At 40.7% G+C, this 71,270-nt stretch overlaps 6 protein-coding genes across 6 annotated transcripts; 4 read left to right on the top strand and 2 right to left on the bottom strand.

Annotated features, from left to right (window-relative positions):
• Nucleotides 1-2,138: 2,138 nt before the first annotated feature.
• On the top strand, nucleotides 2,139-7,909 carry LOC310934727 (poly(A) polymerase type 3-like; the record flags this gene model as incomplete). The annotated part of the gene is made up of 19 exons (XM_083898522.1): nucleotides 2,139-2,146; nucleotides 2,526-2,702; nucleotides 2,898-2,964; nucleotides 3,079-3,160; nucleotides 3,441-3,547; nucleotides 3,638-3,691; nucleotides 3,846-3,957; nucleotides 4,055-4,144; nucleotides 4,930-5,068; nucleotides 5,232-5,304; nucleotides 5,402-5,522; nucleotides 5,672-5,756; nucleotides 6,513-6,563; nucleotides 6,759-6,878; nucleotides 6,983-7,077; nucleotides 7,161-7,300; nucleotides 7,421-7,621; nucleotides 7,723-7,814; nucleotides 7,903-7,909. The coding sequence occupies 19 exons, from the start codon at nucleotides 2,139-2,141 to the stop codon at nucleotides 7,907-7,909; spliced, it is 1,821 nt and encodes a 606-aa protein (XP_083754648.1).
• Nucleotides 7,910-11,181: 3,272 nt separating this feature from the next.
• On the top strand, nucleotides 11,182-13,394 carry fkbp3 (FKBP prolyl isomerase 3). Its single transcript, XM_083898318.1, has 7 exons — nucleotides 11,182-11,303; nucleotides 11,678-11,779; nucleotides 11,870-11,971; nucleotides 12,069-12,204; nucleotides 12,672-12,739; nucleotides 12,843-12,940; nucleotides 13,112-13,394. The coding sequence occupies exons 1-7, from the start codon at nucleotides 11,199-11,201 to the stop codon at nucleotides 13,164-13,166; spliced, it is 666 nt and encodes a 221-aa protein (XP_083754444.1). The 5' UTR covers nucleotides 11,182-11,198; the 3' UTR covers nucleotides 13,167-13,394.
• Nucleotides 13,395-14,380: 986 nt separating this feature from the next.
• On the bottom strand, nucleotides 14,381-16,127 carry faua (FAU ubiquitin like and ribosomal protein S30 fusion a). The gene is made up of 5 exons (XM_083898856.1): nucleotides 16,073-16,127; nucleotides 15,414-15,495; nucleotides 15,181-15,325; nucleotides 14,797-14,852; nucleotides 14,381-14,614 (listed from the first exon to the last, which is right to left on the bottom strand). Exons 2-5 carry the CDS (start codon nucleotides 15,486-15,488, stop codon nucleotides 14,489-14,491), a joined length of 402 nt encoding a protein of 133 aa, XP_083754982.1. The 5' UTR covers nucleotides 15,489-15,495; nucleotides 16,073-16,127; the 3' UTR covers nucleotides 14,381-14,488.
• Nucleotides 16,128-16,575: 448 nt separating this feature from the next.
• Nucleotides 16,576-23,149, bottom strand: prpf39 (PRP39 pre-mRNA processing factor 39 homolog (yeast)). The gene is made up of 15 exons (XM_083898946.1): nucleotides 23,024-23,149; nucleotides 21,620-22,036; nucleotides 21,166-21,359; nucleotides 20,894-21,019; nucleotides 20,629-20,747; nucleotides 20,313-20,480; nucleotides 20,034-20,214; nucleotides 19,527-19,634; nucleotides 19,272-19,436; nucleotides 18,706-18,832; nucleotides 18,303-18,571; nucleotides 17,858-18,042; nucleotides 17,669-17,752; nucleotides 17,433-17,559; nucleotides 16,576-17,239 (listed from the first exon to the last, which is right to left on the bottom strand). The coding sequence occupies exons 1-15, from the start codon at nucleotides 23,034-23,036 to the stop codon at nucleotides 17,150-17,152; spliced, it is 2,373 nt and encodes a 790-aa protein (XP_083755072.1). The 5' UTR covers nucleotides 23,037-23,149; the 3' UTR covers nucleotides 16,576-17,149.
• Nucleotides 23,150-25,736: 2,587 nt separating this feature from the next.
• arf6a (ADP-ribosylation factor 6a) lies at nucleotides 25,737-27,402 on the top strand. The gene is made up of 2 exons (XM_083899215.1): nucleotides 25,737-25,822; nucleotides 25,963-27,402. Exon 2 carries the CDS (start codon nucleotides 26,631-26,633, stop codon nucleotides 27,156-27,158), a length of 528 nt encoding a protein of 175 aa, XP_083755341.1. The 5' UTR covers nucleotides 25,737-25,822; nucleotides 25,963-26,630; the 3' UTR covers nucleotides 27,159-27,402.
• A 10,182-nt stretch (nucleotides 27,403-37,584) lies between these two features.
• LOC310935241 (E3 ubiquitin-protein ligase pellino homolog 2) lies at nucleotides 37,585-45,624 on the top strand (the record flags this gene model as incomplete). The annotated part of the gene is made up of 7 exons (XM_083899098.1): nucleotides 37,585-37,667; nucleotides 41,706-41,835; nucleotides 42,746-42,847; nucleotides 43,097-43,294; nucleotides 43,852-44,037; nucleotides 44,132-44,337; nucleotides 45,240-45,624. The coding sequence occupies 7 exons, from the start codon at nucleotides 37,585-37,587 to the stop codon at nucleotides 45,622-45,624; spliced, it is 1,290 nt and encodes a 429-aa protein (XP_083755224.1).
• Nucleotides 45,625-71,270: the final 25,646 nt, after the last annotated feature.

Below are 71,270 nucleotides of genomic sequence, written 5' to 3'. Positions count from 1 at the left end.
TCAAAGATGGCCCCGTGTACACCGATAATATTAGGGTTTTTAATATGTCACCATAAAGAAAATCACATTAAAACAACGCAGACCCCTCGTTCTTTTTTTCCCCCACTAAGTACAAAGTCGTAAAGGGATTTCAGTTTTGCTGAATTCATGTCAATTCCATAGTTTGTGCTGTTGCAACAGTCTTTCTTTCACAGGCAATGTCAGAGATGAAATGAGACCTGGGAGATTTCCTCTAAAGAGATAATTAGCCCTCTCCTCTTCCTCATGAGCTTCTCACCCAGTGTCACTGTTGTTGCCTGGTAACAAACCAGGGTAAAAGCCTTGTTCTGAGGGCTAAGTATAGTGGTGGCAAATCATCATCATCCTCATCATTATCTCAGGGCTTTTCAATGTACTGATGAATAAAAGTCATGTGACATACAAATGCAGCCATTTTTTACTGGGGAAAAAACTGACACACACAAGGTGCCTGTAGAATAAAGCTATTGGTGAGAAAGACATGAACACACGAGCACCTGCAGAGTTTTGATTATAGTAATAATAAAGCACTTTGGTCGTTTCTGAAAACCAATTAGAGGTAATGGCTGTGTGAACTTTTATATTATATCTTGAAATGATGAACTTACCACAAATTAACATACAATGATGGCATGTTATAAGGTGGACATGGAGTTAAGGAGATGTTCACACTCTGTACAGATATGTGTGATGGCTGTTGAAAAATGGATATAGAGACTATGAAGCAGACATCACACGACACCAACCTTCTCTGGAACAGAGGAAGGAGCAGAAGAGCTCAGACCACAGGGAGGTGCTGCTGCCTTTATTACCTGAAAATAAGGAAGGAAGCATGTGAGAGCTAAAAGAGAATTATGTTGGACTGTATGGGGACGTTACATAGCTGTTAAGTTAATAATCATAAACAGGGAATTTGATTTAAAAAAAAAAAAAGGCACAAACATTTAAATGAACTAATGTCCGAAATGTTAACAATTAAATGTCCTGTGTGGAAAAAATAAGTTGTGAAAATGTTAATATACAAGCAGATATAGGAAAAGGGAAATGGGGGAGTTTTACTAACCAGTGAATGTGGTTAAAAACCGAAGAGAGCACTTGTTTGAACAAGTGGGGACAGATGGAAGTGACATGTTTTTAGATTTACTTACACTATGAGAAGCTGTGTGCATGTCATCTATTTATTTACAGAGAAAAAAACACAAGTCTTACTGTGAAGAAAAGCTAACATCTGACACGCTTGATTCCTGCCTTCCCTCAAGCTGATTTGCAAGGACATCGACATCCGGTTTTCAAAATAAAACACAGGCTGGGGTACATTTTTGAATTGGAAAAATAATGAAACGCCGGTGAGAAAAGCCTCACAGCTAATGTTTTAGACACTTGAGCAGCTGTGTAAAGAGAGTTTTTTTTAAAGTTCTGAATAAGAATGAAAAAGTTGTGTGCATTGATATCAGACCTTTTCACAGGGAAATGTCCCATATTCACACTATTTAATCGAAACAATTACCAAATTTCATAGGCAATAAAGTTATGAATCCTTATGTTCCATTTCCATTAAACAAGCACCTTTCTATTTCTAATAAACAAATAAAAACCTAAACTTAAACAGTAGAAAACTGTTTTCCTCTCAATCAGCAACACCTGAGTAAAGTAAAGTGACAGGTGACTCAAATAACCCAGCAGCACGAGCCAGGGCAACATAAGAAAGGAAATACAACCCCCTAGTGGTTGGGGGGGGAACTCACACATAAAAATGAGACATGGCTGCTACATACTCAACATTTCGAAATTTTCGAAAATTAAGTTACAGGTATATTTAACGTTTACATTTACTTTCGACCCGTCGAACGTGACGTCAGCGTCCGACGTCATTTGGGAACGTCACGTACTGATAAAAGGATACAGGTATTCGTAAAAACGTATACTTCTCGGTCTACATGTGCTCATATTAGTATTATTATTATTAGCTCATATTAGTTTGGAAAGAACACTCACGTCCTAACTAGGTCGACCTCATTTCACCTCAGAATGTCTGTGACATGAACACATGTTTCTGCTTGAAACTGAGAAACAGCTGCTTCAATAACACTGCATTGTAATAAACGAAGACTATAGCAACAATGACTCGGTGAGTATCAATTAATTAATAAGAATTCATTGCTGGTTCAATGCGAATTTTAGCTTGACGTGTGACTTTTTGTGAATGTTTTGAACTGGTTTTGAAGTCTGTTTTGGTTTAGATAATTACTATGGTCTATATAATTTGTGTGCAATAATATTACACATTATGTAAACACTTGAGATAAGACAAATAATTGCTGTGAATACTTTCCCTCATATTTGTGAATTATTTAAAACTAATGTTTCTGTCCATAAAGAAACGTAAACTCACAATTAACTGGTTTATTTAACATTTATCTACCTACAGATATGAACTCGTTTACATTATTATTTTTTATCATGATGGTGTTTTTAGACATATGTGTCCAACATATTTATCCTTTTAGTTGCAGTCTACTGAAGAGCCAAGCTCAGCCAGTGCCACACATTTCCAAGTATTATGGGATCACTCCTCCAATCAGTGTCGACCTGCCTACAGAGACTGACACCATCCAGACTGAAGAGCTGACCAAGTGTCTCAGGTCATATGACATATTTGAAGAAGATCTGGAGCACAAACACCGGTACTAATCTTTTTATTATTATTTAATGATCTCTATCCTGTTATTTACAGCGGTAGAACTGAACAAAGGTAGTTTGTGACTGTCTTTCTGGTGTCAAAAGAAGTAATCAATTAAACAACAATATCCTTGGTAAATAAAGTTCATGCAAACTGCTTCACATCAATGTCTGTGTTTGTCTTTTTGTTTTATCTGCAGAGAGGAAGTTGTGAAGAGGCTGGAGTCTCTCTTTAAGGAATGGCTCAAAGAAATGTGTGTAGAAATGGTAAGACAGTCTAGTTCCATCTTCTTCTTTTTTTTATCCTATGCCATGTTGCTGTATATGTGTTCTTGCATTGATAAAAAACAAACAAATGTATTGTTTTTGTTTTCATTTTAGAATGTACCTGAAATTGTGGCGGACAACGTTGGAGGAAAAGTCCTGCCATTTGGCTCTTTTCATCTGGGAGCTTACTCCAAAGGTAGTAGAGGTTCCTACCACAGATAAATGACTTTTATGCAGTGGCATCATGAGATTTGTAGTACGGGGGAATGTGCTTTACTCTTTTTGAACCACCAATAATCATGCCTTGAATATAGCTCACAGGCTAGGATACATATTAGTGTACGTGAAAGCACAGTAGGATGATTTGGCTGACGAGCAGCACTTCATGCATCTTAGGTTCCTTTTTAGAGATGGTGAATTTGACAAATATGTAAACATAGACTTCCCTCTCATTTGAGTCTGTGTTGCTTTGACAGGCGCTGATATCGATGTCCTTTGTGTCGGACCTGGATTCATTAAGAGAAGGGACTTTTTCACCTCCTTCTACGAGAAGCTGAAAGCTCAGGAGGTGAAAAACATACGGGTGTGTAGAAGAAGTCGTTGCTTTTTAAATCTTTACAGCTCAGTGAAAATCTTCATGCCTACAAGTAGCTAACAATATCCTAATCTTTAGGCTGTCGAAGAGGCATTTGTCCCTGTTATCAAGCTCATCTATGACGGCATTGAGGTAATTTAATGAAGTTTTATTTTTGCCTTTTTTGTATAATACCTCCCTCATGTACCAATATAGAAATAACGTTTTGTTGATTTTACTATTTGCACAGAGAAGTCTGGAGTATTCTGACTCAAAGCTCACCGTTATTTCCTTTGGGTCTTTCTAGGTTGACATGGTCATTGCCCTGGTGGTGCGAAAGTCCATTCCAGGAAGTCTGAACCTTCTTGACGACAAGATTCTGAAGGACATGGACAAATACAGCGTCAGGAGTCTTAATGGTAAGTACACACATTTTTCTTTGATGTCCAACAGTTTACCAGTTTGTTATTTGTGGTCTGCCGCATAGTAATCTTTGTTTTCATCCTGTTTTCATAGGCTACAGAGTGACAGAGGAAATCCTCCTTCTTGTGCCAAACGTTCAAAACTTCCAGCTCGCTTTATTAGCCATCAAGCTGTGGGCCAAACGTAAGTCGAACTATACAGAACATGGGAAGCTTGCTGGTCCCTCAAGAGACTGTGAACGGGTGGACTTGTCCTTACTCACTCATTGTCTACAACTTTATCCTCCAAATGAGGGTCACAGGGGGCTGCAGCCGATCCCAGCTGACATGAGCTGAAAGGCTGGACAAGTCGACAGTCCATCACAGGGCAAACTCACAGATGAACAAACATTTACTCTCACATTCACACCTACCGTACAGTCAATTTAGAGCGTCCAATTAACCTAATCTTGTCCTCGTACATGATTGTTAGCCATTGTTCTTTATTACTTAGCAGTACTCACTGATGTTTAGTTTGGTTGGTTAACATTTGCTGCCAAGCATTCACAACCAAACATTCATCTATCTATAAATGCAAGGAATTTTGCCTCTTTGTCTCTTCCTCACATAACTGTCCAATGGTTCACTTGGCAGGCTTCAAACTTGGCAAATAACTTCCCAAGAGCATAAGTGTGTGCAGTGCCGACTAGAGCTAGAAGCCCCCACAAACACAAAAACAGGCACGGGTACTGCACTGCACTCGTGGAAATCAACGATGCACAGGATTACATATCTATAAAATCTCTTCCTTTACCTTGAATCCAATTCCATATCATGATTTACCAAAATGTGCATTTCCAAATGTAAACTGGTAATTTGAAATAAAACCATGTGAGGCTGTGGGGGTCTAGCAAATCAGAGCAGGCTATTTTTAGGTGTCATTGCACAAGAATGATCATAGTTTATTTTCCTTTTCTTATTCTCCTTTAGGTCGTAACATTTACTCGAACATGCTGGGCTTCCTGTGTGGAATATCATTGGCCATACTGGTTGCCAGAATCTGCCAGCTCTACCCTAATGCAGAAGCGTCCACAGTGGTCATCAAGTTTTTTAAGGTCTACTCCATGTGGTGAGTTGTCCGAGCAAGAAAAAACCACAAGAGGTTACAGTCACTTCACTCACAGTTAAATAATCAGTTCACACCACTTGGTGATTTTCTCTTTAAGTGAAAATTATTAATTTAAAATACATTAAAACATCCACTCACTTGGAAAGAATGTGTTTTGTTTCAGGGATTGGTCAATCCCAGTTTGTTTGAGGGTTGTAGTGGACCGCTATTACAATCTCCCCTTTTGGGATCCAACGGTGAGACCTCTGCACGATTTTTGTTAAGATTTTAATGTCAAGCCAGTGAATTATCACATTTCAAAATCAGGTTATCGGAAAATCTGTGCATTTTCAGTTAAACCCAAGCGACCGCTGCCACATGATGCCCATAATCACCCCAGCGTATCCACAGCAGAACACAACCTTCAACGTGTCTTCTTCCACCTTGGCTGTTATAACAGAGGAGATCAACCTTGGTGTGTAATCACATGCTGTGGATGAGTTTGCTCATTTTAATATAAACAATTTTAAACGCAAAAACTTCAATGCTTCTCCCCTTTCTATGTTTTTTTTTCATGTTTTGGTTGCCTGAGACTTGAACACGCTCTCTCTTCCTTGTGCACAGGTCATGCCATCACCCAAGAAATACTGCAGAAAAAAGCTGACTGGTCCAAACTGTTTGAGACACCAAACTTTTTCGAGAAGTACCAGTATGTATCGAGTGAACCTATAAACAGACCTAAGTATTGCCAAACTGCTCTTGAAAAGTGTTTTGCATGTTTTAACATGTTTTACTTCTTTCTTCCTGAAGAATCATTCCATCAAAGATACTTATATTTCATATGTTTTTGTCATTTTTAAAGTTCTTTTGGTAAACAGGTGTAAAGGAAAACAATACAATACAGACCCCAAGTTTGAATCCACTTCAAAATTAATTATATTTTAGTGTGCTGTTCTGTATAATGTTTGAATTATTGGAATTATATACACCTAATTTGTTTTTTATCTATTGTGTTTCACAGCATGTACATTTGTAAATTGTGTTATTTTTAGAGTAAGTGGATCATCATTTTGATGTTTGGATACAGTTTGTATTGATTTGTACTGTTAGCCATTTAAAATATGGACGCTAGCCTTTATTCCTACATATACGTGGATGTTTTTAGCAGGTTTTTAGTATAGTAGTAGTAGTAGCTGTTTGACTTAAAGTTATTGTTTTTCTTATTATCTCGCCTTTCTACTTTGACACACATCAACTGTGTGGTAATTTTCATGACAATTATTTGTGGTAATCATCTTTTTCTCTTGAATATCTGACGATTGTTAAATCAAGTCTGTATTATTGAAATAAGTAATGTTGCAGTTGTGGAAACTGATAGAGAGCACTTCAGTGTTCAGGTTTTGATGCAAATCTTTAAGATTATTTTAAAATATTTTTGACACTGATCTGTTTGTAATGTTTTTAGGCAATACGTTGTGCTGAAAGTTACTTCTGCAGAGAAGCTGCATCATGAGTGGTGAGTATCCAGACCAAAGAGTCGGGAGACATTTTTGAATATAAGTGGGAGGAATGTAAACATGTTTATATGCAATCATAAAAGCTTTAGTCTTCATGCCTGCGATAGATGGATCAAACAGTTTAAATATTATATTTGTAGAGCAACAGTAGTTCCTTTCTCTTTCTGACACTTGTGTTTTGTTCACTTGATCAGTGTCAGTCTGGTGGAGTCTAAAATCAGACACCTGGTGGGACTTCTGGAGCGAAACAGGCAGATTTCCCGCGCTCATCTTCATACACAGTCCTTCCCTGGACCTAGGGAGGCAAATAACAAGTAAGGGTTTGATTTTTATGATTACATTTCAACATTTGCTTAGGTGCATTAAAGTTAGTTAAGTTAGACATTGTCGACTTGGCCTTTCTTTCTGTGTGTTTTAGAGAGGAAGTGAGCACACAGTGGTTGATTGGTCTTCTCATCAGTCCGGATGCAGAGATAGACCTGTCCTTAACCATCCCTTCCTTCATTGATAGCAGTAAGTTTTGTGGGGGGTTTTTTGTCTCAATTTACTAGAAATTGAGCAATACTGTGCAAAGTAATGAATAATTGTTCTTATAGTCCACAGCCTGGCCCAGAACTCTAAGGCAAATGTAGAGGGGATGACCATATCAGGCATGTTCACCAACAGGGATAATCTTCACTGGGCGATGCCTGATGACATGAAGACGAGGGTTTCCCATCCAGCCCCTAAGCCTGCGGTGAGCCACTTAACTGCTGCCACAGTGCTACCCACCCAAATTGACAAGCCAGTTAAGAGGATGGCAGCCTCTTCGTCCACTTCATCTACTTCATCTCATATGAGTCCTTGTCCTACAAAGAGATCTTGTTCTCCCTCCTCTGCAGGCAGTTCATCTGAGGGATCCAAACCTGTTGGAGGTCCAGCTCCATCCAGCATGGACGAGTCCCAGGCTGCAAGTGGCTCACCCAGTACTCCTCCTCCCAGTGTGAGAGCAACAAGCAAAAAGAGACCTGCCTCTACTGAGCTCGATATGCCGGTTAAGAAATTCAAATCTGAACAGGTATGTTGCACTGTCCTTTAAGGTTTCCTATCAACCTATTTGAATTCTCATTACAGCTCGACAAAGTCTCACTACCTGAGTGTCTATTCCTTCCCTCTCAGAATCATCCCACTGTGGAGCTCTCTGACCTGCAGCCCAGCCCCTCCAAACCTGCAACGACTGTGAAACGCCCCATCAAGCTACATCTGCTCAGGTACACAGCACACACACACTGATCAGTCATTTCCTCTTCATGACACATGGGACACATATTTGATGTGGTGTCTTTTTTGCCAACAAAGGTTCTGACGCATGTAAAAAAGGATTCTCCAGAGGTCCTAAGTTAGTCGAGGTATTTCACCTTTGCCTAATGGAGAGCACGTCCTCCTGCTAAGTGGTGGGAGGTTCCAAAAACAAAAACAATACAAATGACTCTTACATTTAACATGTTGAGGTCCATTTAGGTTATGTTGCTTTAGTAGGATGCCAGAACTATATAACTGTCACATCTGTACAACACTAGAGGGCAGTAAAGCCTTTCTTCTGGCCTTTGGCCACAGGTGCAGCAAATGTAGAGGCTCACAGACTTAATCCTAATAACAACGACGAGGTTCTAGTAATTATTTTTCGTGATGTATTTTTGAGAAGTATATATCATATAGTATATCATCATGTCTGTGTCTTGTCATCTTATGTCTTAAATGTCTTAAATTAACTTGAATTAACTCATTATTTAATGGTATTTTAGGCCTTTTTAGATGAAGTGTTGACGCAAGTGCAAAGTCACACTCAATCTGATGTCATTAGACTTAGCATCTGTCCACTAAAGCCCTTATACATGGTGTGGTATATAGTATCTGCATTATGGTTGCATCACACAGTGCACTGTAACAGATGTAGATAACATTTTTTAAAGGAAGTGTGTCAGAATGATATATTTCCTTATAAGGTTGTGTGGTGTGTGTGATATGCAACCTGTGAACTTATTCTAACAGCACTGTTCTTCACTGTTTTTCTTACAGCAAGCGAAAGGGTTGAGCAATACTGGTTGGTTGCAGAGTCTGCAAATACCATCAGACAGACAGATGAAGATGGGGCCGAGGATGCTGATGATATTTGTGGACGTGACTGTGCCTATCTTCGCTGCCTGTTGTCTACTGCTGACCCAGCAGATGAGTGTTGACGTGTTGACATGGAGAAATGTATTATGTGGTGGCAATGAATGTTGTTGACAGTGGACCTGAAGTTGCTGAAGAGGAGTTAAGGAGATGCCGAGACAGGATGCTGTGCTCCACATGGCCCTGTATGCAAATCACTGTTTTAGAACAATTAGGATTGGTGTTTAGAATGAAGTTACTGGAATTATGTTTGATGTTTTTAGATGGAGAGAACAGAAGCTGATGTGCAAGAATAAAGAAGAGGTGATGAAGGACGGGAGATAGTTCCATGGCACCGAGTCCAAGCACCCTAGCAACATAGAAAGACAAACCACCATTTACATTCACACTTAAACCTATAATCTACATGTCTTTGAATGTAGGAGGAAGCCTTGTGGAGTGGACAGTAGTGTACACAAGTGCACATAGAGAGAGGGGGGGGGGAACACATGACTCGTGCAACTAACGTCAACACGTTGACACATCGGCTTTTCTGTTAATGCAGAGACTGTACAGTATTGAGTTCAGACTTGTGGTTAGCGCTGTATGCATGTGATTGGATCACCCAGATGGATGTTAATACCAGGTCTGAATTAAATCATAATAAAGGTCTTAAGCCATTTTACCTGGAGAGAAGCCTCATGGACATGGGAAGAATATTCAATATCCACACAGAAAGGCCTTGGGCCAAAACAGGATTCAAAGCAGTGACCTTGCTGTCAGGCAATTATATTTATTTAGTTTTTTTCTTTTTATCCTCTGCCAAGCAAGTTGTTTTTTGGAAGTAATTTTGGTGGTGGTCTGGATTCAGGATTTTTTAACATGATGTCATAGGGGAGTATATTGACAATGGGAAAACATCAGCATTGGCAGAGGTGAGTGTATTCTCTCTGCCTTATCATTTTGAATACTATCAAAATTAAAATTAAATAACACTATTTTTGCTGTGCCATTATAGAGACAATAGACTATGAGGCTGCTGGCTGCTCAGAATTGGCCAAAATAGAATATATACAAATGCACAAAAGTAGCAGCAACATCCAAGTCAAAGACACAGGCTGTCAACCGTAAAACAAGAGGCTATTCTACTTTGGGATACGTCAGCCCCAATTTAGTGAACAAAGAGAAAAGGGATATCGTCTAATAGAGATATCTAGAAATAGAAATGTGGGGCATAAGGGCCACAACAATACCAGGGGTAATAGGTCCTCTCAGTCTGGACAAGAAAGGTATGGAAAATTAAGCCAATAAAATACCTGGTTACATCAAGATACAAGAAGTCCAGACCATCCTCAGCATTGCTCAAATACAGTACTGAGGAGAACTTTTTCCATCAAGTGAACCATCACACCGACATAGTAGCCCAACTCAAGGGATGGAAAGGAAAAACTAGAAATAGAATTACTTATACAGCAGGTCACAGAACAAAGTGCTTCACAAGTTAAAACACAACAAAGAATAAATCATTAAAAACACAGTCAGTAAAGAATATAAGTATCAAAGATCTGCAATAACTAACAATTTATTCTAATGAAAAAGGGAATTGACTGGCATTTGTGTAAACATGGCGTCTGAATTACTTAACAGTACCAGTAAAAAAAAAAAAAAACAGCGTTTGCTTTGAAATTACATCAACATTAGATAAAGTTGCCTGAAATTGACCTACATTTTCTAAATAGTGAGTGTGTGTTACTAGACTCCAGAGAAAATTGCATCTTTTTGCTTTAAAATTGCCTTACCTGTCAATAAACAATGTAAGTACTGTATTATTTATGTTGCTGTCAACTTTGAACCTGAGCTTCTAGATTGCATTGCATTTTGCTAAAAATCAGTCATGAAGACATAATAGAGCAGGGGTCTCAAACTCAAATGACCTGGGGGCCAATGCGTATCTATTGTGGCCAAGAGGGGGCCGGCCTAGAGAACAAAAAGTGGGTAAAAAAAACTACTGTTGACAATATTGCATCATGATATCACACGTATACTTAATAATACTTTTTATGATGCAACATTTTTGTCTTATTATTATTACTACTGATATTATTATAAAACATTATATTCTATCACCTCGCTGGCAGCTGTGCCTCAGCTACACACTGTGTAGAAGGTGAGGTCGTAAGCCATGTTTTCATTATAACATGATATGAAGTGGGGGGCCGCATGTAATCGATAGGGGGGCCGAATGTGGCCCCCGGGCCCGCCAGTTTGAGACCCCTGTTATAGAGTAATGCTACATTTGCCTCATCTCCCTTATTTTGCCAATTAGTGACACACATTTCTTACTATTTTAATGCAATTAATCTTATAAATGTAAATGGGTCTCTACACAGCTAAATGTTAAATGTATAAGACACGGAAGTCAAGTTTACAGTAATAAATATTCAAAATGTAGTATACTATATACGCCACTGGGGTCAATGTTGAGCAGTTCGCCTTTCAAAATGGCGGCTGAACCAACACGGGAATGGAGCAATGAGCAGCTAAAAAGTGATGATTTGCCCAAAAAGGACATCATAAAATTCATTCAGGACAATGCTGCTCACTCGGTATGTTTGTCGCTTGCGTCTCGTCGGGATTTGCCTTTGATTGTGTGTTTAAGTGTGGAAGCGCATTTGAAATTGCAGCATGCTGCGTTGCATGCGTTAGCTCACAATAGGAACGCTGCTGTGGGTTAGCAGCTAAGCTAGCTATGCAGAACAAAACACAAGCCGGTTATACGAAATGATAGAGTTGCACTTGAATGATAGAGGCCACGGTTGGCAGTTAATTACTTTCGCCATGAAGCAATAGTGGCTGCATTTACTGTGTGACATGGCTTGGTTTGTTTTAGCTAGAAGCAAAACTACTTACTTGAGCGGTAAAGGAAGCATGGTGATGTCATTTGTGATCGTTCTCTGTCTGACTGCGTTTTCTCACGCAGTTCCTCAATGAACACAAGCTGCTGGGAAACATAAAAAATGTCGCCAAAACAGCAAAGAAAGAACAACTGATCGTTGCCTATGATCAACTCTTTGAGAGCAAAGTAAGTGACAGTGACCCATTATTACTGGGGTGGGATGTACATGGACAACAACCTTATCCAAACAGTGAATGAGTGTGTTTGTGTTTGCAGAGATTTAAAGGCACTGAACCTGTGGAGGAAGTCACTGAGCAGGTTAAACAAGTGAAAATCGAAGACAAGCCCAAAGAAGCCAAAGTAGAGGTTGTTGATGAGGTACGTGTTGAGAATGTTAGATATTGTTCTCATCTTTATCGTTGCTCTGCACACATAAAGACGGTAATGAACTGCTCCTGCATTGCTTTATTTTTAGGGTCCGCCCAAGTACACCAAGTCAGTGCTGAAGAAAGGTGACAAGACCAACTTCCCAAAGAAAGGTGAAACTGTGAGCTGCTGGTACACCGGTACCTTGGAGGATGGAACCGTGTTTGACACCAATATTCCCGCAGGTACAGCATACATATGCACCTGAAAGTGTTGCTCCACCCAAATAAGGAGTATAAACAGGAGGCAGAAATACTGATCAGTTGAATAATTGGGCTGATTTTTCATAAATAGTGTTGGGGAGTTTTAAGTAATTGGCCAATTACACTTTGCAAAGTTTAGTAATGATACCCATTTCATGTATTTAAGTTTAGATTTAAAATATATCAGTGTACTGCAGTGCAGACGCAAAATGCAAATTGAGATGAAGAAAAAAGTGTAATTCAATACATGGTTAACGGGGCTACAGTAATATAAGCAGTTTTCTGAATAATTTGTTTTAGCTATTTTTTCATCAGATGGAGGGAAAAGACTGGTCAAAAATCAGTCCTGTCTGTGTGTGTATCTGTCATGGACATGACATTGGCCATCAGATGACCTCTAGTATAAACCACAACTGGTTTTAACCATATCTGCACTTGTGTTAATGCAGCAGCCAGAAAGAAGAAGCAGACTAAACCACTGAGCTTCAAGATTGGCTTGGGAAGAGTCATCAGAGGTGTAAGTCCATCCTGTTTTTTGCCATGTGTATCACTACAACTGTTATCAGTTTTGTTGGGTCTCCATCCACTGCATTTCTTCACCAGTAATCCTTTATTTGCAGTGGGATGAAGGCATTCTGACAATGAGCAAGGGTGAACATGCCCGATTGGAGATTGAATCAGATTGGGCCTATGGGAAGAAGGGTCTCCCTGACGGCAAGTATCCTTTTCTTTGGTTGCGTCATCTTTGTGCGTGGCGTGCAAGTATTTGCAGCACTATGTTCTTTTTAGGGGGTTTCTTGTTCTGCCAAAACTTAATTATGTTCATTTTATTTTCATGCAATTCACTTTCCATCGAATGACATATTCACCTTAACTCCAGCTCTACCAGGGTTCCACCACACGCAAAGCTGATTTTTGAGGTGGAGCTCGTTTCTGTGGATTAAACACATTTTTCCCAGCATGCTTCTTATTTCTAGGACGGACAACATACCTGAATGACTGTGCTCACTTCCTTTGCACTTTGATTAATCATATGTACAAGACTGGATTAAGAATAACAAAACCAGTTACAATTTTTGTTAATGGTCAAAAGTGAATGGCTTATTAATGTACATATCCTGAGACCATGTTTTTGTTCTATTATGCAATTGATAAATAAACCTGTTCATATTGCAGAATGATCGTTTTTTTTGTCATCATTTTAACCCTATCCATGTTCACAATACCTCTACAAAAAAACATTTGGAAACTTAAGATTTATAGTACTTGTAACAAGTAGGGATGCACCGAAATAAATTGTTGGCCGAAACTGAAAATCAGGTAAGACTAATTTTGTCTTTATGACTGGGACTGTGTGTCTCACTAAAATCAAGACATTGCAATTCTATAGTTTAATATTCATGCTTCAAAGAATAAATCAATTAACAATCTATGAAAATATTTAGGAGGATCTCATCGAACATGACAGACGACGAGGATGCATGGCTCCCATCTGGTGCAGACAGACGGGCCTTTTTTTTCAGGGTATATGCAGGAATCCTGAATTAATTCAGCATTCCTGAATTATTTCAATACCTTTTTAAGACCATCTCAAAATATTTTAAGACCTTATCACCACTTCAAGCTGTAATTAGCAACTCATATTTAACTTACAAAACAGATTTAGTTTGCAATTAAATCTATAGAGCATACGCATTGTAATATCACGTGTTATGCACACGGCTGATCTTGCAGGGCGAGCATTCCTGCGCGTCATTTTTAGCAAACGTGGGGAGGAAAATACATCCATGCATACTTTCTGCAGTCAAACTATGGACAAAATTTAATACCTCATGTAATCACCATCAAGACTTTGCAATACTCTTTAAGACCTCGCAACACCCTGTTTTTTCTGTGCATCGCTCCTGTACTTCTCCATCTCCAGTGCAACCTGGATCAATCCCCACATTCAAGCAACAATCTTTATGACAATGAGTGAAAGTCATGGGGAGTTCATAATCTGCTCTTTATGCAGCCAAGTTTCTCTTTTGCACAAGAGACTTTCCAGGTGCTATTCTACCGTGTACCGGGTAATCCAAGTGTTACAATATAAATTACTTAAACTAAATTACTGGTTTGAGAAGAGTGACTTTCAGTGCAGGAACTATCACAACACTCATTTCTGTCCAAGTCAAGTTTTATTATGTACAGGATAACATTCTACTCAATAAAAACTGATGGACAGTTATCATACTTCATCCTATCATCCTTTGGGGCATTGAAGCATTTAGGAGTTGGCGTTGGGTCCCTTCTTCTTTCCGAATGTGGGAACAACATTCACGAAGCGCCTGTTGTACTGGATGCGACGCTTGGCACGGCCAGTCTTCTTTTTCTTTTTCTCCTGCTTGTCAACCTGAACAATTTAACAGCCAAGTGTCATTTCACTACTCCTGTCATGTTCTATTATGTAATCAACAAAACTCTAAAGTACAAGATATGGCATACAATATTGTATGCCATATCTTGTACTTTAGAATTTTGCTTTTCAGAGTATAATATTATTATACTCTGAAAAGCACAAGAACAGAATCTTACCTTGGGAGTCTGTCCCCTCACTTTTCCAGCACGGGCCAGGGAGCCGTGGACCTTACCTGTTGGAAGGAGGAAATGGATAAGAAAAAGTGTGGCACTGTTTAAAAGCCCTGTGTATGGGTATTAGGCTGAAATATAGTTATGATTTTCATTTGTATTTTCTATAGACAACTAGCTTCTTCTGTAGATATCAGTGTAATTGTACACAAACAAGTGCCATTATCACACTTGTTTTTAATTTGGACAAGAACAAAGTTAGAGTGGTTGTGGAAAAAGCAAAAAGCACTAGCTTATGATGCATCACCAGTCTAAATAAGCTATTTAAAAAAACACCAAGTGTATAAATATGCAGTGTGTGTATACAAGGTATGCGAGCTGTACACTCACCTCCCAGCAGCCTGCCAGCTACCTCCAGAGTGCAGTGCTCCAAGACTCCGCAGGAAGCCAGAGAGGTGTCATCCTCAAGTGGGCATCCAGCAAACAACAGCACCTGGTCCTCGACCAGAAGACCCTCCAGACCCTGGACATGGGCCTGAGAGACACCAACGATATATATATTCAAATAACGATGTCCATGTGTTAAGTCCAACAATTACTTCAACAACTTCTCAGCATTTTACCTTGATCTGTCCAACAGTTTCCTGTCCAGTCACCTCAAGGGTGTGAGTGTTCTGAGCACGCACAAAGAGCTGCATATTGATGCTATGGGGGAAAAACACGACAAATTCAACTTCAGTCCTGATCAAATAGTAACAACATGGTAATCGGTCTGTGACAATAAACGGACGAGCACATTCTCTAGAACTGCACGTTTTAAGGTAATACGACTGCCTCCTGTTGGCTCTTGTAATCCTGACAGAAGCTGATCGAAGTCATGCGATAATTGCGACTTTTAAGCGTATATGTATCCGTTTATAATGTCATTTAAAACAATTGAAATTTAATTATTAACTCGACTCCCATACACAAGCAACAATTCAATACCCTGACATAAATTGCCCGCAGACCGTTAAGATTACCAATTGTTTTAAAACAGATTAAAACAGGAAGACGCAAACACACTTGCTTCTCATGGTTGGTAGCTAATGCTATGCTAGCTTGGCTAGCCACATGGGCCACACGTTTCAGAAAGTCACGTAAAAACACGTCAAATGTCACGTAACCCTTTAGAAACTGAATGTTAGATGATAAATAATGTCACACATGCTATATTCGTCCACAAAAACCGGTTGAAGTTGTACATAGCGATTATTTTTCTCTATAATTGCGCGGGCCTTACCTCGGTTGATGCTAGTCGTTCAACACTAGGCATAAAAAGGACTTTTCAACGGTCGACACTGCGCAAGTGCGGGTTTACGTAGTTCCGCCTCTGTGGCCACACCCACTGGACTCTGAAGGGTGAAGAACGTTAATTTTTTTTACGTTATAATATTAGGTCGATTATACTGTGATGGTACAGGGTAGTATGTTGCGAAACATTATAAAAATTTATACTAAAAAGTAAACTAGACTGTTGGAATTACCAATCATGCTTTTTATGTATATTCCATCAGACAATAGTTTAAACAGGAAGAGGATCTGATCTTTCACGACTCAGTGGTTAATATTTGCCATCAGGAAATGTTAAATACCTCACACCACAAAATGCATTTTTGCATGATTGCACATGAAGCTATGGGCAAGGCATTTGATTGCAGGACTGAAATGAAGACTTATCTCAACTCTCAGGCTCATCTTTAGGATTTATTTAAGCAAAGGGGTCATAATCATTACGAGACAGTCAAGGATATCAATCTTTATTATGAAATCAAGTCAAAATAAAAAACAAAAACAAGGAATTTTTCATTTCTTTTTATGGAAACAATGAAATATTAAAAATCTTTCAGCTAGGAAGGAGAAACATGACTTTGAGGTACATTAATTAACACCTCCTTTACAAGTTCAAATCAGTAACACAAAGAGAGAGACCAAACCAAGCCATCCAATCCAAAAAAACAAGCTTTGATCACAGGAGAAAAAATAACTGCCTTCAAACATAACATGCATTAGGAACACTACCACCCCCCTCCAAAAAAACTGCTGCTGGAGATGATGAATAAGCAACTTTTTTTAAACACGACAGTTCAACAGGCCTGCCATAAATGGCCAATGCTATTGTACTCCAAACAATGGCTACATGTCGTAATTTAACTGCTGAACACACTCTACACCAGAAAGAAGGAACAAATCAGCTTGTTTTCTGTGGCTGTATTGAAGTATCTATGACACCCTGTAAAGAAGCTCTGTTCAGAAATGTAGGCAGGTGAGAAAGGATGATTTCCTCCAAGTCTCCATCTTCATGTCAGGATTCTATCAATCATGTAGGAGGAGGAGGGTAGTACTGGTTATACTGGGCATATTGGTTGTACTGCCCCCAGGAGTTCTGTCCCCAGCTGGCATATGGTTGCTAAGAGAAGAGAAGGGTTAGGGTTAGTTCAAGGCGACTGATAATATGCTCAATTCTGACATCACCTAAATCAGTGATATAGTTTTGTCCACTGTTTATATCCTCAAATAACGCACACAATAAATAATGTAACTGTATGTGAGATCAGTGAAAACTAATTCAATGTTGCCAGCTAAACAGGTGTGAAACTTACCTGGTACCAGTTGTAGTTGTATGCAGAGTTGTTTGCCTGTGAGTCTGTCGTTGCACTTGTAGCACCTGAAGGATCTGAAGCTTCTTCTCCATCCGCACGCTGTCTCTTAGCATCAGGTTCCTGAGAACTGCACACAAGCACATATACATTGACATTAGTAAATTCCCCTTCTTAAATAGTTTACTATGAACAAAAATGTGTTGTTGATGTGACCCAAGCCCTTTCCCATTACCCACCTGTCATAACCATTCTCAGCTTTCCTCTTTGTGGGTTCGCTTTCTTTCAGAAGTTTCTGCTGTTCATCATATGCAGCCACAAGCCTAAAAGTAATGAATAAATAAAATTAACAATTAATTGATTAAAAAATATTTAAATGCATGTTCATACACATATACACACTGTACTCTGAATACAACAACACTCACACATTGATGTCACTGCCAAAGTCTTCAAGGAACTCGACTTTGCGTTGCGCAAAGATGAGGCGGGATTCAAGGGGCATCTGGCTGTTCAGTGCTCGGTTGAAGCAAGCCAAGATCTCTGCCTCATTCTGCGTCACATCCCCACCAAACTCCAGCTCAAGCAGGTTCAGATACAGTTTTGGACTCGCCTGTGAAGTCATTTAATTATCAGCATTTATCACAAAATCTCAACAAACATACAAGCAAAGGCACAAGCTGAAACCATGACCTACTCAACATCCTTTGGGATGAAAAATGACCAATTGTTGGACTGGACTGTGTGTGTGTCAATAAATGCATACAAGATGGGAATAAATTACATTTAAACAACATGTTTTTTTTGTTAGCAGTCCCAAACGCCTCTAAAAGTCAACAACTCTTGAGTGAAGTTGGTGAACCAATTCCTTACCTGGTCTTTTTCGATAGCATCCAGCAGCACCGTTCTTGCTTTGCTCACACTTTTCTGCACCTTCATCAGATGCCTTGCCAGCTTCACGGCATAGAACGTTGTCTCTGTGGCATTCTTCGCCGACTCCATAGCCTCCCGTAACAGCACCTCTGCTTCCTCCACGTTACCATGGCGACGCTCCAGACTGACCCTCCGAAGGCGCACCATAGCTAGACCTGGGACTGTTACCTCCAGGGACTTCAGGATTTCTCGAGCTTCCTCTGCATTACCTAGGCAAAGACAAACAGAATACTCTGAACATGGCTGCCCTCAACTAACGTATCAGGTATTGTTTTGGACCAAGTGTCATTATCACTGGTGTTTAATTAGCCTGTTGGTCTATAGTAATGAAGGCGTCACCCACCTTGCTGCTCCTCAAAGGCTGCCCAAAGCAGGTGAATGGCTGGTTTTTTGGGCAAATGGATGGTGCACGCCTTCTTGTAGACATGTCTCACACATTCAGTGCTGTAGCTCTCTAGATATTTTGCATACTTTAGAGTGAAAGAGAAAGCGAAAGGTGGAAGGAGGCAGAGAGAGAGGAGAGAGAAAGAACAGAGGAGAAAGAGGCAAAATAGACGACACATTTTAAACCTACATTTCCAGTTGACAGGCGCACAGAATTTCTTCATTGACAAGATCGTTTTTAGAAATTTTCTGTGTAAACCCATCAGCACCTTCATGGAACCAATTAGATAAGTTTCTGTAAGGTAGTGGGAGACGAAGAAGATGCAACGTAGTAGTTGGCAAATGCTGCAGTCAAATCTTGTGTGGCAAGCTGGCCATCCCCTAATACAACAGATACAGTCACATATCAACGTTACACGCAAAGAGAGTGCAGGACGATTTACTGTGTCGTTGTGATTATCATCGTTGATGGGGGGAAGTGCAGGGAAGAAGCAGGAGTGATTGGGAGGCCAATGGGGACATTACCTTGGTCCAGAACTCTTCGTAGAGAGCACAGGCAATCAGGCAGCGCTCAAAAAGAACAACCACACGCTCCGGAGTTCCATTTTCAACCTCAAAGTCCAGGTACTCCTTCCAGTTGCTTAGCTGGGTCTTCTCCAAGGCTTTGACGTGGAAGTATGGTCTTTTAATCTAAACAGACAGGAATAAATGTCCAAGTGTAAAAACCAAAACCCATTCCCAACAAATTGCTCTGTGGCGGAAGAAAAGTTTGCCTCTTACCCCTTCCTCAAAGGCCCAGCGCTTGCTGACTTCGTGTTCGTTGTGGTTGAATACTTCCTGCCGAGCCTCGATCACTTTGTGGCGCATGTTCTCGATCTCCGTCACTCTCTATATAAAACACACAAAAAAAATCCCTTTAACACCCAATGTGAGTTCAATATTCTCCACTAGATGTAAAAACTACTAGTCCTTCAGCCAAGGATTTACATCACCATGAAGAGGGGAAGAGAATGTATGCACCCTGCATATCAGCCTCTGGGTGCAGGTGCTGGGGTCAAGGGGCCTCAGATGATCCTTTTAGTTTTAAGACGAATCCCTGACTGGATGCCAACTTGAATCCCCCCTGGTATTCATTGGCTTGGCTGCTGACATAAAAACACCCCTTCAAACCTGATCAACTTTTTTTACCCATTACATAATGGAGAAGTGGTACGCTCCTGCTAAACCCTGTCAGCAATCAATTTGTTAAATATATCACCCCCGTCGGACTGAAAGTTGGATTTCTACCTTAGCAGGATCTGTAAGATCCTCTATTCCCGGTGGTAGCTCCTCCAGGACAGCAGGTGTCTCATCTTCATTGCTGACCATTGACAAAAGGCTGGCTTTAGAGAGCTCGAGTCTCAGTCGAACAAACTCATCTTCTGACAGAAAGTGTTTGGGATTGTTGTTCTGTACATGATCTTTGAATCTGCAGAGTTCAAAAAGGAATGTCAAATGGTGCACTATTACATTTAATGTGTAACCTTTGACTGCATTAAAAGTCATATCCACATGTTTTCCCCTTACCTCTGAAAGTGCTGGGAGTATAGCTGGGTTGGGATTGCTAAGACTCGATCATAGATGGCGGTGACGTTTGCCAACTTCTGCTGCTCTGTCTCCCAGTTGATGAATGACTCCCACAGACGGTCTGAGCGAAAATCTGTGCCTGCTGCAAGCACCGACTGTTCATATGCCCTAATAAAAAAGAAAGAATAGAGTGTCAATAACAATTTGTTTTCTTATTAGTATTAAACTTAACAACATGTTTGTGTTTTGGGACTAGCACAAAACTAGGCCCTAATAGATTTGAGCTCCAGACAGTCAGAATATATCTTTTACTCACGATCGAATGTGTCCCTCAGTGTTCGTGTCATCAGGATCAGAATTCTCCTTAATGAATGTCAGGTAGTGCAGCCACAGGTCCACACTGAGAGGGATTGCCTGCAAACCTCTTCTGTACACCTAGGGTAGAGATAGAACACATGAGCATGTCAATGACTGGGACAAAATCAGCATCACTTAACATCTATTCCTTCAGTCAACATTCATTGAAGGCAAAAAAAAAAACGTCAACAGGATTTGTGTCTCAATAAGAAATGTATGTGTACCTCTTCTGCAACCTGTACATTGACGTGCTTTTTCTCTATATCAGCATACTTCTTCCAATAGCCATAGCAGTATGGATAGCGAAGCAGGAATACATCAAATGCTTTTCTTACAGCTGTAAGGGCATTCTACAACAAGAAGAGAACAACAAATGGATCAATATGGCATAATAAATCAAAACAAAATCAGCGGTAGAATAGCACCTGGAAAGTCTCATCAGTTACATTTTCGAAAGATTTGAATTCCACTTTCTGTAATAATTGATTTGTCTTACCTCTTGCTCAACATACTGCAACAGGTAGACCCAACCATTGAAGTCCTCTGGGCTCTCCTCACAACCTTTAAAGAGTTTGTCAAACTCACTGGGCAGCTCTGGCTCTGGAGGAACAGTTGATTCTTCTGTTGTCTCTTTGGATTGTTCTTCCAGCTCCATGCCATCCTCTGTAGCTTGCGGTGCCTCAGTCATATCTAGAGTAGTCAATAAGCCATCAGTAAGTCACATTGAGTATGGGTGTAAAAGCATTTTCCTAGAATTTGATTACATGACAAAAAATGAGAGTGGCTGCTGATTTATATTGATTACTGCATCACATGTATGCGTGCGTGTACATATCCGTAACATAATTTGGAGTTCATCTGGTGATTTGTAGGATTACTGCCTGAAAGAACTGAACAAAGTCTATGTTTGTAGCTTTTAACGAAGTGAACACCAACTACATATATATTACCTTGACTGCCATCTTGTACAGCAACATCGGGCTCTACACTCATCTCCTGACTCGGTTGCTCTGAGTCTGCAGCCTCTGCGTTGTGTTCTAATGGCTGTGCTGCTTCTTCTGTGGGTTGTGGTGGCTGATCCTCTTGGAAAAGCTGAGCACTGGCAAGTTGAAACTGCTCCACAGCCTTCTCCACAGAACTAATTTCCAGAGCTGGTGGCGGCGGAGGCTCTACAGCATCCTGAGACGAGTCAGATTCCTCAGGCAAGATGGTTGTGAGTGGTTCTGGAGCAACATGGCTCATGGACCAGTCACCACCAGCTTGGTCTAGAACAGGCAGTTCAGGAAGAAAAGCATCCCCATTGCTCTCCATGGCAGGGGACTCACTGTCCAGCATTCCAGTGATTGTTTTGTCTGGGGGGTGTAGGCCTGTAGAAAAGTAGGATAGTTTGTTACTAAAGGTCTAATAAACATTAAAAGAACATTACATGTTACTACAGACAGTTAAAATGTAAATTTATGAGTTGTTAGGCATTTACAACAAGCCGATATTTGCCACACCATGTTATATCAAAACTGGATATTCATCACCACCATCAAAGACAATGTGGAAAAAAATTACCAAAACATTTAGAGCTAGCAACACGTTTTTTTATTTCTGAATTTCTAAAAAGCAACTACATTTGACCGTTGTGTAACTTGAATTTCGTGATCTAAATTCATGTGTGATGAATATTAAAATGATTGAGCTCCTTTACAAACTTAACATTTACCCGCTTTAAAACAAAAACATGTCGCCCGTAGAAGCATCAGGTGGTGCAACAGGACACTTCCTTGTTCCACCATTAACCGGATGCCAGGTTTAGCTTTAATCACAATTTAGCAACTAAAAATAATACACGCACGAGATCAACATTACGGCTATCTCCTTAAAAAAGCGCCAAGGGACCAAACAAACATTTATGTAGCATTAAATTCGATAAATGATAGCTTGAGGCCTTATTGCATTTTCTTTCACTTGTTAACTTGTTTGCATGGTCAAAGTTCAAACAAGTTAGGCCTCAACTCCGATCTATTTCCTGCCATCTGGCGAAGCGCGACCATGTTGGGCTTAATTTGCCACTAGCGGGCAATAAACATACGAGTTACGGACATAACCTAAGTAAACTACCAATGTAGGACCATGTGTGGTTGTATTACTCAAGATACGTCAACCATAAGTGTATAAACAATCGTAGTTCAGCCACAGCTGTTACAGGTATTTCCCGTCGTCTCCAGTAAATAGACGGCACCATCGGCTTGTCCACGTTAGTTAGCCAGCTAACGGTAGCTAGTGAGATAGCAATTGTCGGAATAGCAATATTTCTGCCCACGCTAAACTCATTTTATGAGTAATAATCCTTCTTTGAATCTTACCGGTGTCTTCCATGAAACGTTTTGGTCGATCTTGCAGAGTTGCGGGGAGCTTTCGAAGTCACTTTGTCTACCCTTCAACAGCCAGCCGCGTTGCAGCCACCATTCTTATCAACTTCGAGGAAGCGCGGAGGGGAAATGTGCGCATGCTCACAGCGCCGCGCGCCAACCTCGGTGTATGTGCGCGCGCGTGTGGGTGTGATAATAAAGTTCTTAGAACAACTTGAAAGGTCACGAAATAGAAATAATGAATGGACATAAAATATGAGTATAACATTAAAGTAACATTGATTTTTAACAATCATTGGAGACTTTGAAAGGTGTTTATAGGGGATAAAGCAGTTCACCTACAAATCATTACATCTGATACATTTATTTAACGTATATAAAAAAAATATTTTTTACACAGGGGCGTACAAATGCGTTAGCTTGGGTCAATTTTCTCAACGTGTAACTTTCAAGCCTAGCATTAGCCCGTTTAAATAAGTAGGTGTGTGCTTCCGTTATTACAACATTAGCACCCGTCCCACTCACTGTCCACCTCCACGTCACTGACTGATCATTCAGGAACCGTTTTGAATGAATGTTCCGACCATGGCGTAAAGGTCGACAGTAAACCCCCCCATGAAGTCACTAACTTGGCCAAACCTTCACATGTGTTTCAAATGTACAGAGCAGCGTGTATTTCCCGAACCACATGTAAACCTAGAAGTGACTAATACACACAGAAAGCTCAAATGGCGTCAACAGCAGATAATGGGGCCGACCTGAAACACCAGCGCGCATGCGAAATGGCGTATGATGCCTTTAGGTGCAGTCGGAATTCTTAAGATTTCAGTCAGAAGTGCATTTGTTTGCCATGCGCTGTCCCACGTTATAAGAAGGGTGGATTTCACTGTAGTTTTGTAATTATCAGCACAAAAATACCAAGACCAAGTCACGACCAAGAGCTTTGAGGAGTGAGATTGAGTCAAGACCAGCATTTATCAATATGACAAAAGTTTTCTCCTTTATTTAAATGTAATCTTTAATTTTACGCAGAGAAAGAAACTCCACAGTTGAACAATAGCATCTCCTCCCCTTAAAGCAGTGGTTCTCAATTATTTTCTGTTTTGCCCCCCTAAGGATGAAGAACACCTCCCACACACACTCTCTCCCTGCAGCTATAAACAGTCTATACAATTGTTATAAGTAACCCAAATATAGATCAACTTGCAACAAAGAATAACTTTAGTGACATTGTCTGTAACAGAAAAGATTTAAAGTGCATCAATGTAAAGTGCACTTTATTGTAGTATGGCAAAAATGGTATGTTCCCGGGGTTACACGTGTCAGTCTCCTGTTAACATTTACATCACAGAAAAACAAATGATGATGGATCATGCTGTGGTCCTGTATGTTCTGTGCCTGCAGGAGTAATCGGACTATGAATCGCACTATCCAGGTATATTAGTCTGACTAAGAATACCTCGATTGCAGAATTATTGTCTTAGTCCAACTAAAATTGGACTTTCAACATGCACGTTAACAACCTGAATGACATCTAATGGTGAAACAGCAGATTTGAATGAATGGAGAACTCCTCTATTATTGGTTTGTATTTATATAGCGCTTTTCTAGTCTTGATGACCACTCAAAGTTGCTGTACACTACACTTTTGACATTCACCACATTCAAACCCATTCACTCTCACTTTCATACAGCGCTTTTTATATCACCCATCTTTGATACCCACTCACATGCTGCCGGCACAGTCAGGAGCCACTTTAATTTTCACTTGTCTTGCCTAAGGATGTATACTAGCGGAGCTTGGAATCGAACCCACAACCTTCGAGTTGAAAGATGACTCGCTCTCGCTCACCATTTCCAAAGTCCTAGGTCTTCACATATGAGGGGGGATGTCGTTCTTGTGTAGTAATATGCAAAACGTATGCATTTGCTGGTTTGTCCCTTTCAGATTGCTGTAGAAACATGCAAGATGGTGGCCTCTGTAAAACAAGGCCCTTGCTTACATTAATAACCCTACTGGGTAGCATATTCAATTTGTGCAGCTAACCCCTTAATATTACAGACTGCACCTTTAATGGAAGACTATTTGGAAGGCTCAGCTGACAAGTCTTGGCTCAGTCTCACTTGTAAAGAGTGAATTGGAGGTTCGATAAATTTTTTTATTAAAGGTGCCATATGTAAGAATGTGGCCAAAAACGGTTACTACATTCAAATGCAAAATACCGAGGTCTTTTAGGTTTCGTTTTCTGACGTAACTGGCAACCAGTGGTTGCTCGGCAGCTGAGACTCTACTCACTGCAATGATTGGTAGACGGCGGTAGGTGGCGCGACATGCCAAAAACATTTCTATTTCAAAACATAAACATGATTTGCAGTCTGCAAAATAATTTTTTTAATGCAAATGTTTTGGCTGTACTGTTTTCGTTGGTGAGTTCAGTTTGTTATATGAACATTGTTCCTGAGTCTCTGTGACATATTGGGAGGATTTTATGGTCAATTGCTTTAGATTAATTACATAATGCACCTTTAAAACAAAACATTCCAGGCCAAAGAGTAGGATATATAAATGTGGTCAATTGTCGGAGCTCATAACGAGCCCTTGAACGCACCACCAGCGTGTGTGAGTAGTGTAGAGGAAGTGGCGGCTGATCTGGGTCCGCACCTTTTCCGGTAACACAGCACCGCCACAGCTCGACTGAACGGCCGCAGAGAGGGAGAGAGGAAGAGAGACAGAGAGCGGCAAGAGCGGGGAGAAACGGCCCGGGGACTGGGGGGAGATCGCCGCAAAAGCAGGTAGTCAATCCGCACTCTTTGTTTTTTTATTCCGTTTCTTTTCTTTTCCGTCCGCACAGCGATGATTTTTTTTCTCCGGATCCAAAGTTGTTGTCTGTATTAACACCCCTCCCTTCTCTGGGACCGCTCTTGTATCACAGGGGGGAAGAGAAGAAGAAAGTCGGATGAATCAATGACCCTTTTGAGCGCTCTTCCTGTGGATGTCCCGGCGCATTAACGGACCGGCAGCTCGGATTCGATGTGTTTTCATGAGAAAATAATCACCGTGCCGTAGTGGTCCTCGACTGGGAACTGACTGAAGGCAAGTGTGGAGCGCCGGCTGCCAAGGAGGAAGTGGGAACCCCGGGCTCGGACTGGGCCTGTTTGTATAAAGCTACAGCAGCTCGATACTGGAGGAGAAATAAGACTTGAAATGCGGCGGGTGAAGGAAATGTGTGCTTGACAGCTGCTTGAAAACAAGGGATGTGATTTTTTATTTTTTTTTGTCGCCTTACATTGGAGGATCATGAAAATAAATCCCCACCCAACTCTGCAAGGGCTCCACACATACTGCTCCCACTGACAGGCACCACCTCAGGTCAGACCAGCACAGTCCAGGTCAACTGTACCTCTCTGTTGATTCACTGAACAAACTTGAAAAGCCAGCGCCTTTTGAACATTGACACTTCACGCCATCACATGTTTGGCGCCTAAGCACACACCTAAACTGTAACCTCGAACAGTTGTGTTGAAAGACAACTTTTTGTTGTTGTTATCAGAGAGTTTTTTTCTAATTGTCGAAGAAAAGTATTTATGCACAGAAAACAAGATGGGGAAACTACTGTCAAAGATCTTTGGCAACAAGGAGATGAGAATATTGATGCTTGGACTTGATGCTGCTGGTAAAACCACCATTCTGTACAAGCTGAAGCTGGGACAGTCAGTCACCACTATCCCCACGGTTGGTTTCAACGTGGAGACCGTCACCTATAAGAATGTGAAGTTCAACGTGTGGGACGTGGGGGGACAGGACAAGATCAGACCTCTTTGGAGACATTACTACACGGGCACCCAGGGCCTGATTTTCGTGGTGGACTGCGCCGACAGGGACAGGATCGACGAGGCGAGGCAGGAGCTCCACCGGATCATCAACGACCGAGAGATGAGGGATGCCATCATCCTGATCTTTGCCAACAAACAAGACCTCCCAGATGCCATGAAACCCCACGAGATCCAGGAGAAGCTGGGCCTGACCCGGATCAGAGATAGGAATTGGTACGTTCAACCCTCGTGTGCGACATCAGGGGATGGACTATACGAGGGCCTCACCTGGCTCACCTCAAACTACAAATCTTAATGTTTGTCCCTCTCACCAGCCTGGACACTTGGAGGCAAAAAAAAGTAGCTGAGAATGAAATCAAGAGTTTAAAAAAAAAAAAACAATCTGAAGCAATTAATACCACAACCTCTCTGCTGAGTGTATATCAAAGAGAGTAATTATATTTTTCTTTTTCTTTTTGATCATTATGACTTCTCTATAATCCCAGATTTCATTTAAGCAATTGTTTTACTCCTGGTTTTCCTTATTAGTTTCTTTTAGTTTTGCTTTGGTTCACATTCTGTATAATCAGTACTCTTTTAAATATACAATAAGCCTAATTTTGAGCTCTTACTGCAAATTCTTTTCTTTCCTTTTTGTTTGTGTATAATTTTGTTGAGGGGACACTGGGACACACACACACACATGTTTAGTTTCGCCCCTGCTAAGCTCTCGTTCAGTATTCTCATGACCCAGCTACATATCCAAAGGATGGGAATAAGTCCAGAAACCATCGCCAATAGCATCAGCATATCACTCTGGTGGCAAATACTGCCTCTGCAACGTGTAAGAATGTGTATTAACGAAATTTTCGGACCTTGTGGGAATTCTTTCATTATTGATTGTACTGGGATGAATGAGGAGACGATGTTGGTTCTAATTTTCTGTGCAGTGATCACATCCATTCTGTCTACTGTGGTTTGATTCAAAGACACTATGTGGACGCTGGATATTCTCTCTCACACACACACACACACTGTGATATGGATATATATTTTTGTTGTTTCAGGGTCTGAACCTGTTACCACTAGTCTTATTAATTTTATGATTTATTTTTTTTTTGTCCTCTCAGAGTTTCCGTTACTCTGGAGTATTTGTAGTTTCAGCTGCCTTAGGATGGGTTTACAAATGCCCCCACAAGCAAGACAGTGACTACAACAGAAGGTATTGTCAAACGCTGAGTTTGCACTTTGTGAGGTTGGTTAGGGTGGGGAAGGGAGACCAACGAGCTGGCTGTGCACGTTTTCATTTTCTGTGACTGACTTTTGGACTCCAGCAAGTGTTTACAAATGTCCTAACCCCCACCATCCTCCTGTATAGGTGCTTCAATGACTGCTCCCTTCTTCTCTATCTTTTGCCCATCATCACCTGCCTGTACACTGATGGTCCTCCACACATCAGCCTTCTGTTGATTGTCCATAGATACTGCTCTTTTCATTATTATTTTTGCTGCTTTATTTTTCTGCTAATGAAATAATAAAAAAATATATCCAGATCAGTACAGAAGTGACGCCTTTTCACTAAGCAGCTGCGACCGGATTCGAAGCGTATCAAAAGTAATGTTTCACCGAGCTGTCGAAAGAGGAAGTGAGAGTGCAGGGCGTTTATGATGGTTGAAAGAAGGACTAGTTTGAACAAACTGTGAAGTGAAGTGATCCTCGGCCTGTTTCCTCTCCGCACATGCACACTCACCCCCGAGTGTGTGTGTCATCGGCTCTGAATAAATGATGACTTCTCTGGTTTCAGGGTAGTGATTGTCAGGTAAACCACGCTTTGTCGAAAGTCCCGAAAGTATCAGTTTGTCCATCAGGGCGCTGACTCAACCAGGGACTCTTGGTATTTCTGCAACACAGGGAGACGATTAACATGTTATAGATTGTAAAAGCTTGACGACATCTATGTTTTAGGAATAAACCGAACACTGAGACCATCCAGGTAATGGGTAACTGCACGTGTGTTTAAACAAGACTACTATCAGAGGTGAAGTGGTAAGAGTTGACTTTAGAGAGCAGGAAGTGGCCCGTTTCCTACACATCAAAATTCATAGTCTAGTCATATTTAAAGGTGCATTATGTAATAAATATAAAGCAACTGGCCATAAAATCCTCCTAATATGTCACAGAGACTCAGGAATAATGTTCATATAACAAACTGAACTCACCAACAACAACAGTACAGCCAAAATATTTGCGTGAGTCTCAGCGTTATGTCAGAAAACGAAACCTAAAAGACCTCGGTATTTTGAATTTGAATGTAGTAACCGTTTTTGGCCACAATCTTACATATGGCACCTTTAACTCAGTGATAAAAATCTCTAACTCCTGGTCTAGAATTGGTGAATCTAGATTAAACCTACCAGGACTATGCTGTAACCAGTGAGTTTAGGGTGACTTATTGGAGTATATGGGTCAGTGTGTGTGGTCACATGGTAGTGACATCACTGCAAAGTCCGGAAATGTTTGATATAAAACAGTTGTCATGGACGTTGGTTTAAAAATATCAGGTTGTGCCTTATACATGAACGCACAGGTGAAATCCTAATCCCATCTCTAGCTTTTTTTGTTTTTCTGACATGACGTGTTGAGTAATAATAGGTAATAATGACCAGAAACGTTATATTTGCCCTAAAGCTGATGCTCAGGCTGTGTTTTCAGGAGAGTTACAGTCCAGGAATGTCAGTGCAGGAATGCTCTATCTCTTTTTTTTTTTTTGCTGTGTTTGCCATGTGCTGTTTGTTCAGTGGCTGTTGATCTGAAGTTTGACCTGTTGCTGTGCCGAAAGCTGTGTCCGTCATGAAGGACAGGAGACGGGCAGATAAACCCAGACACACAAATCCAGCCGGCCATTATCTCTCCTGAAACTGTCTGTCACGTTCAAGTCAATGCCATGTGAATCAGCGGCCGCAGTTCCAGGAATCTCAGTGCACCATTGTACCAAAACCACTTTATTTGAACAGTCGAGGGCAGTGCCTCAATCGTGACATGTATGAGCTTGTTTTTTTTCTTATGATTTTTCCTTTGTGGATTCCAAAATAAAATATATAGTATAAGAATTGAACATTTTCAGAGAAAAGGGAGCACTTTGGACTTATTTAATGGAAAATGCAGCACACTTCACAGGCCTCTTGCACAGCTGTCACTGCACTCAGCAGCACATGCACAGTGGCTGGTGTCGAATGCTGCCAGACTCACCTGTGAGCCTCACTTAAACGGCACTGCTCAATACTTTCTATTGTTTCTATTGTTCAAAGCTGCTGTGGGTGAGATTTGGTGATTTCTGCTGTTGTTATTCTGCCTCTGTTTGTTCTTCATCAACATAAATAATGTAAACCTTATTTGCAGGCCGTGTCCTTTATCTGAAAACAGGCTCTGTCATGTAATACTATCAGACCTCACTGAGGGAGCACTTGTGTGTGTGTGTGTGTGTATACACCAGCAACACAGGGGCGGGCGGGGACAAGAAGTGTTTATTCCATCAAACATTTACCCATACTGCAACCTGTTTGCAGCTGTGTTGCTTTACTGTAACGCAATGTCGCCTCTCTTTGTCTTGACATAAAACAAATAGCAGGGGAATGTTGCCGTGGCGATCTGAACCAGATCTGACCTCTGCTATATTGACGTACACAGAGAGTCTTATGGAGCTTAATACACTTAATCTTAGTTTTAATCAGGTGGAAAATTAAACTGTTTGTATTTTTTTATTTTTTATTTTTTAAATGTATACTTATTCACACATTCCTGAGTGAGTAACTGCCAAGGTCACTTTCAAGTGCTCCCTCTAAGATGTAGTCATGCTTTTCCAGTCCTCCACAATGACCTTCCAGTGATGCAACGTCTTTCAGTTCCTTCCTCAGCATCATCACCGTCAGCAGTCACGCCAGGGTTTTTTTTTTTTTTTAAATGTGACTCACTTGCGTTTCCTGTGACCAGTCGCCAAGTGAAAGCTGCTACAGACGTGTTGGACATGAATGAAAAGCCCCAAGCAGAAGTGCTTAGTTTTCTTTCACGTTCAGTTTCAGCCCCGAGCTTTGCCATTGTGTTTGGCCTGGGTGGGGGGGCGGACCGGACCATTGTACGCTTTTAAACGGGTTGCTTTCAAACAATGCGTTTAAACAGAGCTCATTGGCAGTTCCTCTGTCTTTTGTTTACTGGGGCGTTCCTCTGACTTTAATCTCACTTCAATTCTTTATCCAGCAACCCAGGAAACCATCGAAAGCAGACAATGTGCATTTCAACATTAATCCACGTGAATGTCAACATATATTAATGTATTTAATACATTTGATAAAAATGTGTACAAAGTTAAACAGTTAATCCTCCAACATGTGCTTTCTAAGTAAACCATCTGTTAACTGTGTGTGTACATTCTGGTGGTGTATTGGCATTTGATCAAGATGAATTAGAATATAATCTGTCGTCAACTGTGTTTCAGAGTAGGATTTTCTTGAGCTCATAATCCACCATTTTACACCCAATCAGTGCCACTTGGTATTTTCCAACCCAGGTTCAGAGCATCCTTCACTTCACGTCACGGGCAGCAGGGCCGCAAAATATTATGACTCACCTCTTTGCCTAATCTTCATCTACCAACGATTATTCAGTTCATCAAAAAGTATATAACATATATACATCAACCCTATTTTTTATTAATTTTTTCTAAACCTCCATCTTTGTTTTTGAGGATAAATATCTGCAATTTCCTGTGGGCAACGTCCACCACTGACATGCACAAATGGACCTCAGCAGTGTGTAACAGCCATAGCTACAACACACAGAGAGTCTCCGGGTTTCGGTTGTCATGGGGCCCATTTAAACACTGTTGTAAAAGTAGCCTGCACTGTGACATTCAGCTTCCAGGCAGTTGTGAGCTCCTCTGAGTGTGCTGCACGTTGCATTTCCCTCCGCCTTGGACAATGTGCTAATAATTATAGGGAGCCTGAGGCCTGTGTTTGCATTTGGTGGAGAAGTTCTTCAGTGGGAGGGAAGTGAGCAGCAATAATTCAGACTAGGAGGTGTAATTAATGGGAGGCTGTACATTGAAAGTGGAGCTTTTTCATACCTTTTTTTTTAACCTCCACAAAACAACATATAAATAAAAGCAACTGTAAAAACTGTGACACATATTTTCCTGTTCTGCTTATGATCTTCAGCATCCTTCTGTTGAACTGTGAGCTTAGATTTGCTGCAGTAAACCAACTGTAGTTACAGGAATTAAGCAAGAATCGTGGCCACAATTCTAGATAAAATTGTCAGCAGATAAAAAAAAAATCAGATGAAAAGAAACAAATCATTTTAATTCATAGAAAGGTTTTGTCTTTTCCGATCTGAACTGCTGGAAAGATTCTGAGCAGCGCTTTCGTTTGTGACAGGAAGTGACATATGCTGCAACCTTCCTGTGTGACACATGGCACGCCACCACAGCAGCAGATGGACACAATGAGATATAAAAAATAACATTAAGCAGAAAGGCGACGTGGGGATAAGTACAATACACTGTGGCCTGAGTCTAAAATAAAACAGTTAGGACGTGGTTTAAGTATTGTTATTCTGTGGTAAATTACATGTCTGTCAAACAGCTCTGTAATTACAGTGAAACTGAGAAACGGATCTTGAAATGCGTGGCTGGTTTGAATATGAACGCGGCCAATAAGACTGAAATTATCATTAATTATATCTCACTTTATTACTCACTTTACTGAAGAAACCTCCCCGCATTGTACACATAAAAAATAACCCGTTCTTCAAAAGCTGCTGCAATAAACCTCATTGAATGGAGGTAGGTGCCCGTTGGCAACCGCACACACTGACACAAACAGAAATAGTCACTGATACAACTTTCATACCTGTATCACGGATAACGCTAAATCCGAAAATAACCAGCCACACACATGCAGCCTCACCCGGGTTCTTATTAATGACGTGTCTGAGGAACCATCTGCTTTCCTCTGAGGAACTCAGCATAGCTCAGCTGTGTGTGTGCGTGTGTGCTCACAAACATGTATGGCAGGTTGCTGGCAGGTGCTCCGCAGAGCCTCACTGATTTAAAGAAAGGACACAGTGTGCTCAAAAGCAATCGTCTCCACTCACCAGTCAGGATCTATCTGCGATGCACGGTCTATAAGTGCAGCTTAATATTCCACGCTGGGACAATGAGTCATGTTTCCCCTGCAGATTACAGTGTGTGGGGGTTCCCCTAGAGTTCTGGTTGTTTCTTAATGTATGTGTAATGTAAATGATTTAGAAAATTCAAAATGAAACACATACTGTGTAATCCATTGTCCTGCTAACAGACAACAAAGGTTATCGTGTCAGTCACATGTGCACCAAGTGTATTTGGTCCATTCTGTCCCCTATGAGTTGGTCACATGACTCTCTTGTGTTCTGCTCCTCGTGTGATCTCATAAAAATCAGCATTGATCATGGAAGGCAAGGATTGATACAAATCTACTGTTATTGTCATGTTAAGGTATATAAAGCACAGTAAACACATTTAACCTTAACCACTGCACAAAACACACATCACTCACTCTGAAGGCAAGTCTTGGGGCTGTTACTATATGTGTGAGTGACAGGCACAGTCTGTTTTTAATGTCTAATCAGCTGCAAAAGTCTTGTTTTGGTATGTTTGGTATATGTAATACATACATTCCAAAGGAGAATGACAAAACACAATGCAGTTAGCTTGCTTTGTGTACAAGATTATTAGGCTTGGCTTGGCCCAGCCCAAGACCTGGTACCGGGAACCCCGATGTTAAATACATACAATCAGATAAGGTCATTCACTGTCTTTGTTTTGCAACAAACCTGTTTGTGTATACAATTAGCCGAGCCGGTAGGCAGCCAAAACCTCGAGTGGAGCCTGTTGTGCCCACAGAGAATCGTAATATGCTGAACCATCTGCAAGATCATGGCGGCTCCATGACATGAAGGAGGCCAAGAGAGTGTGTGGCATTCCCATACACACTCACACACACACAGACAAACAGCATGTATCACAGGTAGGGCTTTTTGTGACAAACATGGGCCACACGTTTTCACAAAAAGACACAGCACTGCTTACATACAACAGACATGGCTGTTCTTTGTTTCACAGTGGAAATAACAGTTGTTACCCTCTTTGTTTCCGCATCGTAGCCAAAAGTCTCAGGTTTTGCTTGAGCAGTTTATCTCAAATCTTTAACTACAGACAGGGGAGATGGAGTTGCTAAATGACAGAAATACCGTTTCTTTGTTTGCGCTCGTCTCTATGGCAACTCTGACAAAGACACAGCAGCAGATGGCTGTAGCACATCTAAGTGGTCCAAATTGACTGCCTCTTTCTTCAACGAAATATCTGGTTTCATCTTTGAAATCATCGTTGGCTGAATCCATATTGTGTTTGCGGCAGTGGTCCCAGAGCATCTTCAAATCACATGTACACTAATGTCCTGGGTGTAAATCATGGAAAAGAACAGAAATCACATTTATCATGAAAGCTGTCTGATGGCGTAAGGTATGGGAAACCGGTTCCTGAGCCAAAATACCAAAGCATTCACATGTATTACAGCAACATGTGTTTAAGAAGGGAGTTTCCCCATGTGTCAAGTCATTATTAATAATTGTATTAAAATGATTTATTGTGTACTCATTCATCTTTTGAATAATTATGAATACATTTATAGATGCAGTATGAGAACATACAGCTTGTGCTGCGTTTGGTGCTTACTCCAAAAGTCCATATTTGTGTATATTCTACACAAACATCCACCTCTAAATGATCATTTGCAGAATGTTCTCCGTTGTTTTCTTGACTTGAAGTGTGGCCTGAGAAAAGCTGCATAATGATAGCAGGCTAATGCATTCAGCATGTGCACAATTAGGCATAAAATGTGACCTGTGGTGTGCTCACCAAATATGGTTCCTAGATAACTCGTGTGATTAAAAACTAGGTTGTTGGCTAACATGCTCCAAAGACAGGTTACACATTCCTTTGTAGATTGGCTGCATTTGAACCATGCCACTGGCACAAATGCCATAAATGGAGATTTTATGATGGCTGCTGAACTATAGAAAGATTGTATACATTGTGCACAGCAGCCACATGGAGTAGCAACAGCTATATATGCACAAACTGATGAGAAACTCTGATGAGAGGCTGCAATTTAATCACCATATATTTGACTGTTCTCTATTCAAACTAAAAGTTTAACTCGTACATGCTTTATATCTTAAAGTTCTCATCCTTGCATTTTACATAAGTATATCTTTATGTCTGCATTACTTTAACTGTGAGAGAGTGTGGGTGACAGACCAGATGACACCTCTGCAAAAAGCTGCCATGTCTATTTAAGGCAGTGGCATGATGTGATGGAAGAGACAGTTTCTTAAAAGAGGTTTATTAACAGATTTCCTCCCTCTGACAACAAGCATCTGCTCTGTTAAAGATCCTTAAGCAAGATACTGTTTTGTAACTGAAACTGTGCAATGACTGTGGAGATAAAAATAAATAAAAATAACTTTTTTTTTTTTTTTTTTAAATCTATAGATTGAGAGCATTCTTTAAATTCCTAGTGACACTAGTCAATAATTCTAACATTCCAAACTGGGCCCTTGCCCTGCTCATTCACTATTATGGACATAAACATTAATGGGCGATGATGATTCATTCTGCACGATGGAGGCCAAACATGTTTTCCAAATTAACGCTAAATTTCATCTAAATGAGAACAGGGACAGAGAGATAAAAGAAAGTTTTAAAAAAGAATATGAGAGGCAGAGAAACTGGAGGGAGAGAGCGAGAGAGAGAGAGGAGGGTGTGACCTTAATCCCTGAGTGAGAAAGAAAGAAAACATGCACACACACACACACGCACATCTGGTCCATCCAGTTTTTACTTTTTTAAATGAATTAGACTGTTTGCTGGAGGTTGATCGTTGGTGTGATACATAAAAAAACATGTCTGAGTCAGTTACTCTGTGACTGCAGCAGACTGTCATTCATTGAAAAGGGGTGTGGTGGTTCATTCATGAGTCATCACCTCTCGCAGGGTCACTGATACTGTACTGTACACTTTTGGCTACAATATGAAGGTGAGGATGTGTTTTTCCCCCACTTTGAAGTTGTCACATTATCTTTCTGTGACTTTGCATAAGGACATTTTTTCTCTCGGTGACTCAGTCACAATATTGAGCAGAGGCCAAAACATCATTGCCACACACGGCGCCACTGTTCCTTACACTGCAAGCAAGCCGCTACATGTTACACCAGCTCCACACCAGAACAAAAAAGAAGGCTATATCATTCCAGGTGAAGGCAGCCGTGCCATCTGGGGCAGATTCTGTAACTGACTCTTCACATCTGGGTTCAGTCCAAAAATCCTGTAGCTCGTGCCTCGCTCTCAGTCTCACCAAACAATGGTGAATAACAACAAAGATGTGAAAAGGGACAATGTGATAACAGGAGAACTGTTTCTGCAGGTGAAGCTGATGTTACACACACATTAACGTGAAGAGGTTCACTTCACAAACTTCATCCTATAAAGTTGCAGTCTTCTTTTTACTCTGTAGCTGAAGTGCACTGCCCTCGTGTGGCCATAGTGTTGTCAGCAATCAGTTAGGAGTAGAACACACTAATCTTTGTTTGTTGGGATCTTTTCTGACACAAACACCGACCTTGTCAGGTCCAGTAGTCCTCATGGAGACCAAAACCTGGTCCTACTGAGGCAGAACATATAATTTGAGAGGAACTGGTTGAATTTAGCTCAAATATTTAAATTATGAGTAGGTTAATGTTAGGGTTAGACATTAACTGTTAGGGTTAAGGTTATGGATGGTGTTTTATTTAGGCTGGGAGTCGGCTTACCCCCCAACTCCCATATGAAATGATGAAATGGAGACAAAAAAAAAAGAAAAAAGGTGTCTCGTCTGGGGCGCAATGTTGACCCACATCCCAGCTTCAACACCACACCCCCTCCAAGAAGCATCCCCTTCACGTCAGACTCCATAAGGACCCACGAGATCAGAATCTACATAATTTCCATACATAAAAATCCAAACATCCTTTCCTTTTTATTGCTTCAAATGTCTCAGGACTTCCCTACATGCCAATGGATGATGTGGGCACAGCAATTCAAAATTCCTCATTTAATTCTAGCAGTGGGAGCAAGCCTCTCATCAGGGCTGCGTCCATTTCTTGCTCCACGGGGTGTGCACGCTTAAATGCATTTGTATATTGAAATTTGAATATTTATTTTAATCTCTCCTAATAACCATTCCACTATTTATTCCACTATATTACTTCAACAAGCACGCATTTGTCTTTTTCAGGGGCCATTTTGCCAACAATTCCAACATGTGTGGGGAACGGCCACCCCTGTACCAAATGGTATGCTCCACTCCCTGCCGTTCGCCGTTGTTGTACCTAATGCTAGTGAACAGATTTGTCGTGACACAAACTAGCTACACATTGGCACAAAAGCCATGAAAAGATGCTCCTTCACAGGATTAAAACACCAAAACAAGCGACGAGAAGTCCGGTAAAACTTTGTTTCAGTGTGAATAAACTTTGATAGAATACAAACCCGAGCCACTTCTCTACAGTTCCGAGTGTGTTAGCATTGTTTTATCTCACCACTATATTGCCATTGGACGCGTCTTCTTTTTTTATTTTTTTATTTTCCCCTTCTTCTGGAGCTGTCCAGTCTGATGAATTCACCGAAAAAAGACGGAGACGATGATGATGTACCCGTTAAAGACCCGGTGAAATATGGCGAGCTGGTCATTTTGGGGTAAGTCTTAAGTCTTTGGGGTAAACCTACAGCTGTAGTAAAAAAAAAAAAAATGTGTGGGATGGAGGAAACCCTCCAGCAGCAGCCTTAAATGTGTGGTAGCACCATTACAGCACAATAAACCAACATATGACGTGTGAATTCAGGTTTAATCCTCTACTATAATGAATAAACCAACCCCTGCAGGTTATTTTTTACTTAAACATTGGTAGTTAGCTCATGTGTCGTCTTTACCACTAGTGAATGGATGTATTGTAATGTTACCAACTTTGTATTCTTCAGAAAACCATTTTCTCTCGGTCTGTATTGGTGTGGGATAATGCGTTTCATTTATAAATACGCACATCTGCTCACAGCTGTGTAGTATATGAGGCTATACGGATGTAGCCGCTTTTTCATCAATGGTTGTGTGTGTGGTGGGGGGGGGGGGGGGTGTAGGGGGGGCTGGATAAATCCCAATGATGTCATACTATGCTGGGTCTGCGATGGCTTAAAGTGTGGAAGAAGAGGGGAGTATTATAGGCTGGTAAAGCATGCATCCTGCACATCACACCACAATTTAGTCTCTTCTTATTAATTACTAAAACGTTGCATCCAGATGACCAGCCAATACCAATGAGGAGGAGGAGGAGGAGGGAGGTGTAAAAGCCCCAACCACATCACTAGCAGCAGCACACAGTAGGCCGGATGTGCTGATGACAGCTACCAGCTTCCACAGCATTTCCACCCCTCTACACTGTGCATGGACTGCAGGGGATAGAAATGCCACACACAACACACACACACACACACACACAGTCATGCAGTGCTTCCTGTGTATGCCAAAGATAACTGACCTAATGGCCTATTGCTTCCCCTCAGGCTGAACATGGAGTTAGGAGGCTGAAGCCTGTCTGTATCAGAATACTGATTAGTTAGCCCTCCTCGACATTTGACTCTGAACAGAGCAGTCCTTTGCATCCTCATAGAGGCTGAGGAAATAATAAAAAGGCCAATTTTAGATGTTTGACCGCGCGATTTACACAGGCGTGCAGTATAGTTTGTGGCATAACACTTAGTATGCCTCTGTGAAGTTCAATAATGCATCTGTGTTTTATCTCTTTTAAGCTGTATGTAATGTATTGTGGTTTTGTGTGTGTGGTGACCACAGCCTATGGGCTGTTAATGGTTTCCTCTGTGTAGTTTTGAACCTGAAAGAATACTGTGTGCTATTAGCATTAATTACATAGGTTATTTAGTTCAGGCCTTTGACCAACATTTGCCACCAAACATACAGTAGGTTACTTTGAGGGAAATGACAATGCCAGTGTTCAATGTCTGACCATACAACTAACAAACAGGTTGTGTGCTTCAAGTGCCTCTTTGCTAATGTATTGTATTAGCTCACTTGTAAGCGGTCATGATTGTGGCCCTGCTTGTGTGGGGGCTCACCGGCTAGTGGGCAGTTACAGGTGTCCTCTGTGTGGTTTTGAACCTGAAAAGTTTGTTTTTACTTTTATTACAGTACGTTTTAAAATATAACTTCCAGTTGTGTTGGGGAGGGGTTCCTTGGCAGAAATTGACCACACAAAAGTCTCAGGGCACCACCAGCTTTTTTGTGTTTTTTTATGTCTGTCAAATTCTGTGATCGTTGGCATTTGGATTGGAATGATGTGACTGAACGTTTAGTCAGTCGAACTCATACATGAGTATGCAATGCTCACACATATCTTCAATCAACCTGGTGTGATATACCCTTTTCACAGCATTTAACAGACATTTTTTGACATGAAATATTATTAGTGTGTCAATAAAGTGATTCGGAAATAATTATACTGTATGGTCATTATAGCATTGCTAAAACAACAAATCTTTCTATTGTGACTTTTGCACATCACTACTACTTTGTTTGTATTAGTGTGCAATACAAAGTGTGACCTTGTCTGAACCACTTCAAACAAGGTCTTTGCCTTCCATAGGCTGCCATTTTGTGGCGGCAAGTTTCTACAGGAAACTGAGCGGATATAAAAGAGAAGAGCCACACCCGTTTCTGGTGGACAAAGACCACCATAGTTCATTGATGCGCTTGGGAATTAGTGAGCAGAGCAGTCTGCAGTCTCATCATTAGATGTCACTAATTCTTACACACTGCACTGTCAACATTTCTATTATTATTATTATTATTATTATCACATAGGTTATGCTATACCTGAATATAGGAATTGTTATGATTCAGGCCCTTGACCATCATTTGCCCCTGAACATAGAGCAGGTAACCTGAGCAGCAGTTGCAGCACCAGAACAGGCTGTTCTTTCTACTACCTCTTGTCAGATATCATATTTTCCTGGCTTGTTTTGTGTGGTTTGGAATTGTTTCTGTCAGACTTCATATGCCCCATGTGGTCAATTGCTGCTTCACTGCATGCCGTGTGATCTTTGCAGTGACTGTCTGCCATTGCTCATTACAGTAGTTAGCCTGGACACTATGTACAGCACTGGCCTCTCGAGTAGCGCAGCGGCGCTCAGTTCACCTCTACTCAATGACTCGCTCCCATCTGTGTGCATGCACCTTCCTGTCGTCTCGGTTTATCTCTCCCACACCTGTTTATCTCAGCCTCTTAACACTGTCGCATTCCTCCGTCTTACTGCTAGTCATCTCCCTGCCAGCCCGTCGCTGTTTTGCTGAGCGCTGACTTTTACAAAAGCATGGTGACTTGCCCTAAACGAAAATAAACCCAGTGTCGAGGGGCAGAAGGAGTGAATATTTCATATTGCGCTTGGCGATGTGCACACATGCGTGATGCAGGCCATGACTGCTCAGCAAGTCATACTTCATGGAGATGCTTCTCAACTGGCCTTTTCCTTCAAGCCTCTGCTTTATGTTGTATCCTTGCCACCTTTTTCTTTCTTTAAGCTGATTTTGTGTCCTGTGTTCTCTCATCAACCTGAGTCCTGTTTCATATTGTCTCCCCCTTTAACCAGACCCCCCTACATCTCTCCTTACAAGTCATCTTTTACTGACCCAATCCTCTTCCTGTCAGAAGACTGTCAGTTTGAAGTAGCAGGCAGAACAATGGAAATAGCAGGTAGCACCGGATCATCCTTTCAGATTGGTTTCCATACATAATCACCTTTAAATCAAGTTGTTTTTAAGTTTAGCTCATACTTAATTCTTTCACAAACTTCCTGCTGCCAACCTGTACTGCATACTCACAGATTTAACTATACTGACCACTTTTCAAACCAAATTAACTGCTGTCACCACAATTTATAAAAAATCTGTGTCATTTTAAAGTTTTGTTGTTTTGGCAACACATCTGCTTTACTTATTAACTCCTTGTTGTGTTCGGTACAACATGAAGTACAGTAAAATACACCCCTTTGTGTGAACTTTTTCACACAAAGGGTGAACAAAATAGTACTGAAAAATCATATCTCAAACCAGTAATTGATTAATCAATATATAATTTCAGATTTGGTTCAGTTTATTAACAGTTCTCTTGGCATATTATGATGTGTTGCAACTGATAATGTTATAAATAAACGATCTCTTCTCATTTTAAATAAACAATCATTTTATTCTCTCCTCAGATGATTGGATATGCATCCAAGTACAGATGGTGATATTTTGAAGGATCAGCTTTCTATTTAGTTTCAAACTAATGTTAAACCTAAGAATATGACAAAACTCAAACCATCATTGAGAAGTCTAACTAGAACACTTTTTCAAAGCTGCGTGATGAAAATATTTTCCTCTGTAAAGACGGCTAAGACAATGAGCAAGCTCTTCTTATGCTGAAGGCATGAGCTGATTCAGTGAGGTCATCTGACCTTTTCATCAAAGGTCTGTAGCCGAGTGAATCGCATGTGTGCTGCCTTAATTCATTTCATAACACGCTGTGCTGTATATCGAGATCTTGCCAATATTTTGTATATTCCCTAATTTTTACTTTTCCAGCAAGAAGCAGATCATGAATATAACCTGAACATTTTGCCTCCACATCTTACAACACGAGTCTTATTTCCGTCCTGTGCTCGCTTGTGTTCGTCTTTTTGCAGGTACAATGGCTCTCTTCCTTGCGGCGACCGGGGGCGCAGAAAGAGTCGCTTCGCTCTGTACCGAAGGACCAAGGCCAACGGTGTTAAACCCAGCGCTGTTCACATCCTCAACACCCCACAGGACAGCAAGGTATGTGATGTGTGTGTCTCTGTGTGGTGAATGTTTTATCAGTATTTAACTTTAGTTTCCTTCCTGTGACTCCCTGTTGTCCTAAACAGGCCAGAGGAAGGATGACTAAGCTTCCAAGTGTGATAACTGCTGTATGTGTGGTCTGTCTACATTGTGTGTGTGCCTGCGTGCATGGTTTATCTCGGGCTGAACTATTTTGCCATTGCAATTTGATTTGCCTTATGTTTATGAACTCATGCTGTAGCTCACTATTTATTGTATCATAGTATTAAACAAGATGGAGTATTACCACATAAAATATTGTCAATTTTGATTGACTGCATATTCATATATTAAGCTAAAAACACATGAGATCCATTTTTTTCCCAAAGCTAGTACAAACCACATACCGAGGTGATTTCGAATGTGATTCTGATCATTTTTTACAGACCCTTTTCCTCTGCGTCACTGACAGTGCGACTCGAACAAAAACAACGACAGTGATGTTGATCTTGAGAGGCGTGTTAACCAATTGACAGACACCAATTGACTAAGCAGTCTCCTAGGTTTCTGTCGCTCCTTGCAATCAAACTAACTTTTGAGCCACGGCTCCACATAACCATGTGGGACAGGCATTTTGTTTAGACTGCTTGTTTTTCTGGGGCATTGCCTCTAACTATAGACATCCATGTGGAAGACTGCACTAGACTATGTCAATATGGACACATGCAGAATGGATCTGATCACTTGCAATACATAATGTGTATGGTTGGTCAGGAAGATCAAAATCTGATCAGATATACTTCCAATGCTTATGATTTGATTTGCAGCCTAAACAAGGCCTTACATACTGTAGAACATTTTATCATTTTATTTTAAGTGTATGGAAAGAGGTTCTCATCCTTTTTTCTTGCCGTTATTGTCGTTTCAGGCTGTACACAGCAGGGGGCAGCACAGCATTTCTTTCACTCTCTCCCGCAACCAGACCGTGGTGGTGGAGTACTGCCATGACAACAACACAGACATGTTTCAGGTACTTCATGTCATGAAGGAAATCAAAAACAACCGTGACCACAAACTATGCAGTTATATCATTTCATCAATGCAATTTCTGCATCATCAGATTATTTTGACTAGAAACAAATACATTTTATAAGAAGTGCCTTTTCCTCAAGTCACGTACAGCGTTGAAAGGCACAACCTTCACTGTACAGTACACTGAATATGTCTTTATCTATGATAAATAGCATCCAGAAAATGTTTTTCCGCTTCCCTCCTGCAGATCGGACGCTCCACAGAAAGTCCCATCGACTTTGTGGTGACGGATACATCGGGAGGGGGGAAAGAGGGGGAGGACCCCTCCATCGCTCCAAGTACGATCTCACGCTTTGCCTGCAGAGTTGTGTGTGAACGCAACCCACCCTACACGGCACGGATCTACGCTGCAGGCTTTGACTCCTCCAAAAATATCTTCCTAGGAGTGAGTAATGCACTGTTAATGCAAAGCTGCAAAGGTGTCTTAACGAGTATATTTTTTGCATAAGTGTTGACGCCTTTTTTAAAACACTTGCAACAACAAGGTGTGATGAGATGACGGCTACATCCACACTGCTCGGATTTCATGTAGAAATGTCTCAAATCTGCTCCAGATTTGCCTGTTGTCCACAGTACTGTGTTGTTTTAGAATCCCAAAATGGTTGAACACTGGTGTTGCATTATAGTTTGGATAAGCAGAAACAGAGTTACTGGCTTTCACTTCTCGATTGGTTCTTATCACCCACTGTGAACATTGTCGGTCTCGTATCTCCTCACCATTTGATTGTTTTTATCAGCTGAGAAGAGAATCACCTCCCTGTTTACAGCAGCATAAACATGCCAATTATACCCGTGTGTTAGCGTGGACTCCGTTTCCTTCCGAAACGAAGCTGAAACGCTCATCTGGACACAGATTGTTTTCAACTGAACACGTTTCAAACGTCACATTTTTATGTGTTAATGATAAAAAAAAACAATGGTGTCATGTCTGTGCTACCACAGGAAAAAGCAACCAAATGGAAAAACCCTGATGGGCACATGGATGGTCTGACCACCAACGGAGTCCTCGTGATGCACCCTGAAGGTTTTCCAGAGGATCCCAAACAGGGACTGTGGAGAGAGATCTCCGTCTGTGGTGATGTCTACGCCCTGAGAGAGACACGCTCTGGACCCAGCAGAGGCAAACTGGTCCGTCACTGATTATTTTTTTTGTGCTACATTACAAGTTGTTTTGTGACCCTTTGTAAGGTTGTAAAGGTTTGTTTTTGATTTTGTAAACCAGGCAGAGGGAGAGAGCAGTGCACTACGAGACGGTTCCCTGGTCGACCTGTGTGGTGCTACCCTGCTGTGGCGTACAGGCGAGGGGCTAATGCGTTCTCCCACCCTGCGCCACCTAGAGGCTCTTCGCCAGGAGCTAAATGCGTCCCGGCCCCAGTGTCCTGTAGGCCTCAGCACACTGGCCTTCCCCAGCCTGCCACGCAGCCACAGGTGCTTTGGTCACACATTAGCCAAAAATATTAAAGCTGTAGTGCATAGTTGATTAAGGCTAGCAGCTCCTCATGACTTTCTTCTGTGTCTAGATCTTGTTTCTCAAATCCACATGATTTGTTTTATATCAAAATAGATGGAAGCAACGTCAACATTGTGCTAGTAAAGTGAGACATGGTTGCAAACAGGTTGGAGTGTGACTGAAAACTCAAAAGAATATCCAAAAAAATTAAATTCTACCGTTTTAAAAAATCTAGGCGTTCAGCAGTTTGACTGGATAAATGCTACTTGCCCCTGTGCTGCCAGTGTATACATACAAACACTCCCTCAGTCAGGTCTGATAATACTGCTTGACAGAGCCAATTTTCAGATGAAGGACGCGGCATACAAATAATGTTACATCGCAAGGTTAAAGGAATACGTCACCGATTTGCATTTATCTTTGTCTTACTAGAGCATGGGTAGTATTTTTGAAAAATTGTGCTTCCCAACCTCAGTTTCTGCTGAGCTGAGAAATATCTTCATTTTTTTGTTATGTGCCCACCAGTGATACTGAAAGTGCAACGTTAAATCTGCACTTTTTAGACCCACCCATAGGGGGATGGGACCTCATTCCCAGAATGTAAACAGTGTTCGCCATCTTTGCGGGAACAAGTGTCACTGGTGGGCACATAACAAAAAAATGAAGATATTTCTCAGCTCAGCAGAAACTGAGGTTGGGAAGCACAATTTTTCAAAAATACTACCCGCATTCTTGTAATACATAGCTAAATGCAAATTGGTGAAGTATTCCTTTAAGCATAATACTTTATACTTCAGCTTTTTTACTTTATGTCAAAAATACAGTAAAAGTTTCTTAAAAGCTGTGTTTGTATATAAAAAATATTGATGTGTTACTCCAGCCTTGAAGAACGTCAGCCTTGGGTCTACCTCACTTGTGGCCATGTCCACGGGCGCCACGACTGGGGCCAGAGATCTGAGGGAGAGCAGGAGCCGCGAGAGGGCGAGGGCTCCACCACCCGTCGAGAATGTCCCCTGTGCAGGAGCGTGGGTCCCTATGTGCCCCTTTGGCTGGGCTGTGAACCTGCTGTGTATGTGGACGCCGGCGCTCCTTCACACGGTTTTGTGCCGTGCGGTCACGTCTGCTCAGAGAAGACAGTCAGGTACTGGGCCGAGACCCCGCTCCCGCACGGGACCCACGCCTTCAGACCCGTCTGCCCCTTCTGCTCCGCTGCCCTCAACAACCCCGGCTGGACACGGCTCATCTTCCAGGGCCCCATCGACTAGTCGCTACAACACAGTAACCACCATTACAGAAACAGGAAGATGCCTGAGGTTCATTCATGTTTGCAACCGTTTACCAGAATGGAAAAGGTAATTTAATAGGAGTGTTAAGAGTCATTTTCACATTATTGTATTTTTTCTCAGTCGCTTTTGTGCATTTCTCAGATCAGAATTAAAGTGCTTAGAAATCTTCATTATTTAGTCAAAACAACAAACAAAGTGTATTATACCAGTTCTATGTTGAGTCTTCTTACACCCAAAATTGATCCCTGAGAGGACTATCTCATTAACACCACTTTGTAGACAGAACAGGTAATTCAACCATGTAATCTCTTCATACTCGCTATAATGCTTCATATTTGAGTTAATGTTATTAATTTTTGACAGACCAACTGTCAAAACAATTCATTGACTACAGAGACAGCATGGCTTAATATTTTGATTAGCTGACTCAGTATTTTTTTTCTTCCAGATAGTGTTATATTTATGTGTTTACTTAAAAATACTTTGCAAATATTAGGGATGATTTGGGAAATATACCAAAGTGACTGAGAAAAAAGCACATGCAGTCAGTATTCTACAGTGTCAGTGAACACTGCACGGAGCTGAGGAGTTCTTTGTCTTGTTTATCCTTCAGTCCTTGTTAACTGGTATAAGATGAGAGGTGGTTAAAACAACTATATAACTTCCGCCACCACCACTACCACTCCCTTTGGGTTTCCGTAGTTCTTAGTGGTGCAGCACTGCAGCATTACCTCAGAGACTAACAAGATGGCAGCAGTGAGTGAGTTAAAGGCTCCGTCTCCCTGACAGCACCTGCCACACCAACCCTCTACCACATTGTCATGACCCATGTTTTAAATAATTTGCTCTATTATTTCAAATTTGACTCTCCTGCATTCGTCCTTAATGGAACGACCAGCCGATTTAAATTCACATCTTTATTCAACAGACCATATTTTAAGCTTCAAAATGCTGGAGGGTTAAGAGGCTTTTGCTACATTTCAAATGTTCCATTATCAACCATTATTAAAACCAGGTCTTCATCGTCCATATTAAAAATCCTCTTAGTGTGTAATCTATACACAAGCCTGCCATAAACGAAACCCGCTGTGTACAATTAGACTGCCGTTGACACCTGCACTCTTTGATTAGCATTGAAGCACCGGAGGGAACAGTTCAAACTGCACAAGGCCACGTCTCATCCAGATTAACAAGCAGACAAGGGATAAACAAAGGCTGGGAATTGAAATGGGTGAACTCCACTACATAACTCCCTAAAGCAATAATAGCACTCTCATAGATAAGCTACTGTATACGTTATGTGCTATGTTTTTAGCCAAGTGTTGTGCCAGTGCCAGTTAACGTATAACAAGGCAGAGACGGAGTCCAGGTTAAAGGGCTCAACCAGAGGTGTGTTCAATTCCATTTTATGTTTTAAGGTGTAATTACAAAAATAACCAAAGGCTGAGAATGTTAGGATGAATCTGTTTTGATACTCACTTTAGGTCCATTAAGTTGGCTCAGGTGGTGGAGCATGTTAGCCAAAGTTCACCTGGGTTTGTGCTTTGATCCTCGGCTCCCCTGAATCCAAGTCAAATATGCAGATAGTGATCCACTGATAGGAAAGAGGACAACATTTAGAATGAAATAACACTATAGCCATCACACGTGTACATTGTTAAGTAAACTTGAACACACCTCTGGTTACTGGAATATGCTGAACAGGGTCCATGTTAATAAGATGGAGTGTCCTAAAGGTTTAAACTTGCATAACCTCAAAAGAAAACACATTTTTTTTCGTTGTTTGTTTTAAAGAAAGCTATTTTGTTAGGAAATGGGGAGGGATTTATTTTGGGGAGTGGGAGGAATTCTTTTAGATGTTCAGTGTTTGGAAAAAAGAGAAAAAAAATCAACTATTTTTCTAACAGATACTTGGTTTTAGTTAACTGTTGTTACTCAGTGTAAGCAAATTCTGTATGTTTCTGAATATTCTCGTGTGGTAGATGTAGGAGAGCTTGTGAGTGAGAAAATTATTGCCAACACTGTGTCCAACAAACACACTTAACACACTGCTACCGTAAAAACATTGCCCAGACAATGAATGTAGCCAAATACTCAGGCTATGTTAAGCCTTCCCTGGTGCTCATATTGAATGGTCTATATTGTGATACTATTTTTGTAACTAAATATTATGGTGTAGCTTGGTGAACTAGCTCAAAGCAGTCCGATGATTTCAATAATAGCCTCAAGTATGGAAGTCGTATAAATGACAGTACACACACTCACATGGAAATTGTGTCTAGCTTGCATGTGCTGAACGTACACAGTATGTACACTACACACTTAACACGGAAACTTTGCATGGTGGACGATCGCCAACCTGTTACTCGCGCTGAGAGCGTTTGATGCAGACCAAGTTGTCTTCCGAATACTCAGCTGTCAGATCTGCAGAGCATTTGATTTGTCAAAAAAAAAGAAAGACGGGAAGGAAGAGGGGCTAGAAAAAAAAAAAAAAATCCTCATACTTGATAGATGTGTGACGTTTGTGAATGAGAACCATCAAATACCACTTTGTACTACTATGCTAACACTTTACCACCAAACCAGTTCACTGCAGAAAGATGTCCACGTCAACACACGGCTGTGTTTAGACCTGTCATGGTACGCAAACATCAGCTTTCTCTTTCCATTTGAAGTCTAAACACAGGAGTCAAGCTCCTCCACAGAGTGTGGTGGACAGCTGACGTGGTGATGAGAATTACTGTAGCTCAGGATTAGTGATTTCACAGTCACAGCTGGTAAGACCTGAAGGAAGCTCCAGGAGAGACAGTGTAGGTCACCGCAGCTCCAGGATCAGTCAGTCGCATACGGGTCTCACTGCAGCGTACGTGGATCACGCAATGAAACCATCTCGATCAGCTGCCTTTTACTAAGCACGCCAAATCCAGTGAATCCTGCTTTTGATGATAGTATATTACAACAATTAATGTAACACATTGGCATGTGGATGGAAGAACCGTTGCAGCACCCTGACAAATGTCTTCTTTTACTTTTACGCCACATTAGCTTTCTTCTTTATTTAATCCCTCTTAGGGTGACCTGTGTCCATATGCAATTAACTTTTATTTGTTCTTAGACTTGGGAATTACAGTCATCTTTTTAGCATCGCGTCCAGTTGTAATAATAATAATAACAGTACCACCCATGACATCATTAGCTGTTCCCTAACTATTTCATTTTCTATAGATATATATTTAAAAGTATCAGTTAACCTTCATTCCACATGGCAAAACCTCAACACGTATTCTTACAGCGGATAAACCTCACAGTTAACAATGCATTCCTTTAAATACATCTGTGTTTTGTACAGCTATTTTGTATTATTTTATATCATATTCTTCTGTAATTGTCCGGTGCACAGACAATCGCTATACACATGTCAATAAACCTGTTTAAAAAGTCTAAAATGCTCAGTCCTGTTGATTTGCTTATTCTCCAGGGGCAGTACAGCTTTGATGGACCTATTCTTCTGTTTACCAAATTCCTTGAAAAAGGTACAGTATTTTCAGTATATTTTTTTACTTGCCAACACAACATAAGGCTTATGGAACACACTTTTTTTATTTACTTATGAGGATTATTCATTGGTAATTGGGACAAAACATTTCATATAATTCAGCCTCAAACCTCTGGAGTCTGGGCTGCTCAGACGTCAAAGACAATGCAGTAAAGAATGTGCTTATTATACAGAAAACAGGTCATTGTATTTAAATGGAGCAACAAAAAAAGAAAGAAGCAAAGTGCACTCCTCATCCAGCTCCAGCAGAGGGCGCTCTCTACCAGCACTGAGCCTGACAGTGACACATTAACACACCATGAAGAGGTTGCTTTAAGTTTCATCACCTCTTTAAAATAATCAGCCGTGTTAATGAGCAGTTCTGGCACTTCCTTTCACCACGCACATGTGATAAGCTGCAAATGTACACGATATTACACGACGCGAGAACAGAATTGAAATACCTTTCATTTAAAAAGACTTGGGATGTCGGCTAAAAAGAAACTGCTGGGAGCAATGTTGTGCACAAGTTTGTTCCGAAATGTTATTGCAGAGGAGGTTTTCTGTTTTTTTTCCTCAATGATTGTGCAGCCTATTTCAAGGGTATCTCAATGACACACTAATTTGTTCCAAAACCAAAAAGTATTTTTGAAACAAAAGATATTTAGAACAAACTAAATCAGTCATTGCTGTTATATATGATGAGATAATATTACTGAGGAGAGTCAGTGGTTGACAGCTGGTGTGTTGGCATGGTGTGCATTTGTATTTGTTACTGGCATAAACACTGACACTGCCAGGACCAGTAGTCCTCATGGAGACCTAGATTTAAGCTTTTAGCAGACGCTTTTATCCAAAAGAGGAATAAGCTACATAGAAGTCTTGGAAAGAAATCCACTAGATAGGAACAGTGGATAGTGCAGGGGAGGGGGGTAAAGGTAAGTGCTAGGACAGAAGATGCTCTTGGAAGAGCTGGGTCTTCAAGTTAGACAGGGACGGCTCTGTTCTGGTAGCACTCGGTAGGTCATTCCACCAGAGTGAAATGAAGCCTAATGGTCCTAATAAGGAAGGAAGAATGAGGAAATGTGTATTTAGATTAGATTTAAACTGGTAAGGGAGGCTGTGGTTCGGCTGTCCAAACAAACAGAAAGGCAGTGCAGAGTCCATAGGGGAGCAGCACCAACCTGTGTGTGTGCATATACTTTTGTTTGTTTGCTTTACCTCCGAGAAGAGAGTCTACTCTTTCTTTTGGTAGTTTACATGGTCATAGAACACACCGTTTGGTGGTTCTTGGAAAAAAATCACTCAAAATGCTGTAAAACGCTTGGCAGTATGGGGCTCTCTGAGCTGACAATGGCTGGCAGCCAACGAGTTAATTACAAAACATATTAAAAAAAACCTGAAATGTCTTGAGAAAGTAAGTGCAATTTCAACAATATTATGCCCAAGTTTACCATTTACATAATATGCATAACAACTTAGTGATCACAGTGGATCTACAAAAGACACAAAATATGTTAGCCACAGGCGTGTGAAACTGAAAAATATCCATCTATAAAGCAAGTCGAGTCTGTGTGTCTGTTAATTTTCGCTGATTTATCACACTACAGCAGGCAGGCAGCAGCTCATCAGCAGAAGCTGTGCTGTCTGGCGCGGGGAGGTGGGAGGGAAGAGGCTGTCCTCACGGTGGGCGAGACATTTTCGCACAGTTCACCGCAGAACATGGTGTTATATTGAAACGACGAAGTCGGTGTCCATTCACCGATACGCGAGCACATATTTATCTAGCATTAGCATGCTACTATTTTGCGGCTAACTTGGAGAACCTGTTTCCAAAGGTAAGCTAGCGAGGCCACGATTAGCATTAGCACAGGGCTAACATAATACAAACTGTGCAACCTCATTAACAACCCTCTTTCTTTTTTTTTGATTAGCATTAGCGTAGCTAGCTGTTGTGACTGTCAGCCACGCCAGTGATGAGGTTGCACTGCACTAGTAGAATTCATTTTCAAATTCAAATGCATCCTGTGGGCCCAGATTGGACGCTCTGGCCCACGGGCCGTACGTTTGTCACCCTGGAGCTAAAGCGTGTTTTATAAAAGGCTGACAACCATCAATTACTTTTATTTAAAAACAATTTTAACTTATTTATTGGCAGTATATTCAATTTCTGACAATGGATCCTTGAAAATGTCACACACACACACTGAACCTTCAGCTGTTTGGGTAAAGATCAGGTTAAAGTTGTCAACGAACGTGTGTGTGTGTGTGTGTGTGTGTGTGTGTGTGTGTGTGTGTGTGTGTGTGTGTGTGTGTGTGTGTGTGTGTGTGTGTGTGTGTGTGTGTGTGTGTGTGTGTGTGTCACGGGACACAGCATAGATGCTGGGGGCAGGGTTTAGCAATTCAGCTGAATTCTCACTGGAGGGATTTGTAGGTTTTGATCCCAGCTAATTAACGTGAAACCCTCAGTGGGAGTAATATTTATCTGTGACCGGGAAGTTTGAAGGGGACACTGCTGCCTCTATGTGTGTGTGTGTGTGTGTGTGTAAACTTGTACATGTGAGGACCATATTAAGGCATCCGTGTGAGTGTGTGTTTTAATCAATGGCTCTGAAATCTCTCCTCTCTGAGGACTCCCACTGAAGGTAGCAGGGGGAGTCCCGCCATTGTTCCATCAATCCACCCATTAACTACAAACACTGGGAAACTTTAATTAAGCCGGGGCCACAGATGATTAATTAACTTTAAGACTTTCACTCCCTTTTTTCCTTTCCTTGTACACGTTTTACTATAAGTCACCGATCCTCAGAAAGTGTTCATTTAGCCACATAATTTACAAATCCAATTAAAGGCAATATTAAGTCAGCACAAGCTGCTGTCCTGTGTTCTCCAGCCTTACAGCATTACTCTCTTTTGTGGCTCGTCGAGCAGCGGATGCCAACACACACACACACACACACGTATAAGCCGAGCAGTATGTATTAAACATGGGGTTAAGAGTTGTAATAAGTTTGATTATTTTATGGAGTTTATTATGCTGTGTTATCCTGTTAGGGAGGTGCTGTTGTAGCTGTAGGTTGCTAATCCTGCCCGTCTTGTGTTTCAGGAAGTCGTCTCCCACTCTGCTGTCAACACATGTCACTGTTTGGGAGGGGAGGAGAGAATATGCTCCAACACCTGCCTTCCAGTTTATTGTACACTGAGGAGTCTTCACACCCGAGAGGAATGGTGTGAGTATTCTACAGAATGTTTAATATTTCTTACATATCATATATTAAACGATTGATAAGATACGGAAAATCCAGTTATGGGCATCCCATGGTCAACAGGAAAGGACATTCACAATCACTAATTGGTGTGTGTGCAAAATTAACTAATTCTAATGTTAGGTTATTTGGTTGAACTTGAACCCATGGCCATGTTGTTTCTCTAATGATTTACTTCTTTCACAAAGCAGCCATTTTGTGATTTGGGTATGCTGATCCTTGTGTGACATTTGTGTGTTAAATCAATCACCATTCATTTGCACTTGGCTCCACAGTGCAGCACAGAGTTCTACACAAACTTCCAGCCCCAGATGATTTATCTGTCCAGTGGATACATGTTATATATGACGACAATGTGCCTGCTAGAGCCTGCAAATGATCACTTTTCCAAATGCCAACTGCTGTTAGCTTTTTTTTTTTTTAAGGTAGACCTAAAGAAATGCGACTAAACAGAGCGTTCTGAACAGGGCTGTTTTGGCAGGGTGATTGAACTGCTGTGCTATTTTGACCAACGTTGTTAATTAGGACACCAGGGAACTAGTTTAACTTTGAGAAATACGGTATAATATGACCCCTTTAAATTTAGACACTCCTAATCACTCAACCCCATTTTTTGGACCACCTTTGAAAGTATTAAGCTATTTAAATTTCAACACCTCTGTGACAAAATCTCACAAGTTACCTTGGTTTTGAGGAACCAGAGGTGAAGGCGGAGATCTGATCCAGATTAGGCATCAGTGGCAGCATGTATGCGGGAGGAAGTTCTGAGCACAGGAGTTGACAAAAAGCAGAAAATAAGCAAATAGAACTAAGATATCTCCAAGAGAGCTGTGACATTCCCCACAGAGAGGTCTGTAACAAAATGGAGAACCAGGAAATAGTAGAGGCTTGATGATTAGATTGGGAGCAGGTGTGCTCCTCCTGCCGCAGGTGTACTGATTGCATGTAGAGGTGAATGCAGGAAAAGGTGGAGACGTAGGAGGAGGAGAAAGCGGAGCATGACACACTGATCCATATGGGTTTCTCACTCCTGGTCCTGGGGAACCACTGTCATGAGTGTTGTAGGTGTTTCCCTAATTGGATTACGCATTGCAATGTAAAGCCCCGCCCACTTCAGTTAATTACCACTGCTTAATCTTTACCTGAAAGCACAGCTGTGAGTTTGTGATACTCAACTACTCAACAATTTGTCAATACATACTCTACTACTGGTATATGTCTTAAAATATACATTTCTTTTAGTAGCTGAGCCTTCACTACCGTTCAAAAGTTTGGGGTCACCTATACGATTTTTTTGTGTTTTCCATTAAAAGTCACACTTTTATTCATCAAAAGACTTGCAAAATGAATAGAAAATATAGTCCAGACATTGACAAGATTAGAAATAATGATTTTTATTCAAAATAGAAATTTTGCCCTTTTGTCAAATAACCAGCAAAACGGTTTTCAGCTGTGCACAAGGGTTTTCAAGGGTTTTCTAATGATCCAATAGCCTTCTAACATGATTAGCAAACACAATGTACCATTAGAACACTGGAAATGGGCCTCTATACACCTATGTACAGTACATATTCCATTTAAAACCAGACTTTTGCAACTAGAATGGTAGTTTACCACAGTAACAATGTATAGAGTGTATTTCTGATTCATTTAATGTTAGATTCATTGAAAAAATAAGGACATTTCTAAGTGACCCCAAACTTTTGAACGGTAGTGTATGTTATAAGGTTTGTCATCATACAGTCAGAATGTTTTTACTGCACTTGTCCTGTCTCATAGTAGTCTGAATCCTGCTGGATTCAGATAACGTTTAATGGGCCTGTCATTTTTAGTTGAGCCTGAGTTAATCTCGGTATCTTGTGTTTTGTTTGTACTCCGGTGATGAAACAACTTACGTGTCTTTCGTTATCACCGCTCTTCTGTTCCCGTGTCTTTTTCCCCCTCACCATCGTCGCTCTCGCTGCTGCTCAACACTCGCAGCGTGACCAATACCAGCCCTGAGGAGGCATCGCTGTAAATCCCTGTAAATGACAACTAATGAAGATGGTATTTCCCTTCATTACTTAGTGTCGTCTTTCATGAGACGGGGCTGTCACTGGGTCTGTTTGATGCAAGAATGTGTCACATGTGTGATTTTTGCTCTCTTTGGGAAAAGACCTCTTCTCCTTCTCCTCTCACTCTGCAGCACCTTCAGTGTTTCCGGGGATGAGGCCTCACCTCTTGTGGCTGCATCAAGCACACGCTCAATTATCGTCGCATGGAAGGTGAGAGCCATTTTGAAAACATTTCTTATTACACCTTATCAGCGGGGCACAGAGGAGGGCAACATGAAGCAAATTAGAGGGATGAATAAAGAGACAGCTGGGGTGAATGACGGAGGGAGGACTGCGAACATCAAAGTGTTTCCGCTCTGTTTAAATTGAGTGATCTTGTGTGGAAGATCCCCATGACATGAAGATTAACCCTTTCCACCCCCCAACACATACAGCTAATATCACACTCCCACTTACCCTTGAATTTATGTGTCAAGGTTTAATGACTATGAGGATGAGGAGAGTCCAGGGTTCCCTGCACATGAGTGAGGTCACTCACTCTCTCACAGAAAATGGGTTTGCATGGAGGGAAGCAGGCAGGTAAGAGATCGCACAGCAAGAGACACTTAAGTCTCATCTTCAGCCGACACACTGATGTGTTCCGAATCTCAGCAGTCGTACAGAACAGACCTGTCACTGACATGAAAACACACACACAGAGTCTGTTTTCTACCAGTTTCATCATGTCCTTCAGCTTCAGGGACATTTTTCTTTGCATTGAAGGTTTGAGGAGTGTGTCTTTCTGTTTGTGCTTCATTATGTACCAAAAAAAAGTCCCATTCGTGTGTCCTCACTAAGTTGTATTTCTGTGTGCGTCTATGTGCACATTCCCGCCCGGTGGATTAGTGACGTTGCGGTTGGAGCTCACCCTCTCCCTGTGATAAGGGCACACGTCGCTGCCTCCCGCTCTCTGCTCCCCGTGCTCAATTTCAGATAGTGCTAATGGAATCTGTCCCGCGCGATTGTAATGCAAGCGAGACTCATTTTCCATGGAGCTTGGAGCTGTCAGCTTGGCAGGACTGTGGAGGGGAGAGCCAATGGAGAGAGGGTTGATGGGAGGACGAGGAAGGAGAGGATGAAGAGTGTGTGTGTGTGTGTGTGTGTGTGTGTGTGTGTGTGTGTGTGTGTGTGTGTGTGTGTGTGTGTGTGTGTGTGTGTGTGTGTGTGTGTGTGTGTGTGTGTGTGTGTGTGTGTGTGTGTGTGTGTGTGTGTGAGTGAGTGTGTGTGTTGGTGTAGGACACCAATAGCTTCTTGACAAGAGGGAGCAGGCCAAACAAAACACTTGACACTCACACACACGCAGGTTTGTGCAGCTCTCCTTTTTAGGACTCTGCCTTGACTTCCATTCATTTGGAAAACCGAACCAAAGCCTTAACCCTAACCCTACTCATAACACACACACACACACACACACACACACACTGGTTTTCCACGACTTCAAAGGACATTACATTGACTTGCATTAATTTCCTGGAGACTTACTCTAACCTTAATCATAACTAATACTGGCCTAATCCTAACCCTGACCTTAACCTAAACCTTAACTGTAACTTACGTTATGGCGACTTGATATTTGTCCCCATTAGGAAGAAAAGTCCCCATAATGTGACTGTGTAAGCAGATGTATGTCCCCACAACATAAGGAATACCAGGTACACATACACACACCTAAAACTCTCTCAAGCAAATGTCTATCCGCAGCCTTTATCCTTATCCTTACCCTTAACTTGTGTTTCATCTCAAAAAGCCCCTTAACGTTGTCAGGTCACATATCTTCCACACAATAATTTTTCCTCTGAAAATTTTACTTCAGTTGAAGAATTCTGCTCAAAAAATAACATTGTTTTTTTTCCCACAGTCATTTATCACACTCTGTGGCCTTCATGAGCAGATGGAGCATGATTGTTTTATTGTTGGTGTCAAGATATATTAGGTGTGATCATTTCTAACATTAATAGTGTTGTTTTGGCAGTAAACTCCCAAAGACATTGGAAACACAGGTGTTAGCATTGATATTAGCAGTTGCTCGGTGCTGTTTAAGTGTAAATCATGATGGTGTGACAGTGAAAAATATCCAAATCCATCATTCACTCTGTTGATTACATACTGTATCTTCATTTTCTAAAAAAAATATTCCGTTTGTGTAGGAACTGATGATTACAAGTTGTTAAGTTTTTAAATAATAATGAGACAAATAATCTGAAAAGCTCAAAGACCTTACATGTCATGTGATCTAACACCACAGAGACCTGAGATCACTTCCTGACAGCAGAACCTCCACTTCTGGTCTTCTTGTTTGATGGGAAATGATCTGTTTTCAACTGCTTAACACCGAGGTCTTGGTAAGTAATTGTGAATTTCTCCTTCATAACGTTAACTTGCTATACGTGTTCATTGAAACAATCGCCTTAAAAAGCATGGGCTAATCCTCAGAAAATTTAACAAATCTTGCACAAAATTAGAAATTTGAAGAATTTTGATCATATTAATGTAAGGTCATTGAATGATGTGTTTCAGTTACTCTTATTCATGAACGTGCACTGTAAGCATGATCCTGCAGGTGGCAGTGTTTGCATAATGAACCATTGAAGAGTTAAAGTGCTGCACCACTTCTCCTCCTTGCACTTCCACATACTATATATTCTCATCTTATCCATCTTATAGACATTTATGTTTATTACATTCTTAATATCATATCATATCATATATTTCTAGCCGCAGTTACTGATATATATATACATTTGTTTCATCACATGGAGTTCAGTCAGGTCAGGCCATTTCTCTGCCCATCCCAATCTCTTCATGTTCAGTTAAGCAAAGTGCAAAGCGAAGGAAATGCCACTTTGGCAGCATTTCGGGGATTACAGTGGTGGTGGACATCTCTAATCTGGGACAGACTGTGACATTTGTGTGCACTTAAAACTGACATCACTGCCCTGTCTCTGTCTCCTGTCACCCTGCTCCATCCTGTAAAAAAAACATTACACACTACTGGAGCTGATTAGGCCATTTTTTTTTTAGTAAATTAAATAAATAAACTGCAGCTTAAAATATCACAGCTAGGGCTTTACGCTGCCTCAGCCCCCATTACTGGTGCTGGACCCCCTGGGAAGAGTTTAACGTCAACAGACCCTTCCTTCTGCAGGGGGTGGAGAGTGGAGGCCCTCCATCACCAACACTACATGTGTGTGTGTGTGTGTGTGTGTGTGTGTGTGTGTGTGTGTGTGTGTGTGTGTGTGTGTGTGTGTGTGTGTGTGTGTGTGTGTGTGTGTGTGTGTGTGTGTGTGTGTGTGTGTGCCACACCAGGGAGTGATTTAGACTATTTTGAGACAAGCAAATAATGCACAGAAAAGTTCGTTAAGGGTCAGTCGTGCAAGTGAGGAGCAAATGGCCCATAATTCGTCGTGTGTGAGGGGGACATAAATGTCAAACAGTGTCCCGCACTTGTTAAAGAGCATATGTTTAATCACCACTGGAGTTTCCCAGGAAATAATAATGAAAAAAAAGCCGTGGATTTTTCGGTGGATTAAATCCTCCGAGCTGAACATTAGAGAAGTGCAGAGTTCAGCTCTTACAGGGGAGAAAAAAAAGGCAAATCACAGAAAGAGAGAGAGATAGAGGGTAAGAATCAGAGGCAGACTGTGATACTGAGGAAGAAAGGCGTCACGTTGCAAGGAAGACAGACTGATAAAAGAAGCGAAAGCCACTGGCAGAGGAGGAGAGAAAAGGGCCCCACAAATTGGCAAAGGGAAATCAGGGTCTCTCTGCTTTGCATTTCATTTACATGGCTGGCCATATCAACCAATCGGATTGGGAGCGGAGCCCGTGGCTTAGGAAGGCGAATAAAGACTCCAAATGCCTTCACTGCTCTCATCCCACTCTCTCATAATACCCTGTCTGCCCTTCTTTTCTCCCCGCTCCCTCTCTTTTCTCTCCCCGCTGTCATAATACCCTTTCTCTTCCCATTCTCTCCTCTCCACCGTGGTGCTATAAGTAGACCCTGTCCGATGTGATAGTGGGATGAGGAGAGGTGAGGAGGAGGGGGGGGAGCCACCCACAAGAAACCAGCAAGAGCTGGAGAATGTGTTTGTGTGTGTGCATTTGTGCTATTTGTGGGTGCATGTGTGTGTTTATGGTGGAGAGGATCTGCCATTTTGTGTTTTTAGTTGTTTTTGTTGTTGTTTGAGGATCATGCAGTGCTCACCTGCACAATGTCGACCATTGACTGAGTACATGCAGACACACAACAGTGAAGAGCAGCTGTGGCCAGTGACAGTCAGTTTTCAGATGAGCTGTAGCCGTTTATCAACACATGAGACGTGGAAAAGCAGCATAAAAGACAAGTGTGTCACACACTGGTGTTTATACTGTTCCACAGACATCAGTCCAAAATCTTCGTTTCCCATCATATATGAAAGTGTTTCCAAGCCATTTGACCCAATTAAAAAATATAAATCACAACAAGAGCAAATTTGTGCATAATATAAAATGTTTTGATACTTTTACGGCCTTTTTTTACTTTTAAGCGTCAGAGTTTCAAAAATGTTACACACTGCTGTTAACATCTAATATTGTTTGGATTATTATCTTTGAATAAGTAAACCACAAAATATTTTTACTGCAAGTGTTTTTCAGTAAGTAAAAAGGCAGGAAATAAATCACAAACACACATCACAGACTCATCTCTGGGTCCCGGTCTCTGTGAATGACTGATGTGATGACAATGAAAGCAGTTTGAAGTTATGCTTTTCCTGCATTCCAGAAATCAGCAACTTTAGACAACATAGGACATTCTAAATCTACGTTTCACTCATCAACCATGCAGGTAAATGAAAATGATATATGGTTCTCCATTGACAAGCCATCACTGCTGAAGAGGCCTAATGTATGGTAATTAATTTGAAAAAAAAAAGCTCTATAATTAATAGAATAATAATTACATAAAGTGGACAATGATTAATTCTGATGGCTATCATGTCCTGTTTGATGCGTAATTGATGCTCTCTTTCTCACACATACACCAAACACAGCAATACAGCCCACTTCCCCTTGAATTAATTTGAATAATGGCATGTAGACACACATTAGAAAAACCCACAAATGACCTCAGGCATTTCTCACAGGAGACATGCAACCACTTAACACTCACACACACATACACACTATATTTTGCGCTTAATTTGTAGTGGGGACCCTCATAGACATAATGCCTTCCCTAGCCTCTTACCCTAACCTTAGCCATCACAACTTAGAGCCTAACCCTAACTTAAATCCAATTCAAACCCTAACCCTAAAAGCAGGTCTTAACCCCCAAAAAGCCCTTTAAAGAAATGAGGACCAGCCAAAATGTCCTCACTTTGCCAAAATGTCCTCACTTTGCCTAAATGTCCTCACTCTGTATGGTTTCATCGATTTTTGGTCCTCAGAGAGCCACAAATATAAGAACACACAGACACACACACACATTTGATGCTTATATTTTGTGCCATATTATGACTATAGTGCACCTAACCTGCGGGAGGAATGTAAAGGCAAACATAATACAAACACTGGCTACACTCATGCTATTCGGAAATTTAAAAAATTGCGTTGTACCTATCGAGGTTGCACAGTGTTTGTATCATGTTAGCCCTACGCTAATGCTAATTGTATCCTCGCTAGCTTACCTTTGAAAACATGTTTCTCCAAGTTAGCTGCAAAGTAGTAGCATGCTAATGAAAAAGAAAAGTGCTCACGTGAATGAACACCTCGTCGTTTCAGTATAACACCATGTTCTGCAGTGAACCGTGTGAAAATGTCTCACCCACCATGAGGACAGCCTCTTCACTCCCAACTCCCCACCCCAGACAGCGCAGCTGCTGCTGATGAGCCGCTGCCTGTAGTGTGATAAATCATCGAAAGTGCATTCAAATTCAAATTCCTCCAAAACATTTGAAAATCATGGATGCACACCATCGGGCCATGCTCAACCCATATCCAAAGTATTAGGGCGATCTAACTAACGCTCATAGATTATTATTAGATTATTAGATAACGGTTTATATATGAGTAGTAAATGGGGAAATGTTTTAATGTCAAGTTATTTGAATTTGGAACAAGGAACTTTCTTCATGGAGTGTGTGCGTGGGTTTACTCCGGATTCTCTTCTTTCCTCCCACAGTCCAAAAACATGCAATATGTGGATTAGGTAAATTCAACACTGTAAATTGACCATAGGTGTGAGTGTAAGCGTGGATAGTTGTCTCTATGTGTCCCTGTGATGGACTGGCGATCTGTCCAGGGTGTACCCCGCCTATCGCCCTATGTCAGCTGAGATTGGCACAGGACCCCCATGCGATCCTCATGTGAAGGATGAAGCGGTGTGTGACACATATGTGTCACCAAATCGTCATATTCGTATGATAAAGCCATCTTACAGGATCTGTGAAATATCTACCTGAGGATGTTATAAGATCTCCATCTGTCCTACTGCCAACAAATCTCACTTCCCCCCCGGAGCAACTTTACTTACTCTTCTTTAGAGCTGACAAAGAAATACAGAGGTCTTATCACTTACAAATGACGGTCCGGGCCTGCTCTGTTGACACAACAGTTGTTTGCAACAATCTACGGCCTGGAGCAGAAACCTTTGCCATTCACTAAGAAAAGTCACAATGCAGAGATTTCTCTAATGGATTGGTGATATAGTGAGGATACAGATGTTTATTTCCCTGCAGAGAACTTCTACACTCTTAGAAATGAGGGTTCCAAAAGGGTCGTTCTACAAGGGCTGAGGTTCTACCTGGAACCATTTGCTTCTGAAAAACCCTTTTTTCAAGGGTTCTTGGTAACACTAATGGTTCCAGTAAGAACCATTTTGATCCAGAGAACCCTTTAAAACACCTTTCCTGAATTAAGGGTTTTTAAAGGGTTCCTGGTGGAATCCTCCAAAATGGTTCCACTTTAAAAAAAGGTTCTACCTAGAGCCAAAAAGGGTTCTCCTATGAGGACAAGCCAAAGAAACGTATATGGTTCTACTTATTTTATTTCAAAGAGTGTACTCCTGAGGTGTAGCTGAAACAATACAATCAAACATCTGAAGTGTAAGCAGCAGCACAATATGGAGAGGTTTTTAATCTAAATGGGACGTTTTCCTGGTTAAAACAATGTTGAATACAATAAAACATTCCACATCGTTATAGCACTCATTCACTCAGTGACATTTCATCACCTGCGTTACAGTCAGCTGAGTCAGATTCATCACTGTCACCTCCCTCCATCATCTTCCACCGACATCCTCATCATCATTTTACTCTGCCCACACACACAGTGCCACTCATTGCCGTTAATCATCAATAACAATACCTTATTTGTCAGGGAGGAATGTTTACAATGGGATGCTCCCACCCCCCCACACGGCGCGTGAGCCCCTCCTCCCCCGACACTACAGTGTGTCTGTGTGCCACCAATTACTGAGCGCAAACTGAATGAGGTCATAACGGGATGGGGTCATTAGCAAAACAAACCCACCGACCCCGTGGGGTAAAAAAAGAGGGCGAGGTAGATGAGGATCGGCCTCCAGTCGAGTCCCCCCCCCCCCAAAAAAAAACATCCTTCACCGTCGCTGTATTTAAGTTACAGCCCGAAGGCTTCATCATACTCTTCAGAGTGTTAAACACGTGGTTCAACTTTTCATTTCACATCATTTTAACTGAGTTTAATTTAAAAACAGATGGCGGACGCGCAGTGAGTTACCTCATGCAAACAAAACAAGTGTTAATGTGCTGGCTGCTCGATTTACATGCGGGTAACCAATGACTCTAAACGATGTTTGTACTTCATTAGTGGTCAGGATATGTTTTGTTTTTTACTGTATATTATTATGTAAAATCTTTACGCCAATGCATCTTCAAAAATCCTTGATCATTATACTTTTCTTTCTATAAATCGTCAGAGGAAACCTACTTGTTTTCTGTTTTTGCTGTTTTTACCATCTGAGTGTTTATTCCCTTTGCTATTTTGTCAAATCTTTTATGGAAAAAATCAATTATTTATATAGAAATTAAATGATGGGTGCTGGTTCCTGCAGCACAGGTTGAAAAAGTCATATTTTCAGTCTCTAAATTCTGTATTGCAAGATATAAAATAAATGTTTAATAAAATATATGAATAAATGCAGAAAATTATTTACACTAGATTAGGGAACACATATTCACTATTAACTAGGTGCTTGCTCGCATACTAGCCCTTTATTAGTAATCATTAAGGACATTTTAACACCTTAGTCTACATAACCTTATTCTACCTCTATTAAGACATGAATTAAGATTTTTCCTACATAAGGTGTTAATACTTGCTTAATATTGACTAATAAAGGACTAGTATGCTACGTATATGCATGTTAGTAATCACCTAGTTAATGGTGAATATATGTTCCCTAATCTAAAGTGTTACCAAATGATTTAGTTCACTTAAAAATATCCAATCCAACTTTATTTATAAAATACTTTAAAGACAACACAGTTGGCCAAAGTGCCACAAATCTCTTGTGTACAGATTTACTGGAGTCTTTTGTGTGGCCTTTTAATATCACATGAGAAGAAGCTACTTGTTTGTGTTTATGTCGTCCACGCTGCTCTTGTTCTTGTTATCGTTAATAATGCTGTTTTTATCTTTTGTGGACCTAAGTTGGTCGCGTGTTGGTTTCTGACGTCACTGTGTTTTTATGGTTCAAAAGTAGGACAGCAGATCTGTCTGTGGGTCACAGAGGAGCAGACGTGACACACACACACACACACATATACACACACACCATGCAAAAAAAAAACAAGTGCAGTCTTTGGTGTCATAAGCTTTCTATGACAAACACATATAGAGATTAATAATCCGGCCTACAGTCTGTGCCACCTGCACCAGTTCACATGGATGTAAATGTCATCTGCTGTTTCATGGACGGCGTCTGAAGCCATTATTTCCCAAACTATGAAAATATTGAAGATGCTCAAAGTGATTAGTGATGAGACTCAGTGTCTCGCATGTATGTATGTGTGTCCTTTGTTGTCCAAGGGCATATTTGTGTTTGTGTATCTCCATTGTGACGCGTGTAATCCGCGTGCTCTCTAATCCCAGAGCAGGTGGTCGGGCGTGTGGCGACTGCGGGGGTGCAGAGAGGGCACACTCCTCCTGCTCACATATATGATTGATCCACAGACCCAGAAACGGGTCCGTGTTTGCTCCACATTCTGAGGACACACACACACACACACACACACACACACACACACAGTCTGGTACAGGACCTGTCACTGGACAGCGATCTCCACAGGGAAACACGTGCCAGCATCTTCCGCCCTCCCCTCCCTCAGCACCATAACACAGAGCTCACTGCTGCACTTAACAGGTGGGCCGAGGCGAGGCGAGGCAGGACGGGGGGAGAGAGAGAGAGACATCTGTCAACAAACTCTGCATCCGTCCTCCTCTCCTGCTCGGTACCTTTCCATCTGCCCAGCGAGCAGAGAGACAGAGCGAGGAACAAGGTCAATAACGCAGTGGAAATCAGGAGGCTGTTGTTGTTATTGTTGTTGTTGTGAGGCCTCTGTGTGTGTGTGCGACAGTGTCCCACTTATTATCTCCATTTGTAGCAGAGATGAAGTCTCCGTCTGTGGTTTCATGAGATTTTCCTACACCGTACTGCAGGACTGTTGCGTGATGTGCAGCAGGAGGCCTCTTGACCTGTGATCTTTGTAGTAACAGCTGTACAGGAGAGGTTTGGCAGTTGAGTTTTGCTCTCGGCGAGCTGTTGGCACCGATGTGACTTTATTAAGCGATGTTTTGTTTCATGACATCGCTGGGATTGTGTGTATTTTAACAGGAAACTATTGTGGCCTCTTTGGAGGGCGGCCATGACGGAAGTAAACAAGCAAGTTTTGTTGAACATGTATGTTAGATACAACAGATACCACAGATGTGATGGTTGTTTATATTCACAGATCAATACAAACATCTTAGACGCTGCTGCATGATACAATCCTCCAATATTCATTCATATTGCTTATATTGTTTGCCTAAGTATGGATTAATATACTACTACTCGTTTGCTGTTTACATGATTGAAGTAATGCTAATAAACTTTATTTGTATAGCACTGTTCATACAGCTCAATGTGCTTCACAGTAAAAGGAAAATAAAAATTGAAAAAGCAAATACAACAATAGGACACAGCACAGGATGGAATGAAATAAGAAAAGGCTAGAGTCAAGAGGTTACAACCCTGATTTAACTCTGAAATAAAACAGTATGCAAATAAATCAGTATATAAATACAACACAGGGTGGATAAAGATAGGAAAAGGCTGGTGTCAATAGGTTAAAACCCTAGCTGTTTTAACTTTAAAATAAGATAAAAATGCAAATAAAACACAACACAGGGTGCAATAAAAGGAGCTAGTTGAATGCTAGAGTAAAAAGTGTTAAGTCTTCTTTTAAAAATAGACTGAATTGAGGTGTAAATATCATACATATATATATAATGTGTGCCACTAATGATTATTCTCAATATAAATGAATTAATTGTGGAAAGATGTGATCCATAAATGAGCAGAAAATTATGGAAAAAAAATATCGATCAGTGTTTCCCCGGCCCTCAAAATGATGTGAGAAGCTGAACTTGTTTTATTTAAAAAGAAACCGTCAATGTATATACACTGATTATGAAAAATTTACATTTAAGCATTTAGCAGACGCGTTCATCCAAAGCCACAGGAGATATTTAGCATATAATTTAGTTTTTCTCTAAAACTAGATCACACACTTTGCTGAAGGTGTTTTTTTATTTTTTCTTATTTTATTGAGATCCTCTTGTCTCTCTCCGTGACCTCCGCCCCACGTGTTCCATATATAGGAGGATCCTCTACAAACCTGACCTCAAACCCTTTTAGCTTCGGCTTATAGACATAAATTTGACCATTAAATGGATGTAATCTGTTATTACAACATCTCCCTTTTCCTCTTATAAGGAGATTTATGTTTTGTTTTCATCCCTGTGCTCTGAAGGGCAGAAGTGGTCTGTTGGCTGAATGTCCAGTGTTGACATAATCCTGGGTTGTAAGGCCCTGTTTTGGATGAAAAAAAAAACTTTATATAAAGCATTAATTCTTTAATGGCCCATCTTTTTTTTTTTACATATGCTGGATTTTTAAATCTGTAATCAGCTTTATGCTCTATGCCTGTGTGTATATTATGGAATAACAATATCCTGGCTTTATTTGGCTTCAGACATATGGTGCAGACGCTCACAGCTCAAATCGTCACTTTAATGTTAAATTCATTACTTGTGTGTGTTTTATAAGAGGTTTGCTCACATTCATAACAAGCTGCATTTGGGAACGACTTAATCCCAGTTATACTTGATTAGATTAACGCACATATTATGATACACATCAGATATACTATAAGGCATTTGCTCCTAATCTTTGGAGGGTTTTATTTATTGCAAAAGCAGTAAATATATATACAATATATTTTTTCAAAAAACAACACCTTGATTATTATAAGGAAATTACCTCTTAAAAAAGCAAGTTAATGTAAATCTACGGTATATGATAATTCTATTTACATGACTATAAGACAGTAATGAACACTGTTGGCCAGTTTCCATTCATTACTTGACTTTTTGCATCACATACATGTAGACACTGCTGTTTTTTACCTGATTCGACTCATTTGCATGCCAATGATTTCCTTTAACATATTCTTAGTTATCGTTGGCCTGAGAGCCTTTTCAGCGGAGCGGTGATTAGCTGTGGCCCTTTATCACGTTTGTAAATGAGTCCCTCCTCTTCCATGTTGTTGTATTTACATCATTGTCGGCCACACAAAAACACAGATGCAATAATGGTCCCGTCGCTGAATATGAAAGGAGAGACATTTCCATTTGCCAGGAAAAACAAATTTGCGGAGCAGAAAATGTGGCTAAAAAAAATGTGAAATGTGGTTCTGTGTCGATCAGCTAAACTCTTAGAAATAAGGGTTCCAAAAGTGTTCTTCTACAAGGGCTGAGGTTCTACCTGGAACCATTTGTTTTTCAAGGGTTCTTGGTAACACTAGTGGTTCCAGTAAGAACCGTTTTGATCCAGGGAACCATTTTAAAACCTGAATAAAGGATTTTAAAAGGGTTCTTGGTAGAACCTTTTTATAAAGGTTCTGCCTGGAGCCAAAAAGGGTTCTCCTATGAGGACAAGCCGAAGAACCTTATATGGTTCTACTTAGCACTTTTATGTAAGAGTGTATGACGCAAATGTTGTTTGTTCCTTTTTTTATTATACTTCTGAAACATAAAGTATGGATTATGAATAAATACAACAGTAACATTTATGATTTTAAAGAAACACTTCAGTTTAACAGCATTTTTAATTTATTTTGAAAATTTTAAAAAAGAGTTTTAACCTCTCGATTCTCGCTTTTTCCTGTTTTATTCCACCTTGTGTTGTATTTTACTGTTTATTTGCATCTTTTGTTTTATTTCAAAGTTAAAACAGGGTTTTTACTTTTCTGACTTTAGATTTTACCCTTTCCCTTCCATTGTGTTTTATTGTTGCTTTATTTGCTTGATTTTCCTTTTATTGTGAAGTAATTTGAGCTGCAATCCTTGCCTGAAAGGTGCTATACAATAAAAACTTGTTATCATCACTCTAGAATAAAGCATTTTAATAAAAAAAACAAAAGCACATTTATAATGCAGCTGCATGTATTTTAAAACAGTTTAGAGTGATTTAAGTTACATTACATTAGTCTGTAACAGGGACACAGAGGGTCACCAAACAACCGCCAGTCTGACCCGAGTACAGAAACACTATTGTCTCCTTCATCTTGAAATGAGATTCAGTGACTTGTTGTTGCAGATGAATTATGTATGTGTTGATATGTGACGGACGAGGTCTCTGTGGGAATGTAGGACACGCACTTATGCATAACAATAGTCTTCAGTTGCATTCTCACCGACAAATTTGCTGAATATCTCCAGTGTCCTTCTCTCCATGAAAGGGAAAGAAGTCTCTTCGGTTTGTCTTGTGCTCGTGGTTAAACGCAGCTGCAGACAAAATCAGCTCCATATCATCACTTCACCAAACGGCCGTTAGACTGTATTCAAACGTGGACGAGTGTCACCTTGTTGTTTCCCATAAACATTCACTCATCCTTCATTGTTAGGACAGTGTGAGTCATAGCGTTTGGTTTATATTTAAATCCTGCTCTGTTTGTTTAAACCGTTCTTTCTCGTATAATCGTATAAACATCTGCTGGTGTTTCGTGTCATTCTTTCATCTTTGGAGACAATAATTGGCATGTTAGTGTGTTCATTTTGGATTTACATACAGTTCACTTCAGTTATTACACAACAAATGACAATGTGTAATGAATATGAATCACAATGAATGGAATCTGTATGGCATTTTGTTCAGGTTGTTGTGAGTTTGGGTTTTTGAGTTAAAATTGTTTATATGTCTACATTTGCAGTAATTTTATAAACTCTGGGCTCAGATAGATAGATAGATAGATAGATAGATAGATAGATAGATAGATAGATAGATAGATAGAAAGATAGATAGATAGATAGATAGATAGATAGATAGATAGATAGATAGATAGATAGATAGATAGATAGATAGATAGATAGATAGATAGATAGATAGATAGATAGATAGATAGATAGATAGATAGATAGATAGATAGATATCTTAAAGTGTAAATAAATGAAAGAAGAGAAGAAGCAACATATACTGCCTTCCATTTTCCACTCAGAGTTTAGTATCTAGTATATATAAAGTAAGTGAAGAATAAAAGTAAAATACTACAAAAAGTAATGATAAAGATGAGTAATAAACAACAACAACAAAAAAACAGCTATAGAGACTGACATTTTGGGTCTTATTCAGATGCAACCTATTAAATTAAATATATTGTTATTAACGGTTCAGTGTGTTAAATCTGGCTAAAATTATTTTTTTTGGGCAGAAATTCAATAAAGTAGCTAGTGTACAATCACCTCTATGAACATATATATACATTCATATACCATTATGGATCACCATGTTTAAGGATTAAAATAAAACATCTTAGAGCTCTGATGTTAACTGAAGGATATACACATTAATAAAGATGAATAAAGATGAATACATTATAGAAGGTGCAACATGCAACTTTACAGACTTTACAGCACTTTTGAGACATATGGGGAGTTGTGTAGTTATAGTAATAAAAGGCATATTTGACCTTTGTTGCTGTAATATTTTTGTGTAAAAAGAAAAAAAAAAAAGATGCTGCAGAAGTAATAAGTCTGTGAGCCTCTGTGGTGGGAGATGGTGACGCTCCTGTTCTTCCATACAGCAGCAGCTTCAGGCGGATCTCACGGATCCTCTCTCTCTCTCTCTCTCCGCCGTCGGGGGAACCCTGAATATCCCTGGCCGCGGTTTAGTGGAGCCTCTTGGGGGAAAGCAGAGCCTCAAGGCGCCGGTCGACAAAATGTGCGGTCGCTTCGGCCAAGAGAAGGAGAGCGAGAGAGAGAGAGGGTTTCCGAGCCTCTGCTTTATTGTTTACCATCGTCACATGCGATGAGAGGATTAATGAAGCGCGTCTGCAGGATCCATATGCGCCCTTTAGTGTCGCTTGTGCTTAATTAAAACCGAATGGATACTACCGGGGGCCCCCGGGGGCCCCTGCTGCAGGAGGAGACACTCAGGCCTGTGTGTGTGTGTGTGTGTGTGTGTGTGTGTGTGTGTGTGTGTGTGTGTGTGTGTGTGTGTGTGTGTGTGTGTGTGTGTGTGCTCTGCTCTCTGCAGACATACAGTCCATTACTGGGCCTCTTCAAGAAAGTTTTTATATGACTTTGTAATATGACATCAGGGAAAATTAAGCTTTAAGTAACAAAAAGGATTTCTAATTTTTTTTAAATTATTTTATTTAAAATTTAACACATGGATCAGTCCAGAAATACTGATACGTTCCCTCATATGTTCATGCAACACTAAATGTATATAATTATGCGTTATTCGTTTATTTTACTATATTATTTGCAACTAAGGATTATTTCCATAATCATTCATGTGCCAATATTATTTTTATGATTAGTCAAGTAATCGTTTGGTAGAAAATTGTGAAGAATCATTGTTTTCAAACTATTCCGTTATAATAATGTTTTTTTTTTTGTCTTTAATAAATTATAAAAAAAATAAAATAAAAAAACACTGATACCGATGAATCATGATCAAAATAGTCGATAATTGATTAATCGAGTAATCGTTTCAGCCCTATTATATGGACAATACAAACTGATGAATGACTAATTACTGCTGCCTCCTTCTTTTCTGTTTTATTTTGTTAACGACATTTAAGAATACACTTATAGTCTCCACCTTTTTTTAAGTTTTTATTTTATGTTATTCTCGTGTGTCCGTTTGTTGTGTGTGGTCCTGCGTGGACTGAGCGTGATTTAATAGAGCGCAGACCTCAGACAGTCGTCATCTGTGTGTTGTCAGCCATAATGGGCGCTAATTGGAGGGTCAAATGCGCAACAAAGCCGTTCAACGGCAGCAAAAAGTCACGCCCGGAGTTTTGAAGGACCCTGGTGACGTCACACGTCACATCCTAATTAGACAGATAGCACGAGCCCAAATATACTCTTCCTCTTCTTCATCCTCAATCCAGGAACCTCTTCTGTCTCCTCTTATATGTGACTGATGACAGTAAAATCTTAAAATAATAATAAATATAAATGATCAATGAAGTAACATTTAATTGTAGGCTGTTTTTTAGTGTTTCTGAGCAACACTTGTTTTTCTGCTGTTGTTTTGTCTCTGGAGAAACAGAGCTTATATCCGCGTGTGAACTGGCCGCCAATAATAATAATAAAAAGAAAGAAAAAAAAAGTTGGGATTATCCTCTCTTCATGAGCTGGGATTAACAGAGCTCCCTCAGAAGTCACATTCCTGGTCGTGGCAGTAAGAGTGGAGGGGGAAAATAGACATTTCTGAGATTATCACCAGTCATTTAATTTAAAGTGGGTCAAGATGGTTTGTGGGTGAAATGAAGTGTTTGTGTTGTGTACAAAAAAAAGGATCAAACACAGAAGATGCATAGTTGTATAAGGTCATGTGGTCTTTATTGTTATTTACTGTGTTTGTGGCCTTTTTCACTGCATTGTACAGCTCACATGGACCCATGTATATACCTGCTGCTGCTGCTGCTGCTGTTGGCTTCATTTACCCTGTACGTCCTATTATTCCACTCAACTATAACACGTTCTCATCATAATAATAATTTATCATTTAGACTAACATATGGAGATTAAGAAAAAAAAAATGATGGGAGATCAAATTCACAGATGGATGAAGTACAAATAATCACAATTTATTAATAAAAAAAACAAAATACTAACACAAGGGGGAAAATGAATAATCCATAACACACACACACACACGGAGACGTTTATGAGCACACGCACACGGACTGATTGTCTCTTATAACTAGTCTTAAACATCGTTCTCATAAATTAAATAGTGCATCCAGGTTCATGTCAGAGCTCTTTCTCACACACACACACACACACACACACACACCCTTTGATCACAGAGGCCCATCATCATGTGCCAGCAAAAACTTAAAAAGACAAGAGAGAGAGAGGGGAGAGTCTTTAAGGAGCTTAGAGAAGAAACCCTGACCTATTCCTCACAAACTCAGCCCACTTGGATCTTTCGCTCTC

The sequence above is a fragment of the Microchirus variegatus genome, assembly GCF_963457635.1.
Source record: "Microchirus variegatus genome assembly, chromosome: 12".
Classification (NCBI taxonomy): domain Eukaryota; kingdom Metazoa; phylum Chordata; class Actinopteri; order Pleuronectiformes; family Soleidae; genus Microchirus; species Microchirus variegatus.
This window is presented reverse-complemented; position numbering and strand designations above follow the sequence as displayed.

Excerpts from the sequence above, each read along its gene's own strand:
- fkbp3 (XM_083898318.1), top strand. The coding sequence starts at position 11,199 with ATGGCGGCTGAACCAACACGGGAATGGAGCAATGAGCAGCTAAAAAGT. Across the intron at positions 11,780-11,869 it reads ATCAACTCTTTGAGAGCAAA|AGATTTAAAGGCACTGAACC; the intron begins GTAAGTGACAGT and ends TTGTGTTTGCAG. Across the intron at positions 12,205-12,671 it reads TGACACCAATATTCCCGCAG|CAGCCAGAAAGAAGAAGCAG; the intron begins GTACAGCATACA and ends GTGTTAATGCAG.
- faua (XM_083898856.1), bottom strand. The coding sequence starts at position 15,488 with ATGCAGCTCTTTGTGCGTGCTCAGAACACTCACACCCTTGAGGTGACT. Across the intron at positions 15,326-15,413 it reads AAACTGTTGGACAGATCAAG|GCCCATGTCCAGGGTCTGGA; the intron begins GTAAAATGCTGA and ends GGTGTCTCTCAG. Across the intron at positions 14,853-15,180 it reads AGCTGGCAGGCTGCTGGGAG|GTAAGGTCCACGGCTCCCTG; the intron begins GTGAGTGTACAG and ends TCCTTCCAACAG.
- prpf39 (XM_083898946.1), bottom strand. Across the intron at positions 20,481-20,628 it reads ACTGAGGGACACATTCGATC|GGCATATGAACAGTCGGTGC; the intron begins GTGAGTAAAAGA and ends CTTTTTTATTAG. Across the intron at positions 17,240-17,432 it reads ACAACTACAACTGGTACCAG|CAACCATATGCCAGCTGGGG; the intron begins GTAAGTTTCACA and ends CTCTTCTCTTAG.
- arf6a (XM_083899215.1), top strand. The coding sequence starts at position 26,631 with ATGGGGAAACTACTGTCAAAGATCTTTGGCAACAAGGAGATGAGAATA.